This window comes from Nansenia antarctica, assembly GCF_963989245.1.
Source record: "Nansenia antarctica genome assembly, chromosome: 3".
NCBI lineage: Eukaryota > Metazoa > Chordata > Actinopteri > Argentiniformes > Microstomatidae > Nansenia > Nansenia antarctica.
The window spans coordinates 22,146,192-22,218,280 of record NC_137688.1 but is presented as its reverse complement, the minus strand read 5'-3'; the positions used below and the strand labels follow the sequence as shown (position 1 = coordinate 22,218,280).

The 72,089-nt window shown below is 43.1% G+C and overlaps 3 protein-coding genes across 4 annotated transcripts in view; 1 reads left to right on the top strand and 2 right to left on the bottom strand.

Moving 5' to 3' along the window:
* myot (myotilin) overlaps positions 1-4,346 on the top strand; it is a gene marked incomplete at both ends in the record, with an annotated part of 16,093 nt that extends 11,747 nt beyond the window's left edge. Inside the window, 4 exons of the mRNA XM_080527080.1 lie at positions 310-517; positions 1,100-1,265; positions 1,643-1,776; positions 4,210-4,346. Of these exons, the coding sequence (XP_080383206.1) occupies positions 310-517; positions 1,100-1,265; positions 1,643-1,776; positions 4,210-4,346 (645 nt within the window). The remainder of the gene's footprint in view (positions 1-309; positions 518-1,099; positions 1,266-1,642; positions 1,777-4,209) is intronic.
* Positions 4,347-5,114: 768 nt separating this feature from the next.
* Positions 5,115-12,960, bottom strand: hdac3 (histone deacetylase 3). 2 transcript variants are annotated; one of them, XM_080525465.1, is made up of 15 exons: positions 12,840-12,960; positions 11,642-11,724; positions 11,397-11,539; positions 11,010-11,091; positions 10,157-10,213; positions 9,963-10,018; positions 9,582-9,715; positions 9,381-9,461; positions 8,809-8,882; positions 8,661-8,725; positions 7,988-8,077; positions 7,542-7,600; positions 7,211-7,290; positions 6,172-6,329; positions 5,115-6,040 (listed from the first exon to the last, which is right to left on the bottom strand). In XM_080525465.1, exons 1-15 carry the CDS (start codon positions 12,892-12,894, stop codon positions 5,971-5,973), a joined length of 1,287 nt encoding a protein of 428 aa, XP_080381591.1. In that variant the 5' UTR covers positions 12,895-12,960; the 3' UTR covers positions 5,115-5,970. The 2 variants fall into 2 exon arrangements, with proteins under 2 accessions (XP_080381591.1, XP_080381592.1); XM_080525466.1 differs by lacking the exon at positions 12,840-12,960 and adding an exon at positions 12,416-12,444.
* Positions 12,961-45,056: 32,096 nt separating this feature from the next.
* LOC308152802 (F-BAR and double SH3 domains protein 1-like) lies at positions 45,057-64,278 on the bottom strand (the record flags this gene model as incomplete). The annotated part of the gene is given in 21 exon segments (XM_080525871.1): positions 45,057-45,614; positions 46,335-46,521; positions 47,327-47,559; positions 49,179-49,365; positions 50,371-50,454; positions 50,750-50,875; positions 51,805-51,960; positions 53,015-53,119; positions 53,754-53,876; positions 54,088-54,183; positions 54,701-54,823; positions 55,658-55,786; positions 56,328-56,391; positions 56,751-56,887; positions 57,979-58,123; positions 58,679-58,752; positions 60,506-60,551; positions 61,590-61,687; positions 64,134-64,190; positions 64,196-64,251; positions 64,254-64,278. Coding segments are annotated over 21 exon segments (2,352 nt in total). The 3' UTR covers positions 45,057-45,513.
* Positions 64,279-72,089: the final 7,811 nt, after the last annotated feature.

Here is a 72,089-nt window from a genome sequence, read left to right as displayed (position 1 = left end):
AGACAAACCAAACATCAAGCACACTGTCACACAGTCTTTCTGTGAAGAACTTGAACCATAATGCTGATTTATTACTGAAATATTGACTCAAGTGAATGTAATCAAATACACCTCCAAACCTATACACAATAACCAGGCTGCATGCTCCCCCCTCCCCCCTCATCAATTTCCTCCTCTGAGCTGTCAAGGTCTCTGGCACACCTCACACTGGGCCCCATACTGCAGTAAGCCCCCTCTTGACCCTCACACACACACACACACATAATACACGATCATTCCTCAAGGGCTGTGTCCCGGTTGTTTCGTCAGGTGGTCGGGCTGCCCACCCCAGATGTGGCCTGGTACCTGGACGGCAAGGCCATCCGCCCAGACGACTACCACAAGATGCTGGTGTGTGAGAAGAGCATGCACTCCTTCATTATCGAGATCGTGACGGTGCACCACGCCGGCATCTACGAGTGTGTGGCCAAGAACCGTGCCGGAGAGAACCGTTTTTCCATGAGGCTGGAGGTTATCGGTGAGGCTCCTTCTCCACTATATGCTTGGTCAAATCCCCATGTTCCCCATGTCTTACGAGGAAACGCCAGAGCAAGCATCAGGTCTGTTCCGCCCGAGTGGTTCTTAATGCTACAGAGAAATCAAAAGTGTCAAGCAGTTTTAAGTTCAAGTTTAAGTTCAAAGATGTGCATCGCTACTCTTGACATGGACTTGAAGGGTAGCTAGTGATTGACCAACCAAAGCCTATAGCTTCAGACTTTTGTAGCTAGTGAGGCATATCTCACTGATTACAGTGGGTTTGTTTCAACTGCAGCTGACAGATATTCAATAAACTGACACATGTAATATTTGCAGTGGAATTTTGATGATCGCTTCAAAAGTTGACTACTTGAAACAGTCCTGCATAATATTTTGTGGACTGATTTATTAATTCTAGAAGAGGTAGTATTTTTTGGCATCCATGCCTGCCATCATTAGTGTGTTCCATCTACAAGCAAAGCACTGAGGCCCCCCCCCCCCCCCCACCTTACTGAGCCCCCCCCCCCCCCCCCCCGCCCCCCCCCCACCTTACTGAGGCCCCCCCCCCACCTTACCTCCTCAGCCCAGGAGGTGCTTCGCCCCCCCACGTTCGTCCAGAAGATGCTGAACCAGCGTGCCTTGGAGGGGGACACGGTGAGGTTAGAGTGCAAGGTGGACGCCTCCCCACCCCCCAAACTGCACTGGAAAAAGGACAAAGACATGCTGCGCATTGACCCCAACAGAATGAGGTGGGTGTGTGCTATGGGTTTCCATAGGGAAACTATCGGAAAATGGAAATTATCGGAAAAGTTTCTCAAACCTCAGAAACCTCTGTTCTAGTCTACATGTGAGAAAGCATAGTGGAACAGTGACTGGAGAGCTGCTAGGCAGCATACTACAGTACACTTGCACACAAAAACACTTTTTATGTACAAACTGTAAGGATATCACTCTCTGTTTGCTGTGAGGGGAAACTGTTCTCACTCGAGATGGTCACCAAGCCTGGATGCTTAAATTCAAGTATTGAACCAAGCTTGTTTCTGCTAGCGGAAGTGTAGCCTTCCCAGTTCGAGTGGGAGGTGCTGCTGGTACACTGTAGGAGTGACTCATGCTGTGTATCTTGCAGTCTGTACCAGGACGGCACAGGACGACAGTGCTTGTTGATTGAGAGGTTGGAGAAAACAGACGCGGGCTGGTACACCCTCTCTGCCATCAATGAGGCCGGCATGTCCACCTGCAATGCCAGACTGGACATAGGAAGTAAGTGGTGTGCAAGTGTTTGCAAGTGTGTGCAATTGGGGTGCAACAGTTCACAAAAATGTCGGTTCGGTACGTACCTCGGTTTTTAAGTCACAGGTTCAGTACATTATGCCTCTAGTCCAATCAAATTACTTGGTCGCTCAATGACATTGAACCCAGCGTGAGCAGGTTTACGAACGCAGCAGCTGAGATTACTGCAAATACAACGCTACGATGCAGTACAACGCTGTATCGTTCGATACACACGCGAACCAAACCGAACGGCCCGTACCAAAGATTTTCGGTACAAATACGTGAACCGTTACACCCCTAGTGTGCAAGTGTGTGTGTTAGTGTGTGTGTTAATGAGTGAGTTAGTGTGTGTTTTTTTAGGACTTTTATTCTGCAACTTTTTAAAAAAAACGTTTTTTCTGAAGGGGGGGGGGGGTTAGGGCAGACCCACATTAGAGTGCACTTGTCTGCTCTTTTCCTGTCACTTGTTACAACACGCAATGTTCAACAAACTCTGAATATTGACTTTTGCGCCCACACCACCCTATAAAAAAGGGTTACACGTCACACACAGCCTGGCACGGAAGGGGTACTTTCGGTACTTTCGTGCCAGGCTGTGTGTGACGTGTAACGCTGCAGACCATTGATTGGTCAATGGAAATCGGCAACATCGTCATCCCATGTTTATAGACTTCATCGCTAACCGAAACTTTTTTTTAGGACTTTTATTCAGAAACGTTTTATTTTTATTTTTGGGGGGAAACTGTTTTTATTTGGGTTTTTCAATTTTATATAGAGGGTACAAACAAAACAATACAACAACAAGGACAATATTAAACATACACAGCAAGAACCCCAGAGCTGATTGAAACCCCCACAGAACCCAGACAGGACCACTGGAACTGTGAAGACTCTGTGGAAGCCCAACCAACAACTAGACTTTTATTCAGAAACTTTTTTTTTAGGACTTTTATTCAGAAACTTTTTTCCCCAGACTTTTATTTTGAAACTTTTTTAGGACTTTTATTCTGAAGGGGGGGGGTTAGGGCAGACCCACATTAGAGTGCACTTGTCTGCTCTTTTCCTGACACTTATTACAACACGCAATGTTCAACAAACTCTGAATATTGACTTTTTTGCACCACGCCACCCTATAACGTGTTTAGATTCCACTCATAAACAGCATATAATCTGTGTGCCAATCGATCCCGGTGGCTTTTTGTCAATAATAGTGTTATCATGCAGCCTGCTGACATGTGCACAAGTGAGACAAAGGCAGGGATTACCACGTTGTTAACATCAAAGAGACAATGCTGCAGCCCTCGGCGCAGAATGTCCGCTACGACACGGCATCTGAATAGCATACAGTAACTGTATATTGCCAGTGTCATAAAAGGAAGTGTGATGTAGCAAGGATACATATCTGATATTCAGTCCCTAGCACTCTCTGTATGCACCAGACGGAGGTCGTCTCTCTGCCCTGCCTTCCTCGCTGTGTAAGATAAATAGGAAGGCCATTTTCCAGTCATGTCACCCTCCCCCTCAAGCTCGCGTCTAAATGCTGATAGAAACCCATAGCAGATGTATCGTTACCATGGCTAGGAAAATGAGGGGCCATATTGTGCTGGCTATTATGTTCCTCCTTGATCATATATCGTGCCATCTGTTATACGGGCTGAACGCGGCGTATTGAGTTTTCTCCATTCACCGAGCGTGATGTCAAGCCTGCAATTTATTTATTTAACCTTCATTTAACCAGGAGGTCCCCTGAGATTAAAATCTCTTTTTCTAGGGAGACCTGGCCAAGAATGCACACCAGTACAGATACAAGTTACAAAAACATAATCAATAACAGACAACAGATAGCAGATAAATATTATTTAAAAAAAACATTTTAAGAGTAGCAAATTGCACATTTCTGTCACACAATTGACCGGGGGAAGAGTTATTTGCTCAACCCTCTCCGCACAGATACTGAATGGAAAAACTGACCCTTTGGTGTCCAAGCAGTGTGATATCAAGCCCCAACTGTGCAGCAAAATTTAGACATGCTCTCCCAGGCCACAAGGAGAGATTGTGTTTCAACCCCTGAGGGTTTGAACCTGTAACTGGATCTGAGCTTAATACATCCCCTAGTTAGGCTGGCGAAGGGGGCAGCAAAGCCATGCAGAGCCCAGTGACTCTTATACAATCTATTATACCAAGGGGAAGTTATTTTAAGAAACTCTGCAACACAGACGTGCCGCATGTGGATTATAATGTCTCCTTAAGAATAAACGTTGGCGCTTATGAGAGTGACCAGCTGTATTTTTATTTGTATTTATTTTGAAAATCACTGGCCCAAAAACAAAATGTCCTCCTGTATTAATGAATGATGACAAGGTTCAATAAATCTGTTCTGGATATATCCTGACCTTTTGTTTACTCCTTGTCTCTCTCCAGCTCGATCTGTGAACAAGGCTGTCCCTGCAGGCAAGCATAGGAAAATGTTCCCTGTCCTTGGTCATCTACCGGTGTTGACTACAGAGAGCACCCAGCCCCAGCACACAGCCCCTCTGTACGAGAGTGAGGAGCTCTAGGCTAGTACTAGCAGTGCTGTATAGTCTAACCTTGGGTGTGTGCGTGTGTGTGCTCTTCATCATCCCTGCCCGTCTGTCCACTGAAGCTGTGTCCTACTATCTGGGAGGTCATGGAGGTTTGAAGAAGCAGATAAAAATGGACTCCCATATTACCCACAATGCCTTCTCAACCAGAAAACCTCACCAGACCCCTCGCATTTGTCAAATGCACTTTAGTTCGAGCCCCTCTGAGTTTGTGTTGAAGGCCACTTTGTTAGATGTAGCTCTCCCAACAGCAACATCTCATCTGAATTGTGGATCTGGCAAGAGCTCTCGGAAATAACTTTGTCAAATGCTGTCCCTGTGGTTTGCTGTTCTAGTGGATAGAGAATGAATTCTGTATTGTCCAGACCTAACGGCCTCTGAAGTTCTTGTACGAAAGCAATGTTTTTATGACAACTGCTTCAAGTGAGAATGTGTGTCTTATTGTATTTTTGTTTTCAAAGGTGAAATGGTTTTAATATATAAGCTATTTATTGGACAATGGTAGTTCTGAAATGTAAATGGTTGTCTCAGCACCGAGTTTGCCACAACCTCACGGTCTAAAACCCTGGCCACAGAACAAGTTTGTGAAGTCTGTGTATTGTGTATATGAAACAGAGTGAATGAGTAATAAAGTTTATTTGACCTTGACAAACGCTCAGAACTTCTTTGCACTTTCTTGAATGTGTCAATTTGCAAGGGAACCTTCAGGTTAGGGAACACAGACAGGTTTGTTTTTTCTTTTATTTATAGAAAAAAAGTTTGAAAACATTCTACTGGATATCCGAAGGATGGACCTGGCTGTGCTTCATTCCAGGAAGTTGTTCCCTTCCATCTAGTCTCATTCACTTCCCTTCACAGATCTGAGTCAATTTGGCACCTGTAAGCTCAAGCTCCACCTAGATGTTTCACTATGTTGCTCATCCCTACCCAGTCCTATCAGATCAGTGAACGATGGGAGGGAACAACGTTCTAGAATGAACTGCAGCCCCAGTCTGTCAAGTGAACAAAAAACTGGCAACATAAGACTGACACAGGTCCCTCTTTCTAAACAGCACCTAGCAACCTCTAACCACAGGAAGTCACCACCTTTTGGACCATTAAGCTGGCAACATTAGGACTTGGGGAAGTCTTCCCCCCCCAACCCCCCTTACTTTTCATAAAAAAAGGCCCAGACATTTCAAATAAAACTGTTCATACTACACACATTTCTCAGTACGTGATTGTGTAATCTGGTTGGATTCAGGCCTGGCTTGCTGCCCTCTCCTTGTCGTGAGGAAGTGCTTGGCAGCGCTGGTGTCCTCTACATGAATGAATGGACTTTATTGTCATTGCTACAGTACAGGTACCAAACAACGAAATTTAGGAATATAATAAAACCGTACATATACATACATGGTAAGTAAAAAGAAAAAGAAGGAATTGATGGTGGTAGTTCCTGGCTCCGAGTACAATCAAGTCCATGATCTGTGCAGTCTTTTTAAAGAAACCATCATTGTTTTGGTGGAGAGTGGGACTCACTCTATTCAGAGACTGCAGACGCCTGGGGCGTTGTGTCCCATCATGAGCGATCTAACAGGAGAGTTTGACAAGGTCCGAGCTCTCAGATCTCCACGTCACTCTCTTTGTCGTTGTCATGGTCACCGTCATAGTATTCATTGGGTGCCTCTGGCCTGTAAGGAGAAAAGATCATCAATGATAGTCACATCACACGTGGTATTGTTTTCACAGTTGATCACAAGAAAACTCAGTATTTACTCCATAAGAACTTTGATAGAACAGAACAGATGTGTGTGAGAGAGACCTGGAATAGTTGTCCTCGGAGCCCCTCTCGTCGGGGTCTCCCTCGTCTGTGCGCTCGTAGCTCAGTATGTCAGATGGAACGTCATGGATCTGGACGCTGGGGGCGTGGTTCAGCATCTTCAAGTTCTCAAACACCGTTTGGCGGATCTGCTCCAGGTACTGTACACAAACACAGAGGAGGAATTAGATTATTATTTACTTAATAATATTTAGAGTATTATTTACTTAATACCTAACAGAAACAGAGTTATATCCCTAGAGAAGGCACATGCCTTTCCCATTCATTGCATTTGTGACAGCAGGGGGGCACCATGTAGTCAACAAGGGTAAGACTTCCTGGAGAGCTGGGATAGCATCAGCCAAGTGGATCAACGCATGGTCTTCTTCTTCTTCAACATGTATAGATTATAAATGGCTTTCATGTGCATGATGCCACCTACTGGAGCCAATAAATACCTCTTCTGTGCTGTGTTGAGACTAGCCAAGTGAACACTCCGGCACAGCAGGTGGCAGTGTGTCACCAACATTGGATTTACCCTCAAATCACAAAAGGTAAAAGTACATTGCCTACGGTACATATCGCTCTCCATATAATCAGTTCATTTAAGTGAGTGTGCTCTCTATGGATATAACTCAGAGAACAGAGATCATCCCTGCAATTGCCAGAATTCGGATTGAATAAAACAACTACGGTAGTTTGTTTGCCAATTCGTTAGTGAATTTGTGGCTTGTTAATCTCCAGGGACTGATGTCACCACACAATTCACAGCTCTGACTAGCTAAAACATGTAAAACATTTGCTATGCATGGAATGGATTCTGTTCACTGATTGGTCAATTATAGTTTTGAGTTCATGCTAAAAGTAGTTTAGAGAATCTGAAGGAATGTAGCAGAGGTGATTTGGAAACCTCCCCCAGACCTTGCGGATGTCCTCTTGGCCTAATGATAAGTTCTTGTGTCTTCCACATGGGAGACTCGGGTTTGAACCCTGCCCCAATCACAGGAGCACACAGTAGGTGGTGTCGGTATCCCTAACAAACCTGTCTGGAGTTCTGGTTCTCTATCCTGGTGCTGACGTCTGGATGGAGCGTGAAGTCTGGAGCGAAATACTCAAAGTACTCTGGAAGGAGAGGGAAAAGAAAAGGATGAAATAGTGGAACATGATGTGGGAAGTGGAAAAGGAGATTCACAGACCTTTTAGCAACAAACTGCATCATTTAGTTTTTGTTTGCCATGATTTCCATATTTTAATGCCAGCTATAAGCTTAAGAAAATGTGTAGTGTAATGAATATAATCGAACAAAAGCACATCCATTTACTCACCACTATAGGGTAACTATACATATACAGTATATATACGTACATACTCACCACTATAGGGTAACTCATCGCTAATAGGCTCGTCAACCAGGAGGGAGGTCTCGTAAGTCCTGAAATGGAGGAAGCCCAATATTAAGAGCCTCTAAGTGGTGACATATAATAGAGTGTTACATGCTGGCTTGAACATTTTCTTTGCACGTTGTCCTTTCCAGCACTGTTACAGCAGCTATGGTGGCTATCACAGTACAGCTCAGCTCGGCTCAGTAGTCTGAAAAGGGTTCATGTGGCCCACTTCAGCTCAACACCCTTAACTGAGTTTCATGTTAACTGTTTATTGACATATTTTGAGTTGGGTTTAGGATTTTGCCATTAGTGACATGCGGTTGGCATCAGGAGCAGTGGAGCCAGCCTTTACGTCAGAGAATTTAAGTTTAAATGCCACCTCTCCTGCACACTGCAGCCCATTCACTGCTATGAAACAATGGAAGAAGTCTCACCAGCATCTGGCCACGTTGCGCACCGTGTATCCCCCTCCACCCAGCACCAGCAGAGGGATCGTGAAGCTCTTCACAAACTCCACACACTCCCTTCACCAGGGAAAAGAAACACAAAGTCAGAGGTTGCCATGAAATGGATCCTGTGGCCCACACCATTTACTTCATTACATTTACTTCATTCACAGATATTGGAACAATCTATTGCAAAAGAGATTATCCTGATCCAGTGCGAAGAAATCAGAAGCATTAGGATTGTTTTCCATAGTCCCTCAAGTTTGCTCTTTATGAACACAACCAGCCAGTGGCAATATAGCCTGATATTAGGGAGCAAGAGGACTCTAAAACCAAGCATTTCCATTATCCATCAACATTTCTATCACTGTTCAGTACTATTCATCAAACAAAGTGTAGTTAGTAGTGTCAGTTCAGTAGTGTATGCATATCAAAAACGTCTTTGACAGGTGCACGGAACAAAACAAGGCAATGAAAAGAAAGAAAACACCCCAGAATGGAATATACTCAAGCGTTTGTTATTGCAATGTTTAATGAATGGTCTTCATCAAGCATAGCTACAGTATGGTGGTGCAAATGATGCAAAAGACAAGAGCATATTCCAGTGAGTTCTTCTTTCTTTACACATGGACATAAATAGGCTTCTGTGAAAGACTCTTACCCATGACCTCGTATGCTGAGGTTGAAGCATCCTAGTCTGTCACAGCCCAGAGAGTCAGCCCCACACTGTCAATGGGAGGAGGTGCATCTGTGAGTACAACACTCAATACCATAATGTTACTGATCAAGTGTGGTTTCCCAACACTCACCTGAAGAACGATACAGGTTGGCTGGTAAAAGTCCACCACTTGCTTGATGACTGGCTGAAAGAGTTGTCTGTAGCCTGATGAAAACAGAGAGAGACATTGTTAAAGACTTGAATTTCTTTTGTCCCATCTATTAATTGTATTGCATTGGTCGCAGTCGCAGTCCATTATCATCAGTTCATACTTAGTTGTTGTATTTTTCTATCTATAAGTCTTTTAATTGTACCATACTGAATGTGCCTTATCTGACATGTTTTGATATGTTATATGGACATAAAAAAGTTACTATATAAATTGATTGATAATAATTAATAATTAATTCAATTTAATAATTTAGTCGATGATGTGATGATGTGCGATTTGGCTGGATATCAGCATCCTGAATGTTTTAAGACCCTTGAACTACGCAACACATTTTTACATTAGCCAGAGAGCTGTTAATAGTGTAGAGTTAAACGGATAGCCCACACTATCTGATAATAGCACTTCCCTGAGACGCCTCCCTGGCCTCCGAGTCTAACTGCATTAGCTTGGTGCAGAGCCTGCCTGAGTGAAGGAAGCAGAGACACACTCACTCTGGTCATCGATCCCATCCCTGAGGGGGACGTTTAGGCAGTAGTACCGACCGCTCTCAGCCCCCACCTCATACATGTCACCTGGAGGGGGGGAAAAAAACACATACACCACTTTGTCACAAAGTCACACGGTTAGCAGCAGTGGTTTTACCAGACTGAAAGATAGAGAAGGCTGTCCCGAACCCGCCGCTCATGTCTTACCCGTCCCAGGGAAGAAGTAGTTGCCGTACTTGTGGAACGACACAGTCATGACCCGATCAGTCAAGTAGAAGGCCTCCTGCACCCCGTCGCCATGGTGAATGTCAATGTCAATGTACAGCACGCGTGGGTGATACCTACAGTCATGAAAAACATCAATATTTGTCACTGATCCTTAGGACTACCCGTCAATCACACAGGGAAGCAAGCTGTAGCCAACAAATTGACAAATGCGTGTGCTGGGAGTGTGCTGGGCTACCAGAAATTATAATATTGCTCCATGGAAGGGATCATTGTAAACTAAACTCAATAAACAAAGAATAATGTGCAAGTACTGTATCTTTTAGAAATGGTGAAATGCACAGAATGAAACCATGCTCTTACTTCAACAGCTCCAGTATACTGATGACAATGTCGTTCACATAACAAAATCCAGAGGCCTAAAAACAGGAAAGAAAGCATAATCATTATATCTGTCATAGACAGTACATAAGGATACCAAACAGGACGGCAGCAAGACATGTTCATTTAGTCAATGGAGTTTACAATGAACGTGATGTATGTTACACAATTCTTACCTCAAATTTCTTAGCATGATGCAGACCTCCAGCCCAATTGATGGCAATGTCACATATCTGAAAGACATGGTTCAGACCCATCAGAAAGAAGAACTTATGTCATGTCAGCATGATATAAAATTAAGTCTGGTTAACAATATTGCTAGCTCTGAATGATGAATGGCTTTGATGCATATATCCTGGTAGCAAACAGAATACATTTAGAACATATTCGTGACATGACAGAAAAGATGCTTAGCTTGCTCTTTCCCCCATAACAAACTGAGACAGGCCAATGACCTTTACTGTGGTGCAACATACTGTACTGTGTAACAACATGTGTGGGTTCTGATGCAAAACGCAAATAGTCTTCTAACGTACGTACGTGAGTGAGTGAGTGTGTACCACCTTCAAAACCACTCTCAAAAAACATTTACAGGAGGCTGCAATCCGTAACTGGACCCTCTAAATCAAAAATCAGATTAAAAGACCCGAACTACCCACTGTACATACTTTGTGTTTTGTCCCCCGCCCCCACCTGTGGTGTATGTCCCCACCTGTCCTACCCGCTGTACATACCTTATGTTTTGTTGTATTGTTCTTCCCATGATGGATGTATGTTTATCTTGTAGATAGTACTAGTTATTTGTCTGTATTATCTTGTAGATAGTATTAGTTTTTTTTGTCTGTCTTACATGTAACGATGAATTGAGAATCAAGGACCCCAATTGAAATTAGCCAGTGGCTTTCTTGGGTTTTTATCCTGTTAGTTGACCTTGTATGTAATATGTACTTTCATGTACCGGTACCTACTTCTGCAAATCTTCTAATAAAGTTTTCAATCAATCAATCAATCAAGCGGTGCATAGCATACCTTGTGGTTTAGCTGTGTTGCCCCCTGTAGCGAAGCACCTGTATATCTGGAGCAGAACTCAAACAGGCCTGGGAATACAGGGCTGAGAGAGGACACATGTGTTACCTTCATATAAGTCACACAGCACCGATCATTCACCACCTCAATATTACATTCGACAATACTATATTACTAATGTACACATTTTTTTTTTACAAGATCCACATTTGACATTGTTAAAGAACCCACTCTGGCGAATATTTAAGTGTGACATGAACCAAATTACATTCGAGGTAGGTTGGTAATTGTTCCAATGTGATGTGTACCAGTAGTTATATAGTTAATGTTAATGTTAATGTTAATTTTATTTATAATGCGCCCCCCATCCAACTTTGAAGAGACACTTACCAGTCATCTCCCACATTGAAGGTGTTGAGACTCTTTGTGAAGCCCTGCATATTATTAGGACTGACCTTCTGCAGAAAGTCAATGTAATCTTCAGAGTGAAATCGGCACATGTCATGTTGGGAGGCTTTGTATGGTTTGAAAACCTAGAAAACCAGAATAATCAATAAGCTTTTAAAATACCATATGATTGGGGCAAATGGTTTATTTTATTTGATGCATTTCTTAGCCTAACTCTGAGGTATTACCATCATTTTTTTGTAGAGGCCATAGTGCAGGACAAGGCTGTGTGTCAGAGAGAGACGATGGGGCTTCATTGGGTGACCCGCACCTTGATATCAGAAGAAAAAAACAGGGACCTTTTGAACTTCTGTGAACAGGTAGCGAGCCATCTAGTTAGTGCAGCATCACATATGCACATGAACACCATCTTTAGCGGGAGAGCATCCTCCTCAGTCCTATGCTATGAACAGATAGTCGAGGACTTTGTCATGTATGGAATAAAAATCACCCCGCAGTTTGTGATAAAATAATTCTTTCATTCACTCTGATGGTTCATCGGACGGTTATCCTCTTTGACGGACATCAAGTACGACACTTTTATCTTGCAAGTAAAGTAATTTAATAGCAAGTAAAGGGTTAACTATAACTAAGCGTTAACCCTAAACGTAACCCTAGCTAGCTCACTAACTTGGAGCTAAAGTTAGCCAGCTAACTCCCTTAGCTCGGTTTGTAGTATAACTCGAGGGAACAGAGAGGGAAAGAAGGACTTTATTTCAAACGGTGTCTTGGCGGGGTCATTGTTACTACAACACATGAGAAAGTCTCCGACACGTATCTGTCCATAGAGCATCTTATCTGTCCATAGAGCAGGAGGCTGTCCAGCTACGTACAACGGGCCTCATCACTTGCTGGCTATGCATCCTTCTCATCAGTCATGACTTACACATTTAAACATATATATACACAACTTCTTATACTACTACTACTTATACTACTACTTCTGCCACTTAAATATATACCATGGACGTTGAATTATCCATTGTTTCCTATTGTAAAACAACGATGCCGCTTCCCTCCACAGAGCTTTAGAAGGTAACAGTCTGGCCACCAGTGACTCAGATCCACTGAACAAGTCGTTGACGGACCGACAGCTAAAAGCAACGTTAGACCACTGAGACAGTGATAGGTTATATAATGTTACTAACGTTAGCTAGCTTGCTGTTATCATTGATGTAGCTAAGCTTCTCTCCTGCACTGCGAAGCTTGTTGTCATTCGTTCGTTGCGAATTCAATCATTTACAACACTTAAACAATTAAACACATCTAACAATGGAACAAATGAAACAAATCCAATCAACAACGCTAGCAGAGATAGCGATATTGACTAGCTAACTAGCTAGCGCCCTAGCTATTTTTGCTATATCGCTTCGCACTCAACCTTACCATAATGGAAGTTCCCCACGTCCGGGTCATAGAAGTACGCTGTTCTGTTGGACATTGCAAAAGAGCTTTCGCTAACTATGTATTTGGTGGTGTAAAATTATGTTTCAGTCATTTAGCAAATAGCCGCCATTGTAAACACTGAATGATGACGTGATTGAACAGCGACAGGCAACGGAGGAAGAGGAGGAGGGATTGGAGAGTATCGAGGACATGAATATTCAAGCATTGTATCTATCGAATTAAAAAGAGGTCCGCTGGTCAATGTTTATACATTCAATACGCAAACAGTAGATATTCATGGTGTGAAAGTAAAAAAAACATTGAATAAAAGCACCCAATACTCGAAAAAGTATTCATAATGATCATAGTTGACACTAACAAATCATTTGTAGGCTACTGGTGCTGCATTTACAGTTTGGCATGGGTAACCAGAGCCATAGAGGTATGACTGTGTAGAAAGATCAACCATAGGTTGGATGTTTAATTATTTCTTAGGAACATATATGTGTTTGTTCAGTGATTCGGTTTGACAGATAGACGGTCTGACAGATGGGACACTCAAGACTCCAACCAAGAAGCTAAAGCTTGAAGGAAAAGGTCAGCTATCTGTGGTCAATTGAACTACTTATTTCGTACGTTATACGCACTTATAGTTACACTAGTTACACTACAGTTACACTCAACATTTACACATTCAATACGCAAACAGCAGACGTTCATGGTGTGAAAGTAGAAAGCATTGAATAAAAGCAAACAATACTCGAAAAATAACATTCATAATGATCACAGGTTGGATCAGGATCAGAATCAGAATCAGAATCAGAAAATGACTTTATTCGCCACGTAGGTTTTCACATACAAGGAATTTGCTGTGGTTGTTGGTGCAAACAGGCAACATAATAATAATAAAAATAATAATAATAATTAAAAGTAGTGCAAAAAACGTCAAGAAGCATAGATATAAAATAAGGTAAGATATAAATATGAATGAATATTTACAATATATAGTGTCTATGGGGGCGGGGTAAGAGAAAAGTGCTATACAAATAAAATACAAAAAAAACAACAATGTATAAAAATACAATGTAAATGTAACCCAAATTAAAGACCAAATGTTGAATTCAAAATGAACCCTTATGACCTAGTGATGTCATAATTAGCCTAGAGTTGCATTGTGATGTAAAATCGCGTCAGTACTTGGACCACCATGTAGACAGGTTTAGTTCGTGAAAATCAGCAATATGGTAAGATGATTAGTATTTTCTTTAACATTTGACCTGAATTTGAAGATAAAGATTGATCTATTTTAGGCAGAGGTCACATTGAAGAAGCTTGGTATTATAAAGTCCCAAATATCTTTTAGGATTGAATTCATCCACTAAATCAAAAATATAGTCACTCATACTCAAATACAGTCAAATTTGAAGTTTGATCAAAGTTGTCTCTATCTTCACAGGATAAGCCAAATAAAGCAAAGAAAACTAAGAGAAAGAAGAAATCAACCAAAAAAGTTAACAATGTGAGTGCTAACTCTCCTGTGTCATATTCTATCTTCAACCTTTATTTAGCTAAATATTTAATATTGTGTGGCTCAAAGTCAGCTATATTCAGACCCTTACTATTGTGCCATGCACTCTTTTTAAACTCCTCCTACTGAGGAGGTAATTCAGGAATGTATCTAGCTTCTGTCATCAGTATCTATCACAGGTTGATAGTGTAAGAACTCAGTCCAATAACAGCTGTGCAGGGTGTGTATTGTTGGACAAAGAGAGTCTACTGTGTGATGATTGACAGGGTGAATAGGACTGTGAAGAGCCTTCTTTGACTGAATACAGTTTAACAGAAAAGTTATTGTGCTCTTTGTCTGTTCCTGATACACGTGATCTATTCCTTTCTATCCTTTTAGTCTGAGACCAGATGCGACCACACACTTAGCGATGTCCTAAGTTTGCCCAGTCATGAAGGTAGCTAGAACAAAATGTGTTCCCCTTCATTTTAACTGTGGTAATTGATGTACACCTTTTAAGAAACAAATGCTCTAATGTAGCACATTGTCTTTTTGAAGTGCTTTCAGATTTTGAGACGGTGGAGGATCTCCCACTTGATGAAGGTAAAGCTTCTCTAAGATGTTGGTGTGCATTCAAATACACAACTTAGCTGTTTTATACAATGCAGTATGAACTTTGTTTTGGCACATTTGTCGATGAGGTATGTCAACAACTAAGGGCTAAAATGTCATAACAAAAAAAATACAATTGCACAAATACAGCATATGTCTTTTTAAAACACTACTTCTTCATTCCAGAGCCAAACAAGAAAAAGAAAAACACTAAAGAGAAGAAAAAGGAGGTCCAAGCTGTCTGTGCTGCCCCCTCCAGCCGTGGTAATGATGACCAGGCTGTGTCACCTTCCTGTAACAAGGAGCCTACCATGGGAAGAGGCAAGCTGGTTCTCAAGCCTCTGGTTCTCAAGCCTCTGGTTCTCAAGCCTCTGGTTCACAGGCTGTCATCCGTCCTTAAACTGGTATGGTCTCTATTGTCTCTCATTGTGTAAAATAATCACAATCAATGTGCTCTTAAGGATGCCCCATACAGATGTCAGACCTTTTGATAACATATACCTCTATCTCAGGACTTGGATAAGAATCAGAAAGAGGATTCTGAGACCTCTATTGCTGAGGAAATTGAGGACCAGCCCTATGCCTCCTCCAACCACAGTGCAGGTGATCAGGCTGCCTCCTCCGCCCAGAGCAAGAGAGTCTTGGAGACACCAGCTATGAGGGAGGACAAGTCCTGTACCAGTGGACAGGCATCCCTGAAACAACTGGTGAGAGTTACTCTGGATTGAGGATAATATGGATAATAATAATTGATTAGTTCATCTATAGTGTCTCAAGTCCCTTGTTATATTGTAAGTATTGGTGACAAGTAGAGATGTGAATCAGAGAGTAGCCACTATGTTTACTATGGCTCTGTCATGTGATGTTTCTTCCCTAGGATTGTGATGAAGAGCGTAGAGAGGAGTCTCAGTTATCCGTTGCTGATGATATCAAGGAGCAAAAGAAGAAAAAGGAGGTCCAAGCTCTCCGCGCTGCCCCCTCCAGCCGTGGTAATGATGACCAGGCTGTGTCACCTTCCTGTAACAAGGAGCCTACCATGGGAAGAGGCAAGCTGGTTCTCAAGCCTCTGGTTCTCAAGCCTCTGGTTCACAGGCTGTCATCCGTCCTTAAACTGGTATGGTCTCTATTGTCTCTCATTGTGTAAAATAATCACAATCAATGTGCTCTTAAGGATGCCCCATACAGATGTCAGACCTTTTGATAACATATACCTCTATCTCAGGACTTGGATAAGAATCAGAAAGAGGATTCTGAGACCTCTATTGCTGAGGAAATTGAGGACCAGCCCTATGCCTCCTCCAACCACAGTGCAGGTGATCGGGCTGCCTCCTCCGCCCAGAGCAAGAGAGTCTTGGAGACACCAGCTATGGGGGAGGACAAGTCCTGTACCAGTGGACAGGCATCCCTGAAACAACTGGTGAGAGTTACTCTGGATTGAGGATAATATGGATAATAATAATTGATTAGTTCATCTATAGTGTCTCAAGTCCCTTGTTATATTGTATGTATTGGTGACAAGTAGAGATGTGAATCAGAGAGTAGCCACTATGTTTACTATGGCTCTGTCATGTGATGTTTCTTCCCTAGGATTGTGATGAAGAGCGTAGAGAGGAGTCTCAGTTATCCGTTGCTGATGATATCAAGGAGCAAAAGAAGAAAAAGGAGGTACAAGCTCTCCGCGCTGCCCCCTCCAGCCGTGGTAATGATGACCAGGCTGTGTCACCTTCCTGTAACAAGGAGCCTACCATGGGAAGAGGCAAGCTGGTTCTCAAGCCTCTGGTTCTCAAGCCTCTGGTTCACAGGCTGTCATCCGTCCTTAAACTGGTATGGTCTCTATTGTCTCTCATTGTGTAAAATAATCACAATCAATGTGCTCTTAAGGATGCCCCATACAGATGTCAGACCTTTTGATAACATATACCTCTATCTCAGGACTTGGATAAGAATCAGAAAGAGGATTCTGAGACCTCTATTGCTGAGGAAATTGAGGACCAGCCCTATGCCTCCTCCAACCACAGTGCAGGTGATCAGGCTGCCTCCTCCGCCCAGAGCAAGAGAGTCTTGGAGACACCAGCTATGGGGGAGGACAAGTCCTGTACCAGTGGACAGGCATCCCTGAAACAACTGGTGAGAGTTACTCTGGATTGAGGATAATAATAATTGATTAGTTCATCTATAGTGTCTCAAGTCCCTTGTTATATTGTATGTAGTGGTGACGAGTAGAGATGTGAATCAGAGAGTAGCCACTAGTTTACTATGGCTCTGTCATGTGATGTTTCTTCCCTAGGATTGTGATGAAGAGCGTAGAGAGGAGTCTCAGTTATCAGATGATATCAAGGAGCAATCAAGTAAACTACAAGACGAGCCCTCTGCCTCCTCCAGTCACAACCCTCATGACCAGGCTGCCTCTGAAAGTGGAAAGACATCCTTCCAAAACCTGGTGAGTTACCTGTAATTACCCAGTGTTATGTACAGTATAATGTCAAGAGTTAAGAGCTCGAGTTTAAATTCATGTTGAATTGATAGCTACTATAAGGTATTGGCACATCATTAGAGTGATCATTTGTCTCCCCCCAAATAACCAACCTCAGAATTGTGGCAAGGACTCTGAGATTGCTGCACTAAGAAAGGCTCTGGAGGAGGAGAGGGCAGCCAAAGCCGTTCTCCAGACTTCGCTGGACGGGGGAAAGTGCAGCTACCTCAAGATTCAGATGAGAGCCAACAAGATGGCCTCAGAGCTGAAAGAGGGTCAGAGCATGAACATAAAGCTCCAGGGGAAGCTCAAAACCGCCCTCTCCCTGCAGACCAGGGCACTGGAAGAGAGCAACCAGCTTGCAGAGGACAGGCAGGCCCAGGTCCAGAAGCTACAGGCCCTCAGCTCTGAACTTCAGGCCCTGCAGGAGGACAACACAGCCAAGAATGACCTCCTGTTATTGCAGCAGAGCATGAGCCAGAAGCTCCAATATGACCTGGAGACAGCTTTGTCCCAGCAGCGGAGAGCTGTGGAGGAGCGCGACAGCCTGGCTGCAGAGAATGAGGCCAGGGTTCAAGAGATGCAGGAGATAATGTCATCCCTGGAGGCAGAGAGAGCTCATAGGGCTGTGTTGGAGGACAGGCTTCAGAAGAACAGTGCTGTAAACGGGTCCAAGGTGCAGGCATTGCATGACAAAATCACAGAAAATGCTGTCCTCGATCAGATGGCCTCAGACCTGGAGGTGGAGAAAAACAGAAGCCAGCAACTCCAGAACGACCTCATGGCTGCCCTCTCACAGTGTATGAGGGGGCTAGACGAACGTGACCAGCTGGCTCTAGAAAGCCATCCCAGGCTTCTAAAGTTAAATGAGCTGAGCTCAGAAAATCAAAAGCTCCGGGGAGACCTTGAGACTGCTCTTTCTGAGCACCAAATGGTACTGGAGGATCACAACCGGTTGGTTGTGGAGAGCGAGGCCAAGCTCAGAGAGCTCCAAGATTTGACCACAGCCATGGAGGTGGAGAGGGCGAAGGGTGTTCAACTGCATGAGGGGCTCCAGAAAGAGACTGCCGAGAAGCAGGCCCTTAGCTGCGAAGTGCAGGCCTTGCGAGTGCAAAATGCAGCTTGCAATGCTAGTCTCTCTGAGAACATTGTGAGAGCTACTCAGATGGCCTCTGATCTAGGGGAAGAACAGAGTAGGAGCAGAAAGCTCCAAAGCAAAGTCCAAACTGCTCTCTCTGGGCAGAAGATGGCTCTAGATGAACAAAACCGACTGACTGTGGAGCTAAAGGATGTCAGACAGGTTTGCACTGAGCTGGAAGAGGCTGTGGCCATAGAGATGGCCGAATCAGAGAAAATCTCTGAGCAGCTCAAGGACTGGGACCAACAGCTCTATGAGAAGACTGTAGCCCTGGAGAAGAGTGTCATCGCTCAGCGTGTCATTAGTTTATCCCTGGAGGTAGAGCGGAAACACTTTGAGAAACTGACTATGGATAACCAGACCAGGATCGCACAGCTGACTGAGAGCCTCCAGGCCGAGACCGCTGCTAAACAAGTAAGCTATTTCAATGACTGTGATGCATTACGCCAGATTCAACATTTATTTACACAGTTTGTTATCTATCTGTATCTGTGTTTACAGTACAGTTTAAGCATCTAAGATAACAATTTTGAGAAGAAATATTACATTCATTTGCAAGTTTAATGCTTCATGTTTAAGCTCCCTTGTCAGTGCTTTCATCTACGTGTGTGCGCGTGTGTATGCGTGTTCATCCCTTCTCTCATTCATTCACTGTCTCATTCATTCAGGGACTGAAGTTGGACCTCGTGGATAACCAGACCAGGATCAGAGAGCTGCAGGAGCGGAACGCACAGCTGACTGAGAGACTCCAGGCTGAGACCACTGCTGAACAAGTAAGATATTTCAATGACTGTGATGCATTAGGCCAGATTTACTGAGTGTTTACAGTTATTTACAAAGGGAATTAAGATCTAAGATAAACACCCATGTGTGTGCTCTGTTATCTATCTGGTATGATACTGATATCTGGCAAGACCATTTTAACATTGCGAATTGAGTTCATTCATTCACTCTCATTCATTCACCCATCCATTCACTCTCTCATTGATTGATTCATTCTCTCATTCATTCAGGTCCTGAGGTTGGAGCTCCAGGAGTTGTCGTTGGAGCACCAGGCCCTGGTGAGGGAGAGTAAAAACCTCCTCTCCAAACACAACTTCCTCATGGTCAAGAACCAGGTCAAGAACCTCCAGTCTGAACATGAGGAAATGAGGAGCAAGTATGAGAGCCTCATCTCTCAACTCCAGGCCTCTCTTAAACAGGAGCAGTGCTCCAGCTACAAACTGAAGCTGAGAGCAAATCAGATGGCCTCCAACTTCAAAGAGAAGCAGAGAGAGAACAAAAAACTTCAGAGCGACCCCATTGCTGCCCTCTCTGGACAACAGAGGGTGGTAGAGGAGCGCAGCCGGCTAGCTGAGGAGCTAAAGGAGGCAAGGGACACCTATAGGGTACAGGAGGAGGCTATCATCAAACAGCTGGCTGAGACAGAGAACATCTTCAGCCAGTGGCACGACAGGGACCAGAAGATTCTTGACCAGACTGCAAACCTGAAGAACACCACAGCAGCCCTGAACAAGTTCAAGAAGAAACACAGTGCTCTGGAGAGGGAAAACGCAGCGTTAATCTCAGAACACAAAGAGTTTTCCTCTGCGCTTCAGCAACTGCTCTCTGACCAGGAAATCATCAAATCCAAGCTCAAGGTGATCTTTAACCTTTACTGATCCAACGGACCCACAGGTGGATTGGTATGGGTCTGTTGTCTGTCCACCACTGGCATTTTGGAGGGGATAGGGTTCAGTTGGTGGACCAGTGGTGGTCTAATGAATAGTGAGTTGGACTGGTGATCGGAAGGAGGGTTGTGAGTTCAAATCCCGCCTGGAATACCACCACTATTGTCGACACTTAGCCCTCGTGCACAGAGCCTTTTGTAAGTCGCTTTGAATAAAAAGCATCTGCTAGTGGCCTGGGGTGCTCCAGTTGTCTAGCACCGTGGTCCACAGTGCACACATATGCCCCTGTTGTCATGGCATCTTCTCCTTATTTTCCTGCCTATCTACACGACCTCCATCCATTAAAAAAAAACATGAGTGGGAGTGCGGGTCTGTCAGGTGAGCAGGCGTAACAGCATAAGGACTGCAGCAGACTTCCTTTCCCCTTGAAGGACCAGATCAGCTCAAAGGCCAAGTGACCCAGCAGTAGTACCAGAGGCAGCTGGACTGCCAGTCATCTGCAGGATTCCTGTTCCTCTCCCAGTTTGACCAGATTCACCTGTAGAAGTACATGACAAATTACAAATCTCTTCACCATTGACAAACAGAGTTAAACAGAATTGAAAATGTTGTCTCAGGTCTTCTAGTCAGATTATTGTAGATTGAGTCTACTTTAAACTGTGCCAAAGTCCTGCAATTATTCTCCCAAGTTTAAAGAGATCATAACGAGGAAGTAGCCTCTGCTATGATAGTACATCTTGGGTTGTACGTCACTTCAAATGCCACAAGTGAATTACCTGGCATCAAATCCCACTGAAATTCAACATGAAGCACATTCAGTCCAAGCAGCTACATGAATGATTCCTGTAAAAGACAAAGAATAAATGTCAGGACCTCAAGCCAAAACAAATCCAACCACAATCTTCAAATATTGTGCTCAGGGTTCTGAGATGTCATCACCATAAATTCAGAATGAGGTTGATATCAGCAATGCACAACATTCATTGTTCACTCCCAACACCAAGCTTGAATTCCACTGCGCTTCGCCGCAGCGATGCTTGGTCGCCCCCTCTGGGACAATTCATGCAGTGCCCACTGTCAAAGTTGAAGAGGGTTTAGGCGCCCATTTGAAATATATTTGAGTTTTTATTTCTGTATAAATTGTACAGTAAGATTAAGGAAAAATTCACAAACCTATATGTTTCAACAATTAACACAAACTAAGATAAGCAAAGCTGCTGGTTACCACATTGAGAACAATGGCAGATGGACACTGAGCATTTAGACTAGAGGTTATCAGAAGATAACAAAGTGGTATTTACTTAGAAGTGTATGACTTTTTTCCCCCCAATCACACTGCTCGTGGGTGGATGTGAGTTAAGCAGATTTAGCAGAATTGAAAATGTTGTCTCAGGTCCTCTAGTCAGATTATTGTAGATTGAGTCTACTTTAAACTGTGCCAAAGTCCTGTAATTATTCTCCCAAGTTTAAAGAGATCATAACGAGGAAGTAGCCTCTGCTATGATAGTACATCTTGGGTTGTACGTCACTTCAAATGTCAGTAGTGCGCAAATATATATATACCCATTATATTTATGATATTGACCCCTCACTTTTGAGGAAGATATAAGGTATTTGCTGTAAAAAGTTCTGAATCTGCATACAGAGCAGTACTACTTCTCACCATCATATCCCATAAAGTCAAGACAAAGAATAAATGTCAGGAACTCAAGCCAAAACAGATCCAACCACAATCTTCAAATATTGTGCTCAGGGTCCTGAGATATCACCATAAATTCAGAATGAGGTTGATATCAGCAATGCACAACATTCATTGTTCACTCCCAACACCAAAAGAACATTACCAGGCATCAAGGCCGACTGAAATATTGCAGGCATTTCAGAATCGACCCAGTACAAGCAGCTCCATGCTCGTCTGCATCATTCCTGTGAACGAGACCAAATACAATATTCAGCATCTAAGAGCAAAACACATCCACCCACGAGCAGTCTGAAGAATAGTGCTCAGGGTTTGAGATGTCATCACCATAAATTAAGAATGATGTGTTGATAGTATCATCATTGCACAACTTACGCTCACGGGGCTACCAAACACTCAACAAACGTTGCTCCCATCCTCACCTTCAGTGGAGTCGTAGAAGATCAAAATGATTGTCTGAAAATGTAGTGGAGACACATTAGTTAACTATTTGTGCTTGTCTACACACAGAGCAAACGTGCACTCCAGATTTGTTGACTAAATCAAATGTAGAATAGTTGGCTTGTGTTAGCCCACAGACTAGGGCCGCCCCAACGTGCGGGTACAGCCAACTCTCGAGCAGGCACAGCTCTGCAGTAGGCCAGCATCAATAGCCACCAAAACAGTGTCAACTGAGCCAGGCCAAATGAGCAGAGCCTTCTTCTTCCAGCAGTGTAACACAGACAAGGCATGGGACTGGCCTGTACTGCTGACTACCGCTGGGGTACAGGAACTATTATCAAATCACTATATCATGATAATGTACCGTCTTAACAATCACTAACTGGTAAAAGGCACACAAGAAAACACCAATTACCTTGGATGGATTAGGTTACTCCCAACTGCAGTCCTCCCATGTGCGTTGATTTGAGTGGTGGTCCACCAGGCGCGGATCTATGGGTGGGCCTGGGCCTGGGCCTAGGCCCACCCAGATTGACAGCTGGCCCACCCAGTCAGATTCATAAAAATATAAAAAAAAAAAAAAAAAAAAAAAAAAAGTTTAATTAAAAGTATGTATTAATACTAATAATATTCAACTTCCTCTCTTACGTTTACATGGCTTCCTCTTTTATGTTTACTCTGATTGTTCAGTTGACCGTGACCAGTGTCAAGTGTCAAGTGTCAGTGTCAAGTGTCTGTCAAGTGTTCAGTGTGCGCGCTACAATGGCTAAACAGCTAACATTGTCCCGCTTTCTTAAAAAGCCACGTCTGGAAGTAAGTGAAAATAATGAAAGTTTGGACCAGGCCTTGTCCAAAGACAGAGAGGAGGATTGTGATGAGATGTGTGCTGGCCCTGGGGATGAAGAAGGAGAAACGGCCACAGCTTCAACATCTAATGCTAACTTGAGCATACACGCTAAAGCTCCACCGAAGCGACCGACATTGCCACCGGCTTGTGAAGAGCTAACTGGTAGGACTACACCGTCGGATCTGTCAGCCATGGAGGAACCAGCCACTCAACCAAAGCTGGTAACATTCCCTACCACTGTAATAGATGGGAAATCGCGCTCCTTCAGTAGAAATTGGTACGAGAAGTTCAAGTGGATGGAATATAGTAAAGAAAGAGACGCTATTTTTTGTAAAGTGTGTCGACATTTCCCAGAGGCGCACACGGAGTTCACTTTTACAAGAGATGGATACAAAAATAGGAAACGTCTCCGGCAAAACGTCTGCTATCAAGAGCAATAATGATTTAAGGGCACTGTGGAACTGCGTTCTAGACAGGCAGATAACCGAGTTGAACTGCCGATTTAAAGAGGACACGTATGGGATCATGCAAGCTTCGGCTTCCTTCTTACCGGCGTCCGCCACTTTTGGCGTGAAAGAACTGTTGAAAGTACCATGTGATTTATATGGGATTGCAATCAGTGATGCGGAGTACACTGTTTTCACCCAACACGTGAGACGCAAAAATGATAAAGAGAACTTCCCTTCATTAATCGAAATACTCGATAGCTGCCCTGCAGACATTTTCCCCAATGTCAACTGTCTCTTAAGGGCCATCATAACGCTCCCTATGACGTCCTGCACTGTTGAGAGACTTTTCTCCGCAACAAACCGGATCAAGACACGCCTGAGATCATCAGCCCGAACTACCCATTGTACATATTATATGTCTGTCCCCCTGCCCGAACTACCCACTGTACATACTTTGTGTTTTGTCCCCCGCCCCCACCTGTGGTGTATGTCCCCACCTGTCCTACCCGCTGTACATACCTTATGTTTTGTTGTATTGTTCTTCCCATGTTGGATGTATGTTTATCTTGTAGATAGTACTAGTTATTTGTCTGTATTATCTTGTAGATAGTACTAGTTTTTTGTCTGTCTTACATATAACGATTAATTGAGTATCAAGGACCCCAATTGAAATAAGCCAGTGGCTTTCTTGGGTTTTTATCCTGTTAGTTGACCTTGTATGTAATATGTACTTTCATGTACCTACTTCTGCAAATCTTCTAATAAAGTTTTCAATCAATCAATCAATGCAGACTGGACGCTTGAACAACCTGACGCTTCTGTCGTTTGAAAGAGAACTGACAGATACTTTGGATCATGACGACATCATCAATTTATTCAATTCAAAACCCAGACGACTCCGCCTTGTATAACCAACCGATAAGGTAGGCCATGGTTTCATATTTTAGTCTGGCCCGCCGTGGCATACATTTATGATTGCAGGCACCCTCTGTGAGCGAGGGAGTTCTGAATTGTGACAGGCTACTGATTGGCTATTTCATTTGTGTTTGTATGATTACAGCCCTATATATTTATTGTTAATTCTGTCAGACTTGGTCCTCCATAGTTGATGGTTATTGGTTAATTCATTGACTATTGCGTGCGCTTGAATGCCTTGCGTGTGTGTATTATAATAACTTGTTTGGCTGTCCGTTGCATTCTCTGGGTAGACAGGTACTTTATTTATTTTCCGTTCGTTTCATGGTCTGCATAGTGATCTCCTCCAGTCCCTGCGAATATGTTGCGTGTGTGCGTGCGTGCGTGTGCGTGTGTGTGCATGCGTGTTGGTCGTACCCAAATGTTTCGAGCACCCACGGGCAGAAACATAAATCGGCGCCTATGATCGCGAGCCCGGTTGTGTTCCATCCATCTGGCTGCTCATACATAGGTCTAAAACGTGCGGTGATGAGTTTCACTCAGGCCTACCCAGATTTTTCCAGGCCCACCCATCAGCCACTTTCTGTATCCGCCACTGTGGTCCACTCTAAGGACAATTGAAAAAACAGTATGAGGTTTTGTTAATGTATTGCATAAATACTTTCACATCACTCTTTAAACATTAGAACATTGATTGCAGTTTCAAACACTTCCTATAAGCAACCTTCCTTGGGCCTTGGCTTGAAACCACGTGCCACGTTAGCCTCGCATGTGAAACTAGCCAGTCATCCAGCTGCACGGTATGGCTACGCAGGAAGCTAACGAACTTAGCTGGACAACCCATGACTTCGATAAATACTATAATATTCGTTTTAACGGAACAACCTAGTATTGTTTAGCTAGCTTTCAAAACGATATGATAACAGGAGGACCGGTAGTGGGACGCTAGCACATGCAAGCACTGCATCAATGACTTGCAAGTTCACTGTTTATTTATTTTGCGGGTAAGTGTAGTGATGTCATAATAATCGGAATTGCATGCATGACGTAGGACTGTTCAAGAGTAAAACAAATATGAACATAATAATAATAATAATACATTAGACTTATATAGCACTTTTCTAGACACTCAAAAACGCATTACAAACTGAAAAGATCGAGTAGTAAAATAAAAGAAACAAAAAAAAGAATAAAAGAAAGTATAGGGGTCTAATTAATAGATTACTAAATCTAAATCTAAAGCCCAATGCACACGGCGTGCGATTTTGTCGCACGACAACATTCGATTCTCCATTCACATTCATTCATTCATTGGTGTGAATTGAGAATCGAATGTTGTCGTGATACAAAATTGCAAGCCGTGTGCACTGGCCTTAATTAAGTGTCTTTGTAGGACAATCTACTCTGTATACTGCAAGTATATCTAGATTTCGGACGAAAACAAGCAACGCCGACCTGCATTTTTTGAAAAGTGAAAAGTCATACGAGTATGATCAATGTAATGTTAGCTAGCTACCTCTAAACATGGATTTGGCTGGGCATACATTAATTAATTTGAGGTGGTAAACACAGTCTGGCTATCTTATCTGTCTGGTTAACTTATCTGTGTAGTTCTGAGTTTCTCCCCAGATCCATAGACAGATCAACATCAGCAGTATGGTAAGGTGTTTTAAATGTTCTAAACATTTTATAGTTTGTAGTTGATTTATTTAAGATATTTATTAAGACTGACACAGGGATGAAAATATGTGCAAATATGACTTGACATTGAACATTGTTAGACACAAACTAATTAAACAAACAAACAAACTCCACTCCCTCATGGTCGAGAACCAGGGTCTGATGAATTCTGTGTGTCATGAAAATTGTTCTAAGCATCAGACCCTCCAGACTGAGCTCCAGACAATGGTTGCTGGCCACCACCGCTGGACTGGCCATACAATCTTTCTGCCCGCTGGCAGATGGGCCGCGCTAGTTTTGGGCCGGTCGGGCCGCCTGACCCCCCCCCAAAAAAAAACTAGCGCGGCCCAAAATAGCACGGCATCAACTAGCGCTGAATCAAGCGGCGGCCCCCGTTTATACTAACACATGGGCTGGCCCAATCACATGCTTAGGCCCTGCTGTCCATCGGCCCCCTCCCCCACTCTGATCCCTCGGCCGACAACCCAAGTACAGTGTCATGTTCGTAGATAAGATAGTGAAAGGGGGTGCCCAGAAAATTAGGGAGAAAAAAAGTAAGAAGCTAGCAGAGGATGCCTCAAAATGTCAGAAACTGACAGATATGTTCTCTGCATCGACTGTGGGGGCTAGGCCTACTACAGCTGCGGCTGCCACAGCAAAATCTTTACCGCTAACTAACGTTAGCACTGATGTGCCGTTAGCAATTGAGGAGGAGACAGGACACAGCTAGAGAGGTAAGCAATGTTGTTACTTGGTTTTACAAAAGCAAAGTTATGTTAGTCGCTTGCATTGGCCAGATTAAGGGAGCAGCAGCAGAGAATGTCTTATGACTTATGCTAACCCGTACAGGCAGCATGATTGCATTGCGCTTCACCAGGACTTGGCTGGAATTCATGCACACACAGTGATCTCTCTCATGGTGTAACGTTAGTGCTGCTTGGCTGTGGACTCTATAGCTAACGTTAGATGGGGGTGTTCTGCATTTTGTGACTTTCTATTTTGTTGCTAGCTAGCAAGTTGAGGTATCACTGTCACTGACATAAATGCAATACCAACAATAGGTGTTAATAATACTTTTTATTTGAAAATAAATCTACACTAGCCTAGTTCAGAACTAATGAATGCTTTTTATTGCATGGAGAAATAAAACTCATGCAGTCTGCAACCCAATAATGTTGTCTTGCAACCTTCCATTTGAAATGACTGGGCTTCTGGTGTAACATAATGCAATCATGCAGCCTGTGTGTACATGTAAATGAGAACTTTGCTGATTTGCTGGTATACTTGCTGTCCATGTCACTTACTCCGCTCTATAGGGGGTTTTACAAATGGTATATTCAACAGACTGCCAGCATGTTGATCGGCGGTGTCGGACCGATTGTGTTGGGCCGGTCTGAGCCACATGGCAGGGCCTAATTTTTGTCCCAGTCCAGCCCTGCTGGCCACCAAGCCCTGCAGTCTGAACATGAGGAAATGAGGAGCAAGTATGAGAGCCTCATCTCTCAACTCCAGGCCTCTCTTAAACAGGAGCAATGCTCCAGCTACAAACTGAAGCTGAGAGCAAATCAGATGGCCTCCAACTTCAAAGAGAAGCAGAGAGAGAGCAAAAATAAATAAATGAGAGTAACCTCATTGCTGCCCTCTCTGGTCAACAGGGGGTGCTATAGGAGCGCAGCCGGCTAGCTGAGGAGCTAAAGTCGGCAAGGGATGCCTATAGGGTACTGGAGGAGTCTGTCATCAAACAGCTGGCTGAGACAGAGAACATCTTCAGCCAGTTGCACAACTTGAACCAGAAGCTTCTTGACCAGACTGCAAGCCTGAATAACACCACAGCAGCCCTGAACAAGCTCAAGAAAGCACACCAGCAACACTGTGCTCTGGGGAGGGAAAATGCAGTGTTAATCTAAACGCAAAGAGATTTCCTCTGCGCATGAGTAACTGCTCTCTGACCACCAAACGATAAAATCCAAGTGCTAGACTTGATCTTTAACATGAGGCCTAGTAGTTAGTAGACTAGGCGCTAGTATGGAGGAGGCTCAGGCAGAGAGGGCCTTGGTTACAGAGAGGGCCTTGGTTACAGAGAGGGCCTTGGTTACAGAGAGGCTGGCCTTGGTTACAGAGAGGCTGGCCTTGGTTACAGAGAGGGCCTTGGTTACAGAGAGGCTGGCCTTGGTTACAGAGAGGCTGGCTTAATGAAAGTATACAAATTCAACTTGCGGTGTAACGGCTCACGCTACAATAACTAAATTAAATTAAGTTGAAAGGACTGTATAATTATTTTGACTCTCTACACTAAATATTATGACTGCTAAAACTATAAACTAATTAGGAAGGGAGATGGAAAGCTACTGGCATACCACCTCTATGTATAATATTATATAATTTAGATAGGTGGACACTTGGCTAAATAAATGGGGGAGGGACACAGGGATAAAGAGATAACCAACTGTACATTTAATACGAGAATACGTAGTACACAAGCATAAATACAAATAAATATGTAAATACAAATAAATATATAAATATGTCGGATATCCTAACTATGGTACCAGGTTGTAGCTCTTGGATGGTGACACGATGAGGGGAGAGTCCAGTGATGTGGAATGATGGAGGGGATATGGGTGATAACCACGACGTTGATGGGGGAACTGTCCTGGGATGATCGACGGGAGATGCAGGGGGGGCCACGCACACAGCTACCCGGAACGCAGGACGGTGGAGGCGGGTGTATCTCGCCCACTGTCCCTGGCAATCGGCGTCCCAAGGTCTCGCGATACGTTGGTGAAGCTACGGCTAGCTACTGTTGAAGCTCCGTTAGTAGCTAGCTAACGCCTCCCCGTCTCTTCTCTGCACGCAAGGCAGCTGACAGTCCAAACTATGTCTTATAATAACCACGTATAATAACGTTGGTTACTATTTTCACTATTACTCACACTTTACACAACTCAATAATACCCCGGCTCTGGTCTCCAAACATTCTTACTCTAACCACCACTCGCTGCTCTCTACTCTCTCCTCAGTTCACTCACATCCCAACGTATCTCGACACTCGCGCGAGCACACACACACACACACACACACACACACACACACACACACACACACATCAAAAGCCGCCAACTGAACTACGATATCATTACTTGGACACACAACATGTGTTTTAGGCAAATGGCAAGAAAACAATACACGAAATCAAAGAGAGAAAAAAGGGGGGGAAACCTAGCTGGGCGGGGGCAAGGTAATTTCTTATTAATTATTAATGACTCAAAATTAGCTTAATCAAACTAACTAATCGATGTGCATCTGGACCTTCGTAACATGCGGGAATACTGTTTTTCAATACCCTACATTTTTTAAACCCTCGCCGTAGGGGCCTGGGAACATGTTTTATTTTTTTACAGTTGCAGGAGGGAATAACCATGTCCTATAAGAACACTGTAATATGAACCATCTATGGGTCTTTGCTACTAGTAGCTAAACTAAGAATGGCTTTATTCACAGCCATGACAGACAAAGATTTACCATGTGTTATTCTGTGAGGCTTTAGGCAAAATTGCAAGGGCTGTTGCAATGACAGGTGTATACTATTCTTCACTCTCCATTCATAGTGAAATGAATTCATATGGACCAAGATATACAAATATTATGGAAAGCCCAGACATTTTTGTGTAAACATTTCTTTTTTTGTACAATATGACACCAAGAAACAGAAACACAAGGCATATCCACAGAGGCTTTTGTTTTCAAGAGATGGAAGTACTCTGCAAGTTTATTTGTTATTTTCTGGGCATAATAAATAAATAAAAAATGTTAGGGTGATTTCTCTCTAGCATGCTTCACTTTTAATTATTTGGGTTTAACTATGGATGATTGGGCCAGATAGTGACCAAGAGATTCACTTGCTTAGTCAAATGTATTGATTGTAAATCGCTTTGGAATAAGGCGTCTGCTAAATGCCAAAAATGTAAAAATGAGGTCAGGTTACAGTTTGCTAAAAAGTACCTAAAATGCCTGTAGAGGTCTGGAAAAAAGGTCTTGTGTACAGATAAGATCAATATTATCATGTACCAGAGTGATTGGAAGAGGAAAGTTTAGAGGATCTGCCCAAGATGTACATCATTCCAACATGTGCAGGGGGTGTTAGGTTTGGGCATGTATAGCTGGCATCAGAACTGTCTCATTTGTCTTTATTGATGATTGTAACTGCTGAGAGCAGCAGCAGAATTAATTCTGAAGTGATTAGAAAAATGCTTGAGTGCAAGCAAATACCTCTAAATTCTATGCATACAAATTGGTGTAATTCCTGAATGGTGAAACCAATATGTACACCAATTACATATGGCTGAGAATCTCACTCTCTACTTCTATCCTTATAGTAGGCTAAGTCTTTGATTTCAAATCCAAACTTTTGGAGTGTAGAGCCAAGAGAAGAAACAATGCTTCACTGGCCCATTACTTATTGCAGGGCATTCTATGTTTCTAATTGAGTGATTCATATGCTTCATGTGCATTTTTTTTGCTGATTCAGTCATGTAATGAGTGCCATAACGGAATTTGACAGCTCAACATTGAATGTAATATCGTGATGTTAGAATTATAAGGTTCTATCTCCATTTTTTGTCAAAATTTAGTTTTTTACATAATCTGATCCATATTAATGCCTGTGTGGTGTTATTTTTAAAATGTTGATTTTTTGTTGTTGTTAGTAATTCATAAAATACAAAGATTCCATCTCACAAAACATAATGTTGGAATGTAAAAACTTTGACGCTCAATATCTCTGAACTACCCTAAACGGAGATAGAACCTTATCATTCTAAGCTCACGATATTTCGAAATCACTCATGGAAGAATTGGCCACACGCAGTAAGACTTGGCTATTTTCCCTTTAAATAACTTGCAGCATCTCCGTCTCCAGGTCACCCTACTCCAGAGCAGCCCGCACGTTCAGGTTTCAGAGCAGGGAAACAAGCGCATCTGATCCTCCAAGACCTATGAGGATAGCGTCCATATTCTACCGGCCCCTATGTTTCTGAAAAAACGTGAGTAAGGGTCTTCGAGACTCTTTAAATCGTGATCAAAGGGATTGGTTCATTAAACAATTCGCCGTAGATGGGTGGATAGATACGTTGTAGCTGATACAGTTAGCTAGAGTAGCAGGGGGACCGCGCGGGGGATATAATGCAGCAAATGAATTGCGGCAATCGAGTTGTTTTATTTGCAGTGATGGATACATCATTACCATGAAATGATATCATAAGAAGTAGGTCTATACCCCCCAAATGATTGTTTGGTACCTGCAGTGTCAGTGTATCGAAATGAATGGTGAATATTGTGGAGCAGACTGATTTAGTAACGATTTGAGCGTCACGAACTCAAACGCTTCCTTCCTCATTATGTTCAGAGACTCGCAACACATCTTGTTTGGGCGTTTAGTCACATTTGTTCAAATGCAATACTGTGTGCGTATCGTTAGTTCTAAGGCCATTAAATTAAATTAAATGCCAAGGGCAGAGGGGATGTGCCACCACGGGCCACGCCCACGGGGTGCCCCCTGAACATGCTAATTGGAATGTCGTGACGTTAGAATTATTAGGTTCTATCTCCATTTTTGTCAAAATTGAGTTTTTTTACATAATCTGATCCATTAGGTGTTTACTAATGCCTGTGTGGTGTTATTTTTTAAATGTTGACATTTTTGAGTTAGTAATTCATAAAACACAAAGGTTCCATCTCACAGAACATAATGGAATGTAAAAACTTTGACGCTCAATATCTCTGAACTGCCCTAAACGGAGATAGAACCTTATAGTTCTAAGCTCACGATGTGTCAAATATGGAGTATACTGTAGTATGGTCAATGTTGTTGGTCTTCAATTTACTGCAGCTGTCATCCTTAAAAAATTAGGGTTAGCAAGTTAACAATTTGACCACAGGCCTCCCTCAATCCTGACTTCTAGGTAGTAATAATAATCGTTGTATAAATGTGTAATTACAAAGAGATAGTGATTAAAGTCCTTAAGAAATGCAATTAAACGTGTAATGAGCTAGTACCTTTGTGACCACGCAGAAATATCTTTATGTTATCTTAAATCATAAGATTACTATACTCAGGTATCACCTGGCTGGCCACCAACAATCAAACACTATTGCCTAGAAAAGTATAGAGATTGTATCTCATTTATAGCCTGCACATGCTCCCTACATCTACAATATTTTTTTTAATCGTATGAGATTCATTGTTAAGACCAATGTCACTCTCACCAATGTAGCTTGGTTTGAACTTGAGATAGATGTGACAAATCTGCCCATATTCACCATTGCTCCATCCACACCCCAAACAGTAGAGATTATAATCTTCTTAAATTGGGTACACAGATGAGGTAATAGAAGAGGATATTCAAATGTCATGTGCCAGTCTCTTAGGGATTTTAAACATTACTCTCAGCCATAATGTGCAAACTCATCAAAATGAGTTACATAATTGAGTAAGTAATCATTTATATAATTAGCAGTTCACTGTGGTCTTTCCTCTTACTGAAATGAATGAATGAATGGTCTTTATTTGTCATTGATATAGTACAGGTACCAAACAACGAAATTTGGGAGGGGGGGCTCCCCTGGTGCTAGGAAAAAAAAAAAAAACTAAAAACAAGAAGGGAAAAGAGCTGGTTTACATAAATAAAGGCTATGTACACTATCCACTATACTATACTATACAAATAAAATACTGTGCTGTACTCTATGCTATGCTATACCTATTCTAACATTTCCTATTCTCTGAACCTTATGTACCCTAGGGTTGTCATATTGCACATAGTGTTATTGCACATTCATTTAAAGTGTCGCAGTTTACAGGTTTGAAATGTGCTGTGTAACAGTGATATGAGTGCTGCAGACCTTTCCATCAGTGAATAGGCCAAAGAAAATACTGTGGCTGTAATGTCATCATAGTGAGTGCTCCTGGTAGAGGACATTATTGTGCTGAGTCATCCCAAGATCCTCCTTGTTTATGCTGATCTAGTCCTTTTCCCCTGCGTTCTTCAATAGCCTTGTATTAATTTCTGTCAATGTTGTCCCGCAAAGTTACTGTTCACTATTAATTAGTTCCCTATTGTTCAACAGATAGAGTGCCATTACAGTATATGCAAAACGATTCTACACTGATATAGTGTATGTATGGTTTAGCAGTGTGCTGTGACAGTTCTGTTGACGTTCTCATAGTGTAGTGGCACTAATGATTGCCTTATCAGTAGGCTATGAAACACATGGTTTCATCTGCACACCATCTAAGAGTCGGACAACAACTAAAACACGATGGAACAACTGCATTTTCACATGGATATAGCACTTGATTTCTATGACATATGTGTAGTGATCTGGGAATGACATTTCATTTAGAGCAGCATGTTTTTTGTTTATTGAGTCTCCTATAACAGCAAATACATAAAAAATGGAGTGATATGTCTTTATTATTTTGGTTTTGGTATGGCAAGACCACCTACCAGCATGAAGGAAGGACATCTTGTAGACTGTTTCTTTAAGAGGTATACAGTGTAGTTCAGGAAGAAAGAACTACTGTACATTTGAAGAGAAATGTTGACTGTTCCATACATATGGTCCTTCCTCATACTGTCAACATGTCAGCCTGGGAGAGGAGTCAGCTGATCAGCCTGCGTGAGAAAGTATTTTTTCTTTTTCTTTCGAGGCACACAGGAAATATGTTTAGGGAGTGTGAGAGGTTGGGGTGAGGGGTGCCTCTGTGGTTGTGTTTGGGCCTTCTATAGTAGATAGATAGAAGATAGTAGAAGCTTAACTGAAAAGTATAGACAGACACACAGTGCTTTGCTTTTGTAGGCAGCAACTTTCAATTTGTCAGTATTATAGCATAAATGTTGGGTTGTTGTTGTTTTGTTTTTTTTACCAGGATTTACCAGGAACTATCAAATAGTGAAAAAACAATTTTATGAGTGACAGAGACTTATGAAATGTGCTTTACTGTGGAATGTAACACAGTGTGTGTTTGTGTGTGCACTACAAGGTGTTTGAAGAAAAAAAAGGGGGTGTGTACCCGGGGCCGGCTCTCAGCCTGCTCAGATAGATAAAGTTAGCTCTGGTGAGAGGTACGCAAACATGAGCTGAGTGGGAGTTATCTCTACGACACAAGAGACTCTGATGGACAAGACAAGAGTAGGTCTATGCTGCATAGAGGATCACTTGACGTCAATGTGTGAGGATCCCCCAGAGGTTATCTACTCTAACTCTATTCCCCCTGTGTGACGCCGTGCCTATTGCCTGTATTAGGGCTACGCTGAGGATAGAGGGCGAGCAAAAAGCCTGAGGGATGACAGACCTAGAGGCCTCCACGGTGGGGGAGCCCCCTCCCCCCTACATGATCTTCCTCCTGGTCTTCCTCTTCTTCGTCACGGGCCTGCTAGGCTTCCTCATGTGCCATATGCTGAAGAAGAAGGGCTATCGCTGCAGGACAGGAGAGGCAGACGAGGATGAGGAGGACGTGGATGAGAAACTGAAACCAGACAAAACTGGTAGGTAATACCAGGGGAATAACTATCTATCTACGAAAAGTCAGGGTTAAGGCTAGAAGAATTTAACAGGCATCCATGATTGATTTTCGAGAGGTAGATCCATATTGTTCCACATTTTGTAGACTCACCTGTCCACAATGGATAAACAATGGATACTCACTAAACGGTCATATTTTCCACATTAAGTGTTTATATCAAGAAACTTCAAAACAGTACCAATCTCTTGAAAGAGTGTCTTGATCCAAACAGGAATTACCTTTTACTTTCTTGTTTACTAGATGAAGAAGATGAGGACAATCAAGACACCGTTGAACAAATACTGAAGTGTATCATTGAAAATGAAGGTAGTACTGTATGTCAAAACACAACACAAGTATAACTGGATATTCTGCGTCACTTCAAAGCTGCTATTTAAACTGTGTGAATATTATATTGTGTTTTCTGTTTTGCCTTCTAGCTAACATGGAGGCCTTTAAGGAAATGTTGGGAAACCAGAATATTTGTGAACGTCATGATCCAAGGTATGCTTAATTCCTACGTTATACTTTATTTCAACAGACTGTCGTGACTGAATGAGGGTCTGACTGAATTGGCGGAAGGGTACTACGTATACTGTATACTGTGGTTTGAGATCATCATTTCAGCACTGGCATAGCTAGCATTTTCTTATCACTTGGGGATATTCTTAATATTTGTTCTTTGAAATGTGAAAATTTGTTTTGGAAAATTAAGCACAGCGTGTTCAAACATGCTGTAAAGCCTCTTCAGATATAATATAAAGAGATTGATTGGTCAAAGTGTTTAGTTAATCTTACTGGCAATACTCTGAAAGCTGTATTATCACCCGTGGTGAAAGTCTTTAACAGAGTTAAAGGCCCTGTTACGCAACAGCACTACTAAGACTTAAAATCTATAAATGCTTTTCAAGCAATATAACCCATATATATATAAAACATATCTGTTGATGTCTATTGCAGACTTCGTATGGTTCACTATACTGTTCTACTTCTGATTTAAGGTGTGGTATAGAGAACTAGTACAATAATGGGTGTGTATTTCAGCATGGCTGTGGCAGCCACTAAGGATGAAGTGTTTTGTGTTGCTTTATTTGTTACCTTGGGGCTGGAGGGCATGCTGTACATTGAGCCAGTGAGCTCTCTGTTCCGGCAGCGTTATGTACTGTCTCTCTTACCTCGGACTCCCTGGGGCTGCCTGGTTTATTGTGTTGAACCGGCATCAGCAGCTCTATTATGGGACCGGCAAAATGCAGTACAAATAGTCTCCTAACACAATGTGTTACTCACATGCATTTAGGTAGTGAGTGTGTGTGTGTGTGTGTGTGTGTGTGTGTGTGTGTGCGCGTGTTTGTGTGTGTGTGCCTGTGCGTGTGCGTGTGTGTGTGTGTGTGTGTGTGTGTGTGTGCGCGTGTGTGTGTGCGCGTGTTTGTGTGTGTGTGCCTGTGCGTGTGCGTGTGTGTGTGTGTGTGTGTGTGTGCGTGTGCGTGTGCGCGCGTGTGTGTGTGTGTGTGTGTGTGTGTGCATGCGTGCACACAAGTGCACGTGCGGTTGCATGTGTGGGCGCGTGTGCTTGTGCAAGAGAGAGAGAGCGACGACAGAAAAAGTCAGACCTCAGCGGTGTGTTGTCTACGTAACATAGTCATGGTGGGTCAGAAGTGTGTGGGAGGAGACAGAAACTGATTTACGCGTTTAATTAAATCCCTTTGGTACATCTTTAGTGTTCTTGCTGGTCTGCCAAGATAGTGTGTAGAGCGCTGATGACGGTCAGCAGAGCCTGGGCTGGGCCACCCATTGGTATTCTTCCCACAGTCCCCTCTCTCTCTGGCAGTAGTACAGTTCAGCTTCCTCCCCAGAGGCACAGTGCTGATGGGAGGTTAGGGACAGAGGCAGACAGAGTTGGGAACAGCGGAAGTAATAGAACACACAAGAGACTCATCTTTTAGAGAGAATCTATGCTAATGACAGTGGCATGTTATTAAGGATGGCTGCTATCGGGCTTATAAAGATGTAATTGGTTTTGGCATTTTTGCTTAGTCATGGATTTAAAGGGATAATCCACTCCAAAATTCTAGTTTGCCAGGTGTTTTCCTACCTCCTGAGCAGGCCCGGCTACTGGCATAAACACTATGTGACCTGTGTAGTTGTTTAGGGCCACAACCATTACAGTGGGCCACACTTGTGCCGTCGATTTAGCACAAGCTAACACCCGTCAATCAAAAACTCTGCTAAAACCAAGCTTTAGTTAAATTACGGGTGTCATATGCCATCAAAGGGGGGAAATGCGACATGGAAATATGTCAAAACGCGGGACTGTCATGCACAAATCAGCCGTAAAACATTGTTGTAACGTTAGATAGCTAGCTAGAGACATCGGCATAATAGCGATTTTTGTTGTTATGCTTGTTATAAAGAAAAGGTCTATAATACATTGAAATTACATTAAACTAAGATAATATGATTGTTATCATCATTTTTTCAATCTTTATTAACAAAATAATTACATTTGTGGTTTTCTTCCTCATTGCTTGCGTTTGCCACTAACTTGCCGATGATTCGCAAGGCATTCTGCAATTTCACTACGTTTGGACTGACTGTGCATCTGAAAAACAAAAATAAAAAGTTTGAAGGGCTATGTAGCCCTACCGCTTGGCCCTACCCCTACATGCCAACAAGAATTGGGACACCCTACCCCTACATGCCAACAAGAATTGGGACACCCTACCCCTACATGTAAGCATGCAAAACAGAGGGGTAGGGCTAAAATGTAGAGCTACGGGGTGAATTGGGATTGGACTGTATAGCTGAATCTACATTCCACTGTTATATAGATCCAGCTATAGATCCAGCTAAATTCAAAATAAATGGAAAATACGTTCATTTTGGGGAATTCAGTGAAAAAGGTACATCTTTTCCATTAATTTAAGAGTGAGGCATACAACTGGATCTACACATGCTATAAGGGACGTGGACTTTCCTCTACATGAAATCTGAAAACATCTGACAAATTTGGATTTAGGAGTGGACTACCCCTTGAAAGTTCAGCATTCTTTTTTGTTTGAATGGAAAATTAACATGACGTTTGAATGGGTCCTTTATTCCTTCTGAAGGTTGCTGCGGAAAGAGAGCTTAGGAGGCATTCCACCGCATCACCACACGGTGCATTCTGGCAGCGCCCCCAACTCCTGCCATCTCTGCATGCAAGGGCTCTCCAAAAAGGGCCGACGTAGGAGCCGTGCGGCCCGGCCCAAGGGCCGGCCAGGAGAGCAGACTGTCTTCTCTGTGGGCAGGTGAGTCATTCTGGCTGGAGTTTCCTCAAAAGCTTTTTTAGCAGATCTGGGTTCAAATTGTATTGGAAATACTTAAAGGGATAGTTCACCCAAATGTCAAAATCACATATTTGGTTCCTTGCCCTGAAAGGACAGACTTCAATCCACAATTTGAATCTGTTTATCTGGATAATGTCACTAAACGCTAACTGTTAGCATTTTTAACTAAAAAACTATAGAAGTCAATGGACCCTGAAATGTATTGCCCAAATAATCTCAGTGTCATTTAAGTCAAGTCATTGAGTCTTCAGAGATTAGGGTGAACTATCCCTTTAATGTGCTACATTAAATTTACCTGGCACAATGGAACCAATGGAAATGTAAAAAAAAGTGCAAACCCCATCTGGCACTCTGGTCAGGCTAAACATTTTTAGACCCACATTTCAAATGCTTTTCGACCCAGGTCTGCTTCATAGCTAATGTTACTTCATTCTTCTCGACAACCCAGGCCCGGACGACTCATGAAACAGCAAATATGGAAAAACAAAATGTCAATAACGTACAGAAGTTTGACTGTCAAACATAGATTTTGCTATTGCCCACTGCTGTGGGGCTGGGTTGTCGAGTGAAATGAAATACCATGGTAGCTACAAAGGTTTTAAAGGAAACAGGGCAAAAAGGGATTGAGGATTCTAAGCACCTTGTGTTTATGGTGACACATTAAATTATCTGAGGTGCACCTTTCTCCAGGTTCAGAGTCACCCACGAGAAGAAACTCCTCCAAGGCTCTACTAACCTGCCTACCGGTGATTCTGCAGACCATTTAGACCAATCAGATCCCTTGGATAGTGAGAAGGGGGAAGATGATCTCCAAAAGAAGGAGGGGTACAACCTGCAGAACATGTTCAAAGATGTCAAACAGGAGAGCACCAATGGCGTTGCTCCTGTGGCCAAGCGGAAGAAGAGTCTGACCCACTTGTTGCGCAGAGGCAGTGTTCCTGTGACACAGCCTGGGCCCCACCTCGCTGACCCAGTGTTTACTGCCCCTGTGCAGACCTCAAGCCCCACCACTCCCCCCTCCTCCTTTACTACCCCTGCCCTCAAGTCCACCTCTGTCTTCACCCCAACCCATACCCCTGACACTCCCCCTACCCCTGTTACTGCCCCTGTGCAGACCTCAAGCCCTGTCACTGCCCATGCCCTAACCACCACCCCTATCTCTGCTCTAACCGCCACTCCAACCTCTGCCCCTAGCCCAGCCCCTGCCCGTTCCCCTGCCCCCAGCACAACTCCTGCCCGTTCCCCTGCCCTCACCCCAAAATCTGTCCTCACCCCTACCCCCACCCCTGCCCTCACCCCAACCTCTGCCCCTAGCCCCGCCCCTGCCCGTTCCCCTGCCCCCAGCACAACTCCTGCCCGTTCCCCTGCCCTCACCCCAAAATCTGTCCTCACCCCTACCCCCACCCCTGCCCTCACCCCAACCTCTGCCCCTAGCCCAGCCCCTGCCCGTTCCCCTGCCCCCAGCACAACTCCTGCCCGTTCCCCTGCCCTCACCCCAAAATCTGTCCTCACCCCTACCCCTGACCCTGCCCTCACCCCTACCCCCAGCCCTGCCCTCACCCCAACCTCTGCCCCTAGTCCAGCCCCTGCCCGTTCCCCTGCCCCCAGCACAACTCCTGCCCGTTCCCCTGCCCTCACCCCAAAATCTGTCCTCACCCCTACCCCTGACCCTGCCCTCACCCCTACCCCCACCCTTGCTCTCACCCCAACCTCTGCCCCTAGCCTAGTCCCTCCCCGTTCCCCTGCCCCCAGCACAACCCCTGCCCGTTCCCCTGCCCTCACCCCAAAATCTGTCCTCACCCCTACCCCTACTACTGCTCCCACCCCCACCCCTTCCCTCTCCCCAACGTCTGCCTCTGCCTCTACCCCAACACCTGCCCTGACCCCTGCCACTGCCCCTACCATTGCCCCTGCTTCACTCAAGCTAAACCTTGACACTGATGCCTCCACCGTCACCCAGTTTTCCCTGGCCAAAGGCTCCCCCAGCCCTGGAGGCCAGGGGGACAAGCTAGAGAGTATTCCTAATGTGAAGGGAAATTATGGCACGCCCTCTAGTGGCGGGTCAACTGACAAGGTGGAGAGCGTTGAAGTCTCACATACCACGACAGGGCCAGAGGACAAAGTGGAAGTGGAGAATATAAGTGTCTCGACTGTCAGTAAAGCCACACCCAGCCCCGGGGGCTCAGAGGGCAAGGCTCTCAGCAATGTCCATAAAGTCTCCGCCACCACTCCACGAGGGGGCATGGTGGGGAGCATTACTATCGTCAAGGCCAGCCCAGACAGCCAAAGGGAATTTTCTGTGGTGCGCACGGTGGAGGTGGAGGTGGAGGAGGTGAAGGCAGGAGTGGGGGTGGTGGCGGGGACGGGGGAAGAGGAGCCTGTAACTCAGAGCGAGGATGGCAAGGACGACATGGTAGAGATGGAGGACATCAAGGACTGCCGGGTCAGCCAGGAAGAGGAGAGTTTGTCACTGGAAGAGAAGAGGAGGTCTGTGCACTCTCAGCATAAGTGGTGAGAGAGGAGTCCTTCACTGACACCGCAGGGTGAGGCTGGGGCTGGGGGGAGGAGGAGGGGTAGGATGAGGACGAGGACGAGGAGGAAAGACTTGTGCCCCTCACCGTCACATGGAGAAACGGATATACAGTACGTAGCAATACAGTAGAGCTCAACAATGCCATGCCAAAACTATACCAGGCCACAGTCACAAGCTGAGGCTGGCTTCAATTGTAAACGGACATGGCTTTAGAAAAATGGGGTAATACCAGCAAGCCTGTGATGAATTTATTGATGTAAACAGTTGGGGGTGAGGTAGGCACTGGCACCTTATATCCGGATGTATCGCTCTTCTTTCGCTTGCATAATGTGTCTGACAACACTTTACAGTACTACTCCTATTATCACCAGTGCAAGCCCAGGCCTCTTTTGAGAGTGCAGTCTTTGAAAACACTGCTCACTGAATGCATTTGAGGGAGAGAGAGGGGGAGGGGGAATCAAGTAATACTACAATATAAAGCAACCAACAGTCAATAACGGGTAATAGCTGTGTGTTTTACGGTCAGACTGGTCTGTAACTCCTCTGTATACCATGGAATCACAGCCACAAACTGCCTTTGAGTAACTCAAGGTTTTTATCTAGCTATTTCAAATTGCTACCTTTGCCTCCGTATGCTTTCCCTGTCCCAGTCCTTTCCTCAGAAAAGCCAGATACCGTACATGTTATGAAGTGTCAAATGGGATATGTTATCATCAAGGTTTTCAACAGCTGCCTGTGGACAGATGTCTTGTATTCCTTGCTAATTGAGCTTTAGTAAATGAATCACTGTAGAGCGAGAGACTGAGCGACCGAGGGTTGGTCTGAAACGTCTATCCTACAGTGTGTCCAATCTTCTTATGTGGACATTTAGACTGACATTGCTCTGGCGCTCTTACTCTCTGAGAAATGGGAAGTGCAGTTATCTCATATAGATGTTATGTAATGTTTGACATTCTCACAGGTCAAGTTTAGTCCTAAACCAAGCTTGGCAAATGTTACTTTAATTGATTCAGAATAGTGCCCAGACAATGACATGTGTGTTCTTTACAAGTGTGTGTTTTTCTATGTTATTCATTCATTTTTGGAAGCATAGCCGCATTCAATTCACTCACTCACCCCTGAACTTCTGTCAGATAATGCACTACTTCTCCCAGAAAATTGTTGCAATTACAAATGCTTTGGTATTCACATGTTTATTTATTTTTGTTTGCATTGGGACAACACAAATAATCTCAGAAAAAAAGGCCAAATCTGATTCATTCCACACAGAATTCCAAAAATGGACTGGACAAAATTGGCACCCTAAACTTAATTTTTGTTAGCACACCCTTTGGAAAAAAATTACTAAAATCAATCGCTTCCTGTAACCATGAATGAGTTTCTTCCACATCTCTACTGGAATTTTGGACCACTCTTCTTTTGCCAATTGCTCCAGGTCGCTCACATTTGAAGGGTGCCTTCTCTCAACTGCTGTTTTGAGATCTCTCCGCAGGTGTCCTATGGGATTCAGATCTGGACTCATTGCTGGCCACTTCAGAACTCTCCAGCGCTTTTTTATGTCTATGTGTCAGCAGTGGGGTCCTCCTGGGTCTCCTACCATAGTGTCCCATTTCATTCAGATTGTGACAGATAGTGAGGAGTTGACACTGTTGTACCCTGTGTCTGCAGGTGAGTTTGAAATTGTTTGGAAGTTGATTTAGTTTTTTGTCCACCATTCCAATAATCCTTTGTTGCAATCTTTTTAATCACATTTTCTCTTCCGTCCATGTCCAGGGAGGTTAGCTACAGTGCCATGTGCTGTAAACGTCTTGATGACATTGCACACAGTGGACACAGGAACATTAAGATCTCTGGAGATGGACTTGACGCCTTGAGGCTGTCCATGCTTTTCCACAATTTTGTTTCTCAAATCCTTAGACAATTCTTTGCTCTTCTTTCTTTTCTCCATGCTCAGTGTGGTACACACAGACACACAACACAAAGGTTGAGTCAACTTTTTTCCATTTTAATTGGTTGCAAGTGTGATTTCTATATTGCCAGCACCTGTAACTTGCCACAGTTCAGTTTAAATACAAATTATTTTTTTAAATGTTTCTTTTGTTTGTTGTTGAATTGCCAATAATTCTGTCCGGTCCATTTTTGGAGTTCTGTGTGGAATTATATGCTACTTGGCTTTTTTCTCAGCTTTTTTGTGTTGTTTCAATGCAAACAAAATAAATAAACATGTGAATACCAAAGCATTTGTAATTGCAACAATTTTCTGGGGGAAGTGGTGCATTATCTGACATGGGTGCCAATATTTCTGTCCATGACTGTATGTGTCATAGAATGCCAGTAGTGTGTATGCCAGTAGTTCTCCTCCAGTAGTACTCCTCCACCATTCACTAGAATGTGTTGTCCTGAAGCAGACAACCATAGCTGTATTGAACAATGTCTCCCTCTGCTGTACTCGCACACACACACACACACACACACACACACACACACACGCACACACCCCTCTTTATTAACCCCATAACTTGTCTTATGTGTAGTATGCACTTAATTGTTTTTGCAACGACAATGGCAGTGTTGTGGGATATATTACATAGAGACATATTACATATGTCACTAGGACATCCAGGCTGTTTGTTTTTACACAATAGATGTGTCTTATGCAGAGATACGGTTTTAGCCATGCATGGATGATATATTCCTGGTCTTTACTTGACATGATGGAAATAATGTGTATCTCAAGGGTACCATTGATTTATTTCTGGATTTCTTTGTCCAAACTGAGAACATGTCAAATATGACACATATTTCATTCGAAGACATAGTATATTGCACTTACCGTCGAAAATTCAAGGCTTTGATTTAGCGCCATTATTAATTGAATAGTTATGAAATATAATAGGAATATAGTCGTTATAATAGATGCTTGACTGGATGTCAACTTGGGTTGGGTTAACTGGTATATTTTATGTTATTTCAAGGATGTAAATGCCAGACTAATTTACTGTGATCCACCACTGAATGTAAAGGATTGGTCATAGATTTGAATGGGATTGTCTGTGTAGCCCTGAAGAAATAGTATCATTGACTATATTATAAATTATATATCTATTATTATAAGACGCAATAAAAAAAAACAGTACTACAGCACTACTGTGACAGTACTATTATGGCATTTATACCGTAGACACATTGTTTAGTAGATGGTGATAAAACTACTTTCTACTGTATATCTTATGTCACCGTCTCAACCGTTTCACCAGCAAACATTATTGTCACTGCACATGTGAATATTATCTGGTTAATGCTCCACCTCAGAAGCACAGGGGCATGGAGGTGAAGAAGGACAAACAAAAGCACACCAATCTAAAGATTATTTTCATCGAGCTAGAGGTGCTTCTTATATATCTCAATTAGCTAGCTGGGGCTTTCTCTTCCCTGTCCATGGCTGCTATTACCAGGTCACAGTGAAGACTGGCCCAACACTCCTCACTAGGTAGATCATAGAATAACCCTGTCGCTCCCTGTCCATTGAGTGTCAATTTCAAATGGATATTTAAATGTGTTTGTAGTGGCCTTAGAACCATATATTGCATGTGTCTTCTTTGACAGAAGCTGGAAATCTCAAAAGGAAAACATATACGTATACTATATGCATACTATTAACCAACCTGATCATTTCAGTATTCTCAAATGTAAAAATGCAGCAATGAACAATGAACAATTCTTAAGGAATCAAAATATATATTAAAAGCTATGCATTTTACCCTGTGTTGGTATTGTCATTTACAAATGTAGTTCTGATGTAATTTTGTCCATCTTTCTAATGTTACCATAGAATAATAATCATAACTCACTCAATCATCATTATTTAAAGGGTATTCTCATGGAAGGTTATGTACTGAAAAGATACAATGCACCTTCCACTTCTATGGCTATTAAATGTTATGGTATGGTTGTGATGCTACATGTTTGTTACGTATGGCCTAACAATGATAACAGAAGTTGGCTGGAACCTGGAGCCAGGCTACCTTCAGACATTACTATAGAACACAATAGAGTCATGTAACCTCTGCAATGCTCTGAACCACTGCACGCTAGTAGACACAGCAATGCTCTGAACCACTGCACGCTAGTAGACACAGCAATGCTCTGAGTCAATGTGCTAAACGCCACAGTGGTCAAAAAGTTAAAGTTGCATAACCCTAACCCTAACCCAATGTCATCCTCAAACTGCAGGAAGCAAAGCCAACAACAAGCACAAACAACTGATTAAAACTGAGTCCAGGTTTGTATTGTGTTTTTCATGGAAAACATTGTATTCAGAACATGAAATGTAGAGTATGTTTACAGGTTTATGATATACAGGTTTATATAATCAAATAAAAACAACAGGCACATTAATTTTGTTCACAATGCTACTAATTCCTTCAGGATCACAAGCAATCTTTGAAATGACACCATATGAACATTTAAATACTACAACGGGAAGTCATTCCCAACTTGTACCTGGCAAGGCTCTTCAGTCGCTTCCCAAACAGACACCTTTTTTTAATAACATGTGTTTATATATGTATACACACATGTTTGAATACTCAAATGAGAAATGACACATGGGACATACAAGCAACAGACACAAATATGACTTTCCAAAACATTCTTCCAAAACTACTTATACAATTCTGTTGAAAAACAGAAGCCATCATTTTTAAATAGTATCACATAAGACTTAAACAAGAATACTGACTTTCATATAAATACTTTAGCCTGTAAAATGAAGACAAGTGTAGTCCTGAAGGCACATAACAAGCTGCTCTGAGGGGTTCACTACGTCTCATATGAAGCCTCCCTCCACACACACACACACACACTCATCCTTAGGGCATGGGGGAATGCCGTTGAGTCGGGGGAAGAGGGGGCGCCCTGGTCTGAGACAAACACAGAGACACACAGTCATCTGAGAAATCAATCAATGAGGAAAAGGGCATATTAAAGAGGATGTGTATACAGTATGTACGACTGATTTATTTATTTTAAAATATGGTTTTAGGGCATTTCTGCTTTATTGTTATAGAGACAGTAGAGATTGACAGGAAAGATGGGTGAGAGGGGAGGGATGACATGCAGGATATGTCGACTGCTGGAATCGAACCCGGGAACCCTGCGATTACATGGCTAACACCTTAGTGTGCTACGTCACAAAGCACCCCATATGACAGATTTTTTTATTTTTTATGATGGTCTCATAATGTGCTCCAAGAATGAAGATGGCTGGACGCCGTAAATAAGGATATGGTAGTAAAAGAGTACTGTCCAGTATGGACCTGTCCAGAAACAACCCCATAGCCCTTCCTACCTAGCCACTTGGATAGTTCTGAAACAATTAAAAAGGTGTAAACAAGGTAGAGCAGCTAGTGACTGTATGTCTATCTATCCAAACCTTTCAGATCTACAAAGGTGATTAAGGAGTGGGGGTGGTCTACATACCGGTCGTATTCTCCTGGATGACAGGTCAGGTGAGCTGGGGGCGCTGCCTCCACTTTCTGGGAACACACACAGACACACAGAGTGAGGAGAAAGCAAAGAAAGGAGGTTTGAAGTGTATAAAAGGCTTCGTAGCGTAACTGTGTTACTGTGTGAACCCCCACCTGCCCTGCTGTCCGACAACCTCTGTACTCCCAGAGGGAAAGCCTGCAGTCTGTCCTCCGTGTCCCTAGGGGGCGTGCTGTGAGCGGACCAGGATCCAGGACCAGGCGAGGAGCAGAGGAGAGAGCGAGGGCTGCCCGAGATTGGAATAGGTGGAGAGAATGGAGGGAGAGTGGGGGTGGGAAGACTCTGGGGGCAAAAGGATGGAAATCACAATGTAACAATCCTCTTGAATTAAAATAATGTATCCAGAGATTATCTTTACCATCCAAATAGTATTTGCAGAGATGAAAATTATTTCACTGACTAGTATTATCATGGAAGTCATTTCCAAATGTGCTGTACAACAGTATACCACCGGGTGGCAGACTGCACAATTTAACATCATGCTGCTATACTTTGGGATCCAATTTGCATGTGCAAAATTGGGTAAAATGGGAGAAAAGATGGTCGGCTTTACATTCATATTTTTAATAGACGAAATGAGACATAATCCAATGGCAGTTCTGAATACTGCAAAAAACGATTGTTTCCATGATATGCAAATGCCTTTTCAGACTGTGTACTAAAACTCTGGTTGAATAATAAACATTTTCTCAGAAACATTTGGGTACAATAAAAAAAAAATCACATTACAGAGTTGTTATGTATATGTTGCTCTACTCAACACTACAGTATTTGCTCCAGCAAATTGCTGCCCTTAATGTCCAAACCTCCTTATATGTTTTTTGGACTACGATACCTATGACATGCATCTTGAGGAGTAGAGTACAGTTAATCACTTACGGTATACTGTCCTGCACTTTTGGGCTTAAAGAGGAAGTAAGATATGCCATGTGTGTAAGTAGGTAAATAAGTAAGATGTGCCATGTGATAAATAACTGAAAATGTCCCTCACGTCTTTCTTTTTGAAAGTTCTGGATTGTTACAGTTGCACGCTGTCTGGCTCTGTGAGATGAGTACGGGTGATGAGACGAATACTACAAGGGCTTACCTCCTCCTCTTCCTCCTCCTCCTCCTCCTCCTCCTCCTCTTCCTCCTCCCCTTCCCCGAGAAGTTCCACCACCAGCGAGGGGAAGACCCCCACGTGGCCGTCCAGCTCCCCCTCCCAGAAGCCGTCGTCCACCTCCCCCTGGCGGCAGCGCAGCAGCCTGATCACCGCCCCCTCAGGGAAGGACAGCTCCTCCGCACTCTGGCCCTGGTAGGCATACAGAGCCCGCGCCAGACCTGGACACAACACACAGCATACTAGAAGTTGTTGCGGCCTTTTGGGTGTAGAGTGCAAAACATGAAGGTTTTTAGCTTAGATTAAAATATGTTTATGTTTATGTTTGATTTCTTCAGGGAGTTTGTTCCAGGAGCATGCAGCAGCGTGACTGAAAGCTGCTGCACCGTGTTTTGTTTTCACTCTTGAAATGATAAGCTGATTAGTCTCAGCTGACCTTGCGGGAAAAGCAAGGCCCCGAAGGAGGAGATCTGATATGTATTTTGGTCCAAGACCATTTTGTGATTTGTATGTAATCAGGAGGATTTTGAATTCAATTCTCTGAGAGACTGGTAGCCAGTGCAGGGATCTCAGGATTGGTGTAATGTGTTCAAACTTCTTTGTTTTTGTTAGGACCCTAGCAGTGGCATTTTGGATGAGCTGCATTTTACAAACAGCTACTTTAGAACACACAACCTTTGACTGCTGGCTTGCCAATGTCACCACTGGACTACCTGCTACCTGTAGTCACGGTACCAATCTACCTGTGTAGGCCTGTTAGTAGGCTATTATAATAATCAAGTCTACTCAAAACAAATGCATGGATGAGTTTTTCATGGTCTTGCTTGGACATGAAACCTCTCATTCTTGTTATGTTTTTCAGGTGATAGTAGGCTGATTTAGTTATCGAGCTTATGTGGCTGTTGAAGTTTAGATCGGAGTCTAGAATTACACCAAGATTTCTGACCTGTTTTGAAGAGGGAGAGAATCAAGTTTTGCACTGAGTTTCGATCTTTTGTCAGGTGCACCGAATACAATTATCTCTGTTTTGTCCTTGTTTAGTTTTGTGTCATCCAGGCGTTTATTTGCTCAATGCAATTACAGAGATTGTCAATGGGACTATAGTCGTTCGGTGAGAAGGCTATGTAGATTTGAGTGTCATCCGCATAGTTGTGGTAGGCAATTTTGTTCTTTTTTATGATGTGTCCCAATGGAAGCATGTAGAGATTGAATAGAAGGGGGCCAAGGATTGACTCTTGGGGAACCCAACGTCATTTTAATTTGGTCAGATACAAAGTTGCTAATGGAGACATAGTAGCTTCTGTCCTGTAGGTAGGATCTAAACCAGTCATCAACAGGTTAGTAACGATAGAGCCGTGAGTTGTAATTAAGCGCTTTAGCAGGCTGCATTTTATGCTATAGAAATACATATAATTACTGTATAATTATTTGCAAAACAGTAAATAGGATAAAACATGCTAGCCATGGGTGGAGTGAATGAACTGATCTACAGAGCAGAGGAACACAAGTTTGGAGCCCTGTTGGACTAGTGGTACTCTTGAAATGCATCCTTCCTCCCTCCCTTCCATGGAGAAATCACTGATCTGACAAGACTTAATAGGTCAAAGTAACGCAGGGCAAAGCTGTGGTGTGTGGTCCTCTATGGCTCAGTTGGTAGAGCATGGCGCAAAAAAAAAAAGCGTCAGCTAAATGGCATATATAGATTAGTGATAACCTAATATAAAGAAGAAAGGAGGCAAGGAAGGAAGGAAGGAAGGATGCATCTCCAATGTATAGGAACGCTAAGCTCTCAGGCTCTGGTTTATGGATGATGTGGGTAAGACAGCAGTCCACTACTGACCCCCAGACTGGGGCAAGCGCCCCTGCTCCCTCTTGGAGTGATCTGATGACGACCCAGAGCTGTTGAGGGACCAGTCCAGCTGAGGGCCAGGGAAGCCATGGCACGAAGAGGAGCCCTCTCCAGGCGACCAGAGGAACTGCAGGTACCTCTCTGGTACATATCCAACCTGGTCAGAGGCATTCCGAGCCTACAGGGGAGATGGATGCACACTGCAATATTTACATATTTACTATATTTACATATTTACATTGCAATATTTGCATATTTACACTGCAATATTTACATATTTAAATTGCAATATTTACATATTTACATATTTATTGAGCAAAATGGCACATCCTGCCACCAGCTCTATCAAATAGGATACAGGGTGGGTAATGTAAACAATGACTACTACTAATAGATAGACTCTCCTGAGAGAGATCTAGATGCCTCATTCAGAATGCCACATTCAGAATTAAAGCCACAATCCATAATTCTAAAAACATCTAAACATCAGCCCAGACACATGAGGCTGAAGGATGGGGGTGGAGAAATGTTACCACTCTCAGATGTTTATTTAATCTTTAACACTGGAGTCAAGTCATGACAGTCAAGAATCAATGGGTATGGATCATAAGGGTTAGGGTTAGTTTGATATCCAAAAACAGCACCACGAATTACGGATTGTGGCTTTAAGACACGAGAGCAAGAGCAGTCATTTATAAACAAAGGAACTAAACCCTGCTGCCGCAGATTCTGTTTTAATTACAGCCCTAAGCTAACGAAACATATCTTCAGTTGGATAGTGTAGTCAACAAGACCGTTTAAATGTGTAGAGAGAGCGGGTATGTGTATCAGTTACTCCATTATGGCCTCATATTTTTCGAGATTATTTTTTCGTGAAGTCCTGACATGGTGCCTCTTTCCCGCAGGAAAATCATGCAGCATTTGTTTACTTTGTTGAGCCGTTACAGGACGTGGGGGAGACAGTCGATGTGGGACCGGCTGACTGCTGAACAGCACAGGATGTGTTCAATGTGGGAGTGAAAGGTTCAGACCGTTGCAGGTAGAAATAGAATTCATAGACCTGACGTGATTCCCAGGTCCTCATGACAAACACTCATACCTGTTGTGCACTGCACATTTCTATTTGAACAATTTCTTGGGCAGGTCCCAATGTTCACTGATACAGAGGGGTGTGATCTCGTACCTTCAACCAGTCCTCCATGTCTCCATCCTCTATCACTTGCAATTCCTCCCCCTCTATAATTGACAGCTCATCTGCTTGGCAAGCCTAAAGGAAGTAAAAACAAGCCAATTCTAGCACACTCAACATTACTGAAATGAGAAACACATCTCCTGGTACCACAGAATTAAACAAACTTCTCTCCTGACACAAGTTCCAACTACAATTCAAGTTCCAACTACAATGAATTTACTCCTGACCAAGATGGCAGCCATTATCAGTGCACTCCAGAATGTATATGTTTACCAACCACTCTAGGATATGATATCACTATTCCTGAACATTGAGATTAGACTCTCTTCTAAAGGAGCAGGTTATGGTGGTTCAATATTGGCATTCTCACCTGGTAGCTGTAGAGCACCCTGCAAGGCAAGGGGTATGCACACGGCACGGAGCCTGATGCTGAATCAATGAAAATGTCATCATTTTCATCATAGTCCTCGAAGTCTGTGAACTCAAACTCTTCCTCCTAGGATAGCAGGCAGGGAATTAATTACACTCAGAGCGTACTACCAGACTATACAAGAATACTGTTACATTTATCATCCTATAGAACTGATCATGCTAGATTTGTCTGAGTGCACCTTTGATCTGTGTTTATTTACAAACATAGAATGGACATTGGAGACATTGATTATTCCTTACCAAACTAAGGGCTGACTGAGTGTTGGCATTACTCTAATGAATACAGTTATTCAAAATGAATTTACAATTGAACTAACTGGAACTGATGAATAATGTGACTAACTGGAAGTCAAAAATAAGTGATACAAAAAAAAAAAGTCAACTAACTGTGACGGCAGCTGGTGAAAGAGGGAACAAGTCGCAACCAATCCAAATGTTCTGACTTTTATTCCAAAAAATGTAAATAAATGTCAACGTTGTTGAAAATCAATGACACACACGCTAGTCAAGCCAAAATAGTTCAATGCAATGGATTCGGTAAATAATCCCAAAACCTAATAGGCTAGGTGCACCATATCCACTACTTCCCGAAAGGCACCTTGCATGAACATATCCTGTCTCACTCTATTGGTTTAATTGATTAATCAGCTGTGCACTGTGTGTTCCAACAGTTTACCGCACAGCTGATTAATCAATTAAACCAATAGATGAGACAGGATATGTTCATGCAAGGTGCCTTTCAGGAAGTAGTGGAGATCGTGCACCTAGCCTATTAACTATAACACTACTTTACGTTGTTAGCAAAAGCCCGAATCCATTGTGTTGCAATATTTTGGCTTGACTAGCGAGTGTGATGATTTTCAACAACGTTGACATTTATTTTCATTTTTCGGGAATAAAAGTCTGAGCATTTGGTCGGTTGCCGACTTGTTTCCCCTTTCACCAGCTGCCGTCACAGATGGGGTGGGAGTGCTGAGGGGGACCGACCAGGACGGTGATGTCTCCGTTGGACATGCGCGCCTCGCTGAGCCTCCTATCTCTCTCCAGCTCCTCGTTGGCCTGGCTCATGGCGCTGCTCAACCACGGCTCCACGTCCAACCCCGCAGACGCCAGCAGGCCCAGACGAGACTCTGCCCGCACTCGGCTCACCTGGGTAGAGGAGGTCACACAGGTAGATTGTTACCATGTCTACAGGTAGCAGGTAGTCCAGTGGTGACATTGGCAAGCCAGCAGTCAAAGGCTGCGTGTTCAAATGCCCAGTTCGGGGGTGTGAACTTGCAACTGGAGTGTGGGCATCAGGAGTGGGCAGTGGCACCATTACTACCATTTTACATTTTAACCACTTAGAAGACGCTTTTATCCAAAGTGATTTACAATGAAAGATTACAGGGACAGTCTCCCTGGAGTAACTTAGGGCTAAGTGTCTTACTGAAGTGTTCACAGGTGGGATTTGAACTCATGACCTTCTGATCACCAGTCCAACTCACTATAAACTAGGCCACCACTACCACCCACCACTATCATGGTGGCATACACTTTCTATACCCACCTCCTGTGGCATCAAAGGAAATACAGATGATTTGTCAGGACACTGCATCACAGCAGTGAAGATAAACAGAAGTGGACTGAAGGTGGGTGGACTGAACAGAGCAAAATGACTCATCATGCCAGCAGCATTTGCATCTGTATCTGTGATGAAGGAAGCAGAGGACTGATTCATGTGTTCCATACAGGACACCTGTCATCAATGAATGAGCCTTTCAGAATGGCAGAGAGCCTTTGAATTAGTCTGGCTAAAGATGCTAGTACAAAGCAGCATCTTGCAGAGAGCTAGGCTATAGAGCACATTGCCTTATTGTCTGAATATGTGTCTAAATACTACTAATTGTATCCTGTCTTATTTGTCACTTATGTCCTGTACTATTGCCTATTGCCTTATTGTCTTGTGCTGCAATGTCAGGAACCGAAACCTACGAATTTTACTCTCTTACACTTGTGTAATGTGACGTAATAAAACTTGAAACTTGAAACATGAGTTGTAGCCTCTCATCATCTCAACCCACTTGCCTCTACACGAGGCTAAAACAGCCACATTATGTAGCAGGTGTAGTAGGAGGGCTTGCCTTCTCATGGATGGAATAAAAGGTGATTTGTTATTTCGTTTGTAACATCCACTGTAGCGTTCACGCTTGTCCTACTGTACCTGTGCTTTCCTCACAGTCTCCTTCACCTCCACCATCTTCTGCTCCACACTAGCTCCTGTGTCCCCTGACAGCAGCTTGAAGCGTCGCTCCAGTGTTTGCAGGGCCTGTGAGGGGTGGTGGTACAGCGGGTACATGACAAGGTTGTGACAAATAAAGACCCCATAGCCAAAACATTTGTCCAAAAGAGATTGATTAATTTGTCTTAAAGTTACATTATGTAAGATTTTCCCTCATGTGCCAAAAGGGGTCCCTTAAATCCGAAATAATGTAGAGAAATTATTGAGCAAAAAAATGAACATTAGCTTCTTTCAAGTTGTTTTGGTTAAACAAAAGTATTGTGTGGCTTAATGTGACAAGAAATAGACTGATATCATATCTTAGGAGTAGGAAACTTAAACAATTAGCCATTTAGCTTCCATAGTGTACCTTTAACTTCCATTTCAAAGAGAGAGAGAGAGAAAAAAATAAAAGAGAAAGAACATTGTCTGTTATTGTTTATGAACAATGTACGGCATAACAAAGTGCAAAACTAGTTTTCTACTCTTACATGGGACAATAACCTCCCCCACGGATACTAGTTGTTGTTGTTGTTGTTATGTCCTGTTGTGTACATGTCTCTGTGAAATTCAATAAAAATATTAACCATAAAAGAGAGAGAGAGAGCCCTCTGTTTATAATCAGAAGCTAGTTAACACAACATTCCCAACCAGAAGTAAACCGTGTTAACCCTTTTCTCACCCTTTCGCCGTGGGTGATGATCTTGTAGTCTTTGGCAGCCTTTGAGGACCACTTGCGTGCCTCCTTGTCCAAGCAGCTCTCGCCCTCGCCCTCACTGGAGCTCTGATGCTGCAGACTGCACACCTGTCACAACAACAGGAGAAGAGCGGACCTCAAACATGCAAAATACATTTATTCTATGAAACATTGATGAAAAACAAAAAAAACAAAAATTCTACCAAAGGAAGAATTCAATGTAATCTCATTTGATCTAATCTCATGATGGAAAGAGAGGAGTGGGGTTAAACAAAAAAATAAGATAAAATAAAAAAAATAAGGTATCTATGAAGCGCACCTTGTCTTGAGGTGCCACCAGGAAGTGAAAGCCAGCTGCTCTGGTGAAGGCCGCGGACTCCTGAAGGAATATCTGCACGTTCCTCTCTCTGGTCACCTGCCATTGAAAACAAACTGTTTATGACCGAACAAACACAGAATCCCAATGGACGTCAGTGGCCTCCTCCCCCAGTAGTGCTCAGGTGAGGAATGTCACAGATCTGGGGATCGTAGCAGGGCCACTGTAGAATGGGGCCCTGTCCACAACAACTTAACCCATGAAACCATAGACACTTCTGGTGATCTGACTGGGAATGAATAAGTTGATCGGCCTCTGATTGGTTGGGTGAAATCTTTGTCACGTCTCTAGGATGAAGAGGTTGGGACCGTCCCTACTGTCCTAGGTACTCAGTCCTGTAGATGTGTGAGGATTGGATAGGTTTAAGCAACTACGTATAATAGCATAATTGCTTCACCTTGTAATTCTCAACATACAGTATCACACTTCAAGATGTCAATCCTTTCAGATCTACAGTACAGGAGTGTCTAGGGGATGAGGGTGTTAGGGGCGAGGGAGGGATGAGGGTATTAGGGGCTAGGGAGGGATGGACCTGGAATGGGTGTCATGGCCTCACCTTAGTGGAGTCTTCACAGATCTGGCCAAAGTCAGTCTGTGTGGACTGGCATGCGTCAATTTCTGTGCAGCACAGGAGAGTGAAGTGTTCCCTGATTTGGTCATACAGGTCCCCGTCCAGGCTCTGGAGGATACAGTAAAAGACTGTGATTAAGGTTGAAGCAGACATTGAATGCTTGGAATTTGCACTTTTATTGGGACTATTCCATCGGTTACATTAGGAGGGCAAATGAAGTCAAGTGCAGTGAAGTACTTGACAAACAGTGTTTGATCCAGGTGTTGTTTGAAGCCCTAAAGACATTTGCAGAGGTGCTTTGAGAGAGGGCCGGACTTGCTCATTTTCCCATTTCAGCATATAGAGATCCTAATCAGCTCTTTCAATGTGACTTTCCTGTGTGTTCCGTGCAACAATAGGATTTGAGTCATTGAAAATGGTTTCCCTTTCATTGATGTGTTATAAATGTTTTTTGGGGGGGAAAACACCCTTTAAGGTTTTCAATGTGAATGCTCTCTGCTGATTACTTTGCGAGGGAGGAAAAGCAAAAAGGAAACATCTTCAGCATTTCCCATTTAGGGTCATGTGCTCAGATCAACAGAGAAAAACAACCACAGGAACTTACATTGGCGGTGACTCATCACAAAAGCAAAGGAAGGTTTCATAATCGATGGGCGGTTTATCTAAGAGTCACTCTACCACAGAATTAGACCCAAAGGTATACACTTTGGGTTTGCACTTTTGGGACTATTCCATTGCTTTCATTGCGCCAGGCAAACTCAACCAAGCACAAATAAGTCATAATTGAAAATAATTGAAATACTATTTAGAACTTACAGTAACTCTACGTCTTTCAATGTCAGCCAATGGAAGGTACTAAAAAGAATCGTCACGGGTGTGTGTTCTTTTTTCCTGAAGAAGCCCATTGTGAATATCCAGAGAGGCAGGGCAGAGACAGCTTACCTTCATAATGGCAGGCAGCTCTGAGTTGTAGTAGTACTGGTGATGGGAGTTGATGGCTGAGAGGGTCAGCAGGTACTCGTTACGCACTTCTGTGAGTCTCTGGTCACACTCCTTCAGCCTGGCGTTGAGCTGGCCAGGGAGACAGGCAGGGAGTCGTTAGCAGAAAATAAAGGATTAGCCCATGAAGAAATACAAGCTTTTTAATACAAATGGGTAAGAGTGCCACATTTCCAAAGTGTTTTGGTTAGAAAATAAAGTTTTTTATTTTTTTTATCAGTGCAGTACTTCATAGCATACTGGGTCAAAAGATGATTTAAAATATTTTTAAATACTCTGGAGTGTTTGCTTGAGCCTAACTGCAGTGCCAGATGGGCAGGGTTTGCACTGGTGGGACTGTCCCATTGGTTGTATAGTGCCAGGCAAACTCAATCAAGCACAGAAAAAGAAGTTGGTTTCACAGGCCTAGGGCGTATGAATGGCGCTGAGGACCAGGCACATTACATACAGTATCATGAAACACTCTCCAACTAAACTGCGTTATTTCTTAGTTCTTTCTTTATTGGAGACGTGTTTCAATGGTAACATATAACACAATAATAATGGTATGTGAATGTATTTGTAGCATGGTGATTGAGTTGGCCTGTACAGACCTGCATGCACTTCAGCCTACCTTTGCACTCATTTTCTGCAAGCCAGTTCTAAAATGGAAAATTCCGTGGTCGCTTTTCTTCGATCTGGAAATAGTCATGGGATAGAAATAATCCAAGTGTCAATGCAGCTGAAATGGAGAAGAACTGCACTTTTACAGAACGTCTAACTTGCCACTACTTGTTTCTCTCATAAGTTGGTATGATACATGATGATGATAATAAAGAGAACCAGGCTGTGAGTAAATCTAGCAGGAGTACAGTATATTATATATTATATATATATATATATATATATATATATATATATATATATATATACAGTATATTGGTGACATAATCCAATTCTGTTTCTGAATTGGTTTCTGGTTTTATTTTATTTTATTTTTTGTCTAACATTGTCTATGCCACGTAGCTCTGATGAGGGAAATGCTGTGCCGACTCACTTAGCCTGGGCATCTGCTGCCTTCTCTCTGGCGACGTTAGCCATGTGGCTCAGCTGGTAATAGCTCTTCTTGACTTTCTGGAGTTCCCGTAAGGCTTCCACCACCTCGCCCTGCACCCGCTGCAGCTGTTCTACTCCCTACAGGGCAGAGGGCACACACAGTATTACAATGAATGTCTTCCGATTTGTACCTCCACCAGCCTCCACTAATAATACTACCAACAGTGTCATTACAGTGTAATACTGATATAGAATAAAGCTCAGGAGTGTTATTTGGGGTAAAAGTCTGGACGTGCTGCTACACCAAAGAAGCATGACTCCTTTTAAATCAAAGAAGAAATGGCACTCTTTTCATGATTCACAACACAACACACAACAAACAAAACAATTCCTATTGATACCTGGCTGTGACTGACTGAGTCTGCAATTCTTACTATATTAATACTGCACTGTACGCAAACTGTGTCATTGGCAGAAGCAAATCCAGTTAAAGCAAACACATTAAATAAATGACAAACAGTTTAACAGCACTTTAATCATGAGGGGCTTTCCAGTGCTCTCCATTCCACTCATAATTACTTAGATTGTAATCTTACAAACCCAGGACTCACATTCCTGCATTGTTCGATTGCCAGTAGTCATCAACTACCTCTACCTCAGTGCAACGTAAAGGTGAAGGGGAAGCCCTCCTGTATGTGTGAAGGGGAAGCCCTCCTGTATGTGTGCTGCGTGCTACTATTCATTTCTGTCTTTCAGAAGGAGGAGATAGACCATATCTGATTTATAGCCCTGTATGAGAAAGCATTTTCTTAATCAAACTGAAAGTAAGAAAACAACACTGCTAATCAGCCTGGCATGCTCGTGGGCTTCAAAACTGCTTGGCTGCGGTTGCATCATTGAGTCATTTCCATACACATTGTGGCATTCGTGATAAGCTCTACCCGCTTGGTTTGATGACTTGGCATCCAAGGAACACAATCTTTTTTTTTTTTGCTTGTTTTACTGTGGAAATCATTTGAAAAGGTGTAATTTTTTCCAAATTGCTTTACATTTTTTGGTGCATTCAAATGTACTTGTATTCAAATTAATCTTTTGGTTGTTATTGAGTATTGTAACACATGTATTTACTCTTTCTTTAGAGGGGGGAACACCTTTGTCATTGGTATGTGAAAGGTCCTAAATAATGTGTGCCATACAGTACGTTCCCTGTCAGTGCAGTGCTTCCTCACCTTCTTCACCCTCAGCTCCTTGGCAGCCCGGAGGCTCCTCAGAGCGTCTGCAGTGAGCGAGCGATAGCCGTTGGTGGCCGTGAGACGAGACACTGCACTCTGGGCCGTGGCATCAACCAGAGACCTCCACACTGCAAACACACTCCTGGGAACACACGTGAAGGCAGGCATATCAATACCAGCATTTCTACATGTCTTGGTGATAGACTGCCTGGAAAGTCATGAATAATTCTAGAACATGCATTCTGGTAATATTTGTTCATTGAATGAATGAATGAATGAATGAATGGTCTTTATTGTCATTAATACAGTACAGGTACCATACAACGAAATTTAGGAGGGGGGGCTCCCCTGGTGCTTGGAAAAAGACTAAAAACAAGAGGGCCAAGGGTAAAATAAAAAAGGGAAAAGAGCTGGTTTACATAAATAAAGGCTATGTACACTATCTACTATACTATACTACTATACTATACAATAAAACACTGTGCTGTACTCTATGCTATGCTATAAATATCCTAACTTTTCCTATATCTGAACCTTATGTACACAAGGGTTGTCATATTGCACATAGTATTGTTGCACATTCATATCATTCTCTGTGACTGATGGGGTCCAAATAAACAAAGAATAAATACATAAATAAAGTAAGTAAGTAAATTAAATGTTGTGGGACCAAACGATCAAACTCCTGATAGATTACCCAGAGTTCAAAGAGTCTCCCTTGCCTCTTTGCCAGTCTTTCTTCTGGTACTGTATTGCCAGTCTCTGAAGAGCCTGAAAGATACAATGTACCTTGAATAGCTGGTAAAAAGAAATAGGCTTTTATCAAATAACACTTCATCGAGGTGACTGATAGAACGTCATCACTCCAATGAAAACAACCCCGTCCACTTCCTGTTCGAGGTGAACATTTTCACACCCAGACATCAAATAGCAGAGCTGCGCCAGTGCTAAAACGACATTGAATGTTTTCTGACCTCCACTCTCCCATGAGGAGAGACTTGTCCTTTATTTCACCATCACAACCCTGCTACATTCCCCATGACGGAAAGGCCTGAGATGGGTAAACACCCACAGTCTGTGTGAGCTAAAGACACAAGTGTTTAGGTGGAAATGATAACTTAACGAACCGTTACTCAATTGGTCAAAACACTGGAAATGTTTGTCAATGAGTAGGATGAGCTGTGATGCGAAATAACCTAAATCAATATACGTATTTCTGTGTCTTCACATGACAGTTACACTACCATAAAATGTACTTAGACATCATCTTAAAGAGGACTGTAAACAGAGCTAGTATGTGCTTCTCACAATTATGATGCATGAACTCAAATGTGTAGACCATCTCTCTGTGGTTCTTCTCCCCTTAAAAACAGATTGGTGATAAACATTACCACAAGAGGATGGTGGCTACCAAAGAGCAAAGAGCAACAACACCAGGTTAGCAACATTACCATACAACATTACTGCATGGTCATTTAACTATGGAAACTAGGGACCACAGTGTTAAGTTCAAAGTCCATGGCAACCAACCAGTGAATGGGAGACACAGTATGAAATGCGATTTGCCTGTATAGCTCATACAGTTGTCAGAAGGCAACAGAGTAGATCATCAACAGCTATCAAGGGCATTGGCAAGCACTATAATCCACATAAAAAGTTTAGAGGTAGAAAGGGAAGAGGGTTAACATGCAACTAACGAGGCAAAGACCCAGAGTAAACATGAACGTGAATCATTTTGGTTGTCAACAAACATGAACTCCGCTTGGAATACACAGAGCCTTGAAGACCATGTGTGGTGGATTTGTGTTTGAAATGTCAGTTCAAATGTGGAAATAACTGTAAGTTGATGACTTGTTGCAAATTAAATCAACTATTAACCTTAATGGAATGTTGTTTTTGCCCAGAGGGAATGATGACATTTTCCACAGTCATGCATGCATTTAATGACGATATCGGCTTTCAAACACTATATTATGTAAATGTTAATAACCCCTTAATAACCCCATGGAAAGACTTCCAATAGGAGATGGGCATAATGACAACACACAACTGCCCCCCCCCCACAAGCTCCTAATATGGTGCATGCATTTTGTGTATTCAATTACCTGGCCTTGCTTGTATAAATAGCCAATAATATAGTTACCGAAATAGTCACTAGCTCTATATTTTGTTTTAGGTTTTATTTATCCATTTAAAAACATTAAATATTTGAGCACTTTCATTTATGGCCTCACTGTGAGGTTGTGAAAGTGTTCCTTAAAATAGGTTTAGAGTAGATGCCAAAAACAGATTCTGAGAGTGAAGCTACAATGGTAAGGGGATACTCCAAACCCATTTTGGTTCAATCATATGCCACTCTATGAAACAATAAGCCAAGGTTGTATCACTTGCTGTCTGCTAATCATAGAAAAGACCAGGAGACAGGGAGGGGAGACATGCAGATGTCAAGAGATGATGCACCCCCCCCCCCCCCTCCCCGGCCCAGCTACTCCATCACCATCAGTGTTATTGTGAGTGCTCTCACCTGACCATACTCTTTCTCTATAGCAGCCCGCTGTTTACTGAAAGACCTGTGCAGAGAAAAACAAACAAATGCATGGTATCAGCACATAGACAAACACTTTAATGTAATCCTACTTTAGTGATCGGTCTCTCTCTCTCTCTCTCTTTCTCAATAATTGGCAAAGGCATTAGGCAGCAAATATATTTTAAAGCTCATATCTCAAAACACTTGGGAGAACAGGTCAAATGGCAGACTGGGAGGCTGAAGGCTTTATACACAGTCAGCATATGTTGTCTTTTTAATGGTTCATGTGATGTCTACATGGCAAACCTTACACTTTTAACTGTACATACTCTACATACACTGTTTCCTCACACATATGTGTACTGTATTCATTCAAATTCACAAAGGTGCAAGGGGAGGGGCAGGTTGAGGATGGGTATGGGTATGGTAGTATGGACCACAGTAAAGCAGGGTAGGGCAAGGTGAGGATGGGTATGGTAGTATGGACCAGAGTAAAGCAGGGCAGGGTGAGCATGGGTATGGTAGTATGGACCAGAGTAAAGCAGGGTAGGGCAGGGTGAGGATGGGTATGGTAGTATGGACCAGAGTAAAGCAGGGTAGGGCAGGGTGAGGATGGGTATGGTAGTATGGACCAGAGTAAAGCAGGGTAGGGCAGGGTGAGGATGGGTATGGTAGTATGGACCAGAGTAAAGCAGGGCAGGGTGAGCATGGGTATGGTAGTATGGACCAGAGTAAAGCAGGGTAGGGCAGGGTGAGGATGGGTATGGTAGTATGGACCAGAGTAAAGCAGGGTAGGGCAGGGTGAGGATGGGTATGGTAGTATGGACCAGAGTAAAGCAGGGTAGGGCAGGGTGAGGATGGGTATGCTAGTATGGACCAGAGTAAAGCAGGGCAGGGTGAGGATGGGTATGGTAGTATGGACCACAGTAAAGCAGGGTAGGGCAGGGTGAGGATGGGTGTGGTAGTATGGTAGTATGGACCAGAGTAAAGGCAGGGCAGGGTGAGGATGGGTATGGTAGTATGGACCAGAGTAAAGCAGGGTAGGGCAGGGTGAGGATGGGTAATGTCAGGGTGGTCACACCTGATGTCCTCCAGAAGCTCCGCCTCCTGCTGCTGTTTGCTCTGCAGACGTCCCACCTGCTCTGCAAAAGCCACTTTCACCTGCTGGGTCTCCTTTACCTGTCCACCATCAGCACAGGGACATGTGACACACATCTGCATCAGGACCAGCGGAGGCAGCTTGAATGAGGCCGCTCAGTCAGTCAGTCTCCTTTTACACTAAGGGACACTAAGGAGGGGATTCAATCCATTGCAGATAGCAGCTTTCTGCACAGTGGATTTAGAATGATTTGTTTGTCAAATTCTAAATGTCAGTCAAGTCCATTTATATACAGGTACAAGTGGGGCAAAAAAGTATTTAGTCAGTCACCAATTGTGCAAGTTCTCCCACTTAAAAAGATGAGAGAGGCCTGCAATTTTCATCATAGGTACACTTCAACTATGATAGACAAAATGGGAAAAAAGTTAATCTCAATACTTTGTTATATACCCTTTGTTGGCAATGACAGAGGTCAAACGTTTTCTGTAAGTCTTCACAAGGTTTTCACACACTGTTGCTGGTATTTTGGCCCATTCCTCCATGCAGATCTCCTTTAGAGCAGTGATGTTTTGGGGGCTGTCGCTGGGCAACACAGACTTTCAACTCCCTCCAAAGATTTCCTATGGGGTTGAGATCTGGAGACTGGCTAGGCCACTCCAGGACCTTGAAATGCTTCTTACGAAGCCACTCCTTCATTGCCCGGGCGGTGTGTTTGGGATCATTGTCATGCTGAAAGACCCAGCCACGTTTCATCAATGCCCTTGCTGATGGAAGGAGGTTTTCACGCAAAATCTCGATACATGGCCCCATTCATTCTTTCCTTTACACGGATCAGTCGTCCTGGTCCCTTTGCAGAAAAACAGCCCCAAAGCATGATGTTTCCACCCCATGCTTCACAGTAGGTATGGTGTTCTTTGGATGCAACTCAGCATTCTTTCTCCTCCAAACACGACGAGTTGAGTTTTTACCAAAAAGTTATATTTTGTTTTCATCTGACCATATGACATTCTCCCAATCCTCTTCTGGATCATCCAAATGCTCTCTAGCAAACTTCAGACGGGCCTGGACATGTACTGGCTTAAGCAGGGGGACACGTCTGGCACTGCAGGATTTGAGTCCCTGGCGGCGTAGTGTGTTACTGATGGTAGCCTTTGTTACTTTGGTCCCAGCTCTCTGCAGGTCATTCACTAGGTCCCCCCGTGTGGTTCTGGGATTTTTGCTCACCGTTCTTGTGATCATTTTGACCCCACGGGGTGAGATCTTGCGTGGAGCCCCAGATCGAGGGAGATTATCAGTGGTCTTGTATGTCTTCCATTTTCTAATAATTGCTCCCACAGTTGATTTCTTCACACCAAGCTGCTTACCTATTGCAGATTCAGTCTTCCCAGCCTGGTGCAGGTCTACAATGTTACAGTGTCCTTTGACAGCTCTTTGGTCTTGGCCATAGTGGAGTTTGGCGTGTGACTGTTTGAGGTTGTGGACAGGTGTCTTTTATCCTATAACGAGTTCAAACAGGTGCCATTAATACAGGTAACAAGTGGAGGACAGAGGAGCCTCTTAAAGAAGAAGTTACAGGTCTGTGAGAGCCAGAAATCTTGCTTGTTTGTAGGTGACCAAATACTTATTTTACAGAGGAATTTACCAATTAATTCATTAAAAATCTGGCATTGTGATTTCCTGGATTCTTTCCCCCCATTCTGTCTCTCATAGTTGAAGTGTACCTATGATGAAAATTACAGGCCTCTCTCATCTTTTTAAATGGGAGAACCTGCACAATTGGTGGCTGACTAAATACTTTTTTTGCCCCACTTGTATATGGAACAGTTTCACAATCACTGGGACAGTGCGTTTTTTTAAATTACCTGTCTGATAGCCTCCAGGTTATGCTCTCTGTAAGTGTGTGACAATCTGGTAATATTTATTTAAAAAGTTATAAAAAAAAAGTAACACTCGTGTGTTACGTGTTATGTAACAGGCTATCAATTGAGTGACTGTGCTTGGTTTTTCATCTACCGGTATGTCATCTTTCACTGGGTGTTTGAGTTCTTTGTGTCTTTTATGCCTACTGAGCAAAGAGCTGGAAGAGCTACCAAAGTGGTCAGACTCAGCATCATCAACATCTAATACTTGTTTAGCTTATACAAGGAGGCTAGAGTGCCGTTAAAAGTCTCTCCGAGTGCATTGTTATTAGTAACGGTGCATGAGAAACAGTCCAGTACAGTAAGATTGTTCTATTGCAATTGACTAATACAAAATGCTTGAAGTTACAAGATGAAATATTGCTGTAGCGGTCACTAATCTAACACTAATTTGTGTGATGCCACAAGTGATTATCCTTGGGCTACTTGTCTTGAAAGTTAGATTGAAAGTGTGTCCTAAACAGTTCAGTCAAAACCCCATGAAGTTGCGATTTTGCGGTATCACTTTTTAATTTAAGAGTAAGCTACTCGATAATATTAATAATACACATAGCAATCTTATTACAAGAAATTACCGATATATTCTGAACAATCTCTCTGTTCTTACCTTTCTTGGAGGTGGTTGCATTTTCGGATTCTTTAGAGTCGACAATATACACATACGTCCAATCTTTCTTTACTGTTTGTAACGTTTTGAGAAGTACTTCCCGAATGGGTTTGACACCCAGCGCATCTCTCGGTAGGTGGAGCATGCAGATATCCCACCTGCACTCTTTCCCAAGTGATGCTCTGGCGACACCTACTGGACACTTCTCAAATACATGTTGGCGTAGTCTCGTCGTGCGCCAGCCTCTGTGGAGGAGGAGCTTTGCGGCTGAGCAAGCTTCAGTTATGCTGTATGTAGTAGCCTACCATTTTATTAGACAAGGAAATGATTCTTACATATTAGCATATCTTGAGAGCTACATTTCTGAGATGTTGAACGTCATATTTTTAAATGATGGTTACTCTCTGTCTGAGGCCTCATAACCAGGAGCCAGCCTATAGGGTCAACCCAGGTTAATGTGCTGTATTATTGCAAGATAGTCAACAGCAAAACATCATAGAAGATGTATGTAAGGTGTACTTGATAAACCTGAATTTTGTTTTTGTTTGAGGAGGTTTTATTCATTTCTGCTCATCAAATGTGATCAGATTTCACAAGTCAATCAAGTCAATACAAGTACAGCAAACTCAAACAAACAGTAGATATCTGATGAAGTGTTTATTCAATGATGTTAATTCAGTTATACATTTTTTGAATTCATAAATAGCAAATAAATTAATAATAAATACAAAACGCAGAAACCAGTGTAATTGTGAATCAGCTTTGATCTATTTTCTTGAGAGGGTGTTCAGTCCTTCAAACACTTGTGTCAACTTCTGCAGAAACAGTCGTGGAGACAGCTCTGTCTCACATGTTGGTCCCAGCAACTCATAGTAAGCCTGAGAAAGAAACAACATATGTCTAATAAGTCATTTGTAATTATTAACAGCCATTAATGCAATGGCATGGCACTTATATACTGTATCATAGTTATCTGTCAAATCCAGGATGTAATCTTTAGAACAATTCTAAATGTGCATTTGAAGTGAAAGTAAAACATCTTACTATTGGCCAGGAGGCCACTCTTTGTGCCAACAATGACCCTGTCTTCAGTCCGGCTTTGAAGTAGTCTGGTTTACAACCTTGCTATTCAGATAAAGAGGAAATGGGGACAGAAGCTCAAAAGCTGCACATTGCATGAAACATCTCTACATGGCCTAATGATCCAATGAAAATGCTCTGCCCTCATATCTGTCTCTTACCACTAATGCTGGGGAGAATTGATGACACTGGCATTTTGCTTCCTGAAAAGACAAGAATGTGTTAATAGAAAGTGAGACATGATTGTTTACTACAAATAAACATATGTTATTATTCATCTGTTGCGATATAAAACTTGCTACAGATGCCTCACATTCTCCAACCACAATACTTTTTTCTCTATATTTTTTTCAATGTTGACTGACTGATTTCAAATGAGAAAACTCTACCTAACTCTACTCTGTGTTGCATATTGAAATGAGACACAAGAGGAAGTTACTGCAGCATACTTTTGCATTCTGATTGAGATAAGCCATGTTATAAAACAGATTAGAGATAGTAGAACCTTTCCTCTAAGGCCTCATATCATGCACTGCAGACAAGTGAGATTTTAACATAAAGGCATCAGAGGTTTGTAATCAAGTGAAGAAAGAATACAGTGAGACTTTCATGGACTCACCATTTTTTTGTGGCAATCTTCAGGACAATCCTGTCATGAAACACAGGTAACATTAACAACCAAACGTAATCTTTTTTTATTTTTTTTAAATCAATCAATTTCTAATAAATATATACAGATCTCTATAAATTATGGACAGATTTTGGATTAGTATTTAGTAAGCATGTATAACCTTACCTTAATTTGCTTTTCAGCGTCTTTGATATCATGAATAAATTCGGATGAGAATTGATATGGTGCTGGTTTGGTTCTGGTCAGACTTATCATTGAAAGCAATAGAAGAAGCATTGTGCCCTTGTGTACTGCCATTTCTCTATTAGATTGTGATAAACCCGAGAACAAGACTGGTGTCCAATGATTTGGTTCTGGATCTGTGTGACAGCTTTATGGACCCTATACCAACCTTTCCAAACAATTGGGGAATCCCTGTTGCCAGCTTTCAAAGTATAATTATTTGTCATTGTGTTCCCACACAGGCAGCCTTTCATGTTATGTATACACTATCAACCACATATCACTGAAATCTCATTACTCATGAATTCAGTGTAATAATTTCCTTGTGTGAACTTCTATGGTCCCATAATGTGGAATCAAGCTGTTGTTGCCTGTTTTGGACATTGTTGTCACACAAAAAAAAGCACAAAATCAGTTTTATGCTATCCATGTGTGTGTGTGTGTGTGTGTGTGTGTGTGTGTGTGTGTGTGTGTGTGTGTGTGTGTGTGTGTGTGTGTTTTCGTGCAATAATATTGAGTATACACACAGTATTCCTTTAACTGAAATTAACAAAAAACTGCAATAATGAATTAGTAATTTGTTTTACTCACAACAATAGTCAATCACAATTAATTTAGCTTGGAGTAATTTGTTTGGAAACAGTAAGAAAAGGTCTTTCCATACTTTCTGATAACATAATAAGGTGATAGTAAATGGTAAAATGGTTAAATAATGGAAATGAGTAAACACATCAAACACAACTCTTGGCTTTCCCCTAGAAAAAGGCAGATACAAATGATGATCCCACAGTAGCAATGTGATGTCACCAAAGGTGACACTCACTTAATCCTGAGATTGACTGGCATTGACTGGCAGAAAGATAAGATAAAGGCTAAAAGGCTACATTTCCTTTGAAAGCATAAGCAATTGAGCATGTCAAAGCTACCAGAAGTAGTTCAAAAAGAGCATAAGAAGTACAAAAATAAATAAATAATATTTAAACAAATTTAAAAGGAAAAAAAAAGAAAGAAAGAGTACAATACAAAAAATATACAATAATCATTTGAATCTGTTATACAGCTATATCACAAACAGATATATTTTGTTTATATATAAAAGCAAAACAATGGTTCTATATCATACATTTGTACAAATATAGTGAAATAAATCATTAGAATATTGTAATAAGTTAATCATCTATTCAACATAATGTGTTTGAATTAAATATTAATTTAAAAAAAACAGAGGTTGCCATGGTTGTAGTTCTTGAGCATGTCTCCCACAGGAGAAAAACACCTTTGGATGAGTAGTGGCTGAAGTTCCAGGACTGCGGGACAGAAAATCCTTTCTTCCCTATCTTGTCCTCTCATTCAAGGAATTCACTCCTCAGACTGCCCCCGCTGCCGGAGAAGTTCAGCAGCTCCTCCACCTCGTCCCCCTCGGTCTCCTCCTCTTCCTCCTCTGCCTCCCGGGATGTGTTTGGCTCCCCCTCACCTTTCCCGCCCAACTCTAGGTAGCCCTTGGCCGTTGGGTTGGGGTCTCCACTCCGTATTCCGGCCTCTGTCTTAGTCTTGGTGCCCTGCACCATGACTATGCGCTCGTCCCAGGCTGGTGTCCCTCCTTGGCTTCCGTCCACCGCCCAGCCGCCTGCCTCTGCACTGAGGGCATGTGCACTGGGGGCCAAGGACACTGCAGACTTGCTAGTACACAACCCCATGAGGCTTTGCTGTCCTTTTACGAGTTTGTTTGTTCTGTGTTCTTGACCAGATTGGTCTGAACTAATCATTACTACTGGTGTGTATGTGCTGCTGGCCCCAAAAATAGCAGAAGGGGGATCCTATTCAGTAGTGACCTCTTCTAAACACAGCCGGTTTGAACAGAAGCTTTTGTTCTTCCGCTCAGCTGTGCCTGTAAGAGCTCTTGACTTTAGATCAGCTTCGAGACGGCGTGCCAGAGAAGTCTGTTTATGGCAGTTACCGTCAGCTCTCAGCGCAATTTGATCAAATATTTAACAGTGCCATTACATGGATTTTTTTATGTCTTGATAATGTTTGAAAACTATTGATTCAGATTCAAATTCATTATCATTCTATGGATTAAGATTCAGTTGAAGTCTAGACAACACAACTTTTAATAAGGCGTTTCTCAAAAGCAGTGACTCATTTACATTTTACATTTTTGACATTTAGTAGACGCCTTATTCCAAAGCGACTTACAATCAATACATTTGCCTAAGCAAGTGAATCATCAATCCACCAGTCGTAGCAGGCAGAGTAATCCAGCTCAGGCCCGGGGCCATTGATAGAAGGAAAAACCTTCTTCCATCACCTTCTAAACCTAGCCTTTAAAAAAAAAAATATATATATAGACATTGGAGAAACAAAGAGACAGTACAAGGGGGGCAATAGAAGTTTTTAGGGACACAGTAAAGGGAAAAAGCGGGTGTCTTCAGGAGATGCAGTGCTGGGGGGCAGTGGATGTCTCAGGAGGAGCAGTTAAGGTGTAACCTGAAGAGATGGGTCTTCAGTCTACGACGGAAGATGGGTATTGACTGTGCAGTTCTGACAGCCGTGGGAAGCTCATTCCACCTGCAGGGAGCCAGTGTTGTGAAGAGACGTGATCGGGCATCATGACTGCTGTGTTGGTGTAGAGGTGGTGGGGCCAGTCGGCCAGCCGAGGTGGAGGAGCGGAGTGAACAGGCTGGAGGTTGGGTGTTGACCATTTCCTTCAGGTAGGCAGGGGCTGTCCCTTTAGCTGCCTGGTATGGAAGCACCAGAGTCTTGAATCTGATGCGAGCTGCTATCGGGAGCCAGTGCAGGGTGTGAAGGAGAGGGGTGAAATGAGTGTATTTGGGGAGGTTGAACAACAGACGGGCAGCAGCGATCTGGATGAGCTGCAGAGGTCTGATGGCGAAGGCGGGGAGCCCAGCCAGGAGTCCGTTGCAGTAATCAAGGCGGGAGATGACCAGTGCCTGGGTCAAGTTGCGCTGCTTCTCTGGTGAGGAATGGTCGTATCCTTCTGATGTTGTAAAGGAAGAATCTGCAGCCGTTGCTGCAATGTTCTCCGTCCAGGATCACTCCAAGGTTCTTGGCTGTCAGGGAGGGGGTTACAGTAGAGTTCTCCACTGTGATGGAGAAGTCCTGGAGAGGGCAGGCTTTCCCAGAGATGACGAGGAGCTCAGTCTTGTTAAGATTGAGCTTGAGATGGTGGTCTGACATCCATGTTGAAATGTCAGCGAGACATGCAGAGACACGGGTTGCCACGTGTAGATCAGAGGGGGGGAAGGACAGGAAGAGTTGAGTGTCATCTGCGTAGCTGTGGTAGGAGAACCCATGTGAGGAGATTACCGAGCCAAGAGACTTGGTGTAGAGAGAGAACAGTAGGGGCTCTAGGACAGAGCCCTGGGGTACCCCAGTGGTGAGGGTTTGTGGAGAAGACAGCAATTCTCTCCAGGTCACCTGGTAAGAGCGACCCGCCAGGTAGGGAGAAAACCAGGAGTGTGTGGTGCCAGAGATGCCCAGTTCTAGGAGGATGGAGAGAAGGATATGGTGGTTGACTGTGTCGAAGGCAGAAGACAGGTCCAGGAGAATGAGAACGGAGGAGAAGGGAGGAAGCTTGAGCAGAGTGGAGGGCTTCCGTGACAGCAAGGAGAGCAGTCTCAGTGGAGTGCCCAGCCTTGAAGCCGGATTGGTGGGGGTCTAAATGTTCCATCTTCTAGAGATAGTCAGTCAGTTGTTTAGATGCCATGCGTTCAAGGGTTTTGGAAGGGAAGGAGAGAAGGGATACCGGTCTGTAGTTGTGGACAGATGATGGGTCAAAGGGTAGGTTTCTTGAGGAGAGGCTTGACTCTGGCTATTTTGAAGGCTGGGACACTGGGACACTGGGACAGATCCTGTGGATAGGGAGGAGTTGATTACGGTGGTAAGGTAAGGAAGGATGTCAGAGGAAATGGATTGGAGAAGAGGGGAGGGGATGGGATCGAGAGGGCATGTGGTTGCCCGCTTGGATGTGATAAGTGTGAGAATCTCATCAGGGGAGAGGGGGGGGGAAAGATGATAAGCCAGAGACCGAGTGTCGAGCAGAGAGTTTGGAAGGGGTGTTAGCAGTGTTGGTAGGAGGAGGGGAAAAGGTGCTGTTGATGTCGTCCACCTTTTTTTCGAAGTAGGTGACAAAGTCATCGGCAGACAGGAAGGAGGAGGGGGAGGAGGTGGATTAAGGAGTGTGGAGAAAGTGGAGAACAGTTTTCTAGGATTAGAGGCAGAAGAATGTATTTTGGAATGATAGTAGGATGCTTTAGCAGCTGATGCAGAGGAGGCGTAGTTGGAGAGGAGAGAGTGATAGAGGTTAAGGTCATCAGAGAGGCCAGTTTTTCTCAATTTCCTCTCAGCTGCCCTGAGCTCTAGTCTACAAGCATGTAGCGTTTCAGAGAGCCAGGGAGCCTGAGGAGAGGATCGAGCTGGCTTCAAGGTTAGTGAACAGAGGGCGTCGAAGGATGAGGTGAGAGTGGACAGGAGGGTGGAGGATGCTGCATCAGTGGATAGAAGGGAGAAGGATTCAACAGAGGGTAGGGAGGATACGGTACGTAGGTTGCAACGAGAGGGTCTAAAGTGGTTAGAGGCTGACAGGGAAGAGGTGGTTTTGAGGGGAAGGGAGAAGGATATAAAGTGATGATCAGAAACTGGAAGAGGGGTAACAGTAAGGTTGGAAGTGTGGGAGGATCTGGTGAAGACAAGGTCAAGCTGATTGCCTGCCTTATGAGTCGGAGGAGAGGGGGACAGGGTAAGGCCGAAGGAGAGGAGAAGGCCAAGTACTCCAGATAAGAGAAGCTTCTCTGACTAATGTGTAATATAATGTCAACCAACTCTCATTCCCTGAAAATAGTAGGAGAGAAGAGGCATTGTTATCAATCAGTACCACAGGTGGGCATTGCTGACATCACTTCCTTGTTTATATGAGGTTGCCAGTTTAGCCTGCCTCAAACCCAATCTACCATGGGAAAGCCCATCCGTCACCGTACAGTGAGGTTCCTTTACAAGGTCGTACTGTATGGTTATTCTCGAAACCAATGCCTCACTTTGGCTAGGATGCTCTCAAAACGCTTATTATTAGGGTTTGACTTTTCCTTCTGCACAGAATAAATCGGCTTTGATATGTAAAGCCCTATGCTTGTTTTTCTCAATTCTGTTCTAAGAACACTAAGGACACAATGTATCTCAGTCAGTAGTCCAGCACCCGGACCTAGGTCTGGGCTATTCCACGTACGTTGGATAAAAGAAAAGCCTCGTTCAGGCAACTCGTGATTGGGATTCAAGCCTCAAGTGATTCCTCAAATTAGCCTTGTGTCATCAATGTTCACACAAACCCGAATTGGATATTCTCGATAATGGGCGCGTGCTCGCGGGCAGAAGGAGCCCAGAAGAGCCGACTGTTGAAAAGAAGATACTAGAATGGAACGTGAGAGCGCAGCGGTCCTACTTATTGATCTTTATGAAGACGAAAAATAAGATGTAAAAAAAGTGAAGGGGGAAGCGAGGGAAATGGTTTGGCAAGAAATTGCTGACCGATTAAATGCGTAGGTCATACTAGCCCCTACTTATTGTTTTATGTTCATATTTTAATAAATGAATATTTATTAATGTGGTGATATCACATTACACCTTTTTATTTATTTATCTATCTATCTATCAAACTATCTATCTATCTAACTATCTATCTAGGTTTGGAAACCTAGCAGTGAAGTCATCTCTCTCTCCACTCTGAGTAAGTAGACTATCTAGTAAGCTGGACTTCTGATAAGTTGATACCTGTCTTGTTATTAGTAATAGAGTAAATAACTGTCTGTTTTAAGGCTATCTAGTTAAAATTGGACTACTGATACCTGTCTGTTCATTAGTAATAGTGATAGGGAAAGTAATAGGGTGATTGCTGTCTGTTTTAAGATTATCTAGTTAAGCTGTCTGTTTTCAAAACAAAGGCTTCAGAGTCATTCTGGTGAAACTAACCAGTTTCTGACCAAGTAGGTGTTAACTTGTAGTAGGAGGAG

Excerpts from the sequence above, each read along its gene's own strand:
- hdac3 (XM_080525465.1), bottom strand. The coding sequence starts at position 12,894 with ATGTCCAACAGAACAGCGTACTTCTATGACCCGGACGTGGGGAACTTC. Across the intron at positions 11,725-12,839 it reads CGTGGGGAACTTCCATTATG|GTGCGGGTCACCCAATGAAG; the intron begins GTAAGGTTGAGT and ends TCTGATATCAAG. Across the intron at positions 10,214-11,009 it reads CAACACAGCTAAACCACAAG|ATATGTGACATTGCCATCAA; the intron begins GTATGCTATGCA and ends CATGTCTTTCAG.